We start from the raw sequence: 72,089 nt of genomic DNA on the forward strand, positions 1-72,089 counted from the left end.
ATCATCAAAGTTCATCATACTCCATTCAAGGCACGAGAAAATAACATGAATGAAAACACATTTTACGATGAGTCCGTCTAAAGAAACTAAACTCTGTCCTGTACTAAGAGACGAACTGGGAACAATCTACAAGGAATCTGAGGATGGGTCATATGCTATTCTCTTCGTATGGATGTCCTCTATGAAATGTAAAAAATTCATGACAATCCGATGAACGAGCGAGTAGATTTGGCCAAAATATCAAGTGATGCGCAATCTGAAAAAGTTTTGGAAGTCTCCTGGAAGTTTACTATTTTGCCTTTTTCAGGATCTGAACGTGCTCAAAACTTAAAAAGATTCTCTTCTAAATCTTGGAAATTTTTCGGGCTTGAATTTGCACATGCATATCATCAAAATCCGACTCCAAACGAAGATTCTACAACGTTTTTACTAAAAAGCTGGGTTCTGAATTTTCTGACGACGAAGTTCGACTAAGTTTTCATATATTCACGTGGGTTCTCATTAATTCATTCACAAGTCAGCACTTCTATACTTCCATGAAGAATATACAGGATGTATACCTACTTGAGGAGTCTCCAAAGTGTCCAAGGGGTTGGAATTGTCCACATCAACGACAAGAGGAACATCACTTCCATCCGGCTCTGAATCTTGGGAATTACCTCCATTCCCATTCCCAGAGGATGATTGAGTCCAAGAATTCTCCATCTCCATGACGACATCATCCTGTACACGTCCTGTGAAGAAATACTTACAGTTTCTTCGTCACTCAAATCAGCGACTGCTTGTTCAGTAGCAGAAAATTGAAGACCTTCAAGGTTTGATGGAGTAAAATTCTGCAACAAAATTAACAACATTGGCTTCATGATTCTAATGTTAGTAGCAATGAAAGTCACGGTGAGAAATATTGGGAACTCACCAAAGAACGAACTGGGGACTTCACGGTGTTAGGTAACAGCTTATAACTTTTGTTCCTTCCTTCTCCGTCGTGAAAAACTTCTCCAATATCTGAAAAATATGCATGGATTCGAGGTCTTACGCTACGACCGCCCTGTAAATAATTCAATAACATGATCAGAATACAGTTACCATGGTTTCATAAAATATATGTGGAGAATCTTACTTGAGAACATCCTGGAGATAATTTTCGTTTATCACCAGAAAGGTACTTCAGTCTTAGTCGACCAGAGATCATCTCAGCAGATGGAGGAATCTTCACTGGAGGCTGACTAACTGTCACGAATTCAAGCAATCTCTCGAATTGTTGATGCCAAAATTCTATATAACCTGGGGTTACATATGCAAATCTATCAGAACCAGGAAACCAGTAACTACTCCCTTCCACGTGAGTGTGATCTAAACGAGACGCAAGCTGATCAACTGATGGTTTCCTTCTCCGGATAGTTGGAACACATTGATCCATACCCATTTTTCGAGACGCCCTACTAATGTTGTATTCTTCTACGGCCCATTCTCCATGCATAACGGATAACAAGTGACCAGGAGTACAGCTCAACATGAAGGATCTCTCACCATCATTCAGGTTCACACCAGATTTCAGAGTCGTGCTCTCTCCAGTATTGAAAGTCGTTGGTTGAGAAACATAATCAGGAACCGACACCCACGGACGAAAGTCGAACTCCGATTCTTCATCCAACACATCAATGAGGCGTGCTTTAGACCGAGGCTGCTTTGTAGACCAACGCATGATTCGGGCATTATCTTTCTCGGCTAAGATGTGACGGGCATCAGTATTTGGTCCTTGAAGGATATTACGTGGGATAGGCGCATAATTCATGAAGCGCTCCCACATCAAAGCTTGAAGAAACATCGTGTTAACATAACACTCAATCTTCATGAAGCCATTCAACACGCTGGAATCTAACACCAAGGAGTCTAAGTTAGAATACAAGGAACCCAGGAATAAACTACCTATTGGGAGTTGCTCACCTTGAGCCATCTTAACAGAAAAAGGGATTACGAAAGGCTTCAACAAGTGTCCACCGTCTTCAAATATGTCTCTGCATAACCATAAGCATAAGAAAGGGGCAATAGGTAACATACCGGTGATGGGACTATCAGAAACTTCATCTCTTGGCCACCAACATGTCAACCAATGGGCATAACAACCTTTAGAATGAGGCTGCTTTGTAGACCAACGCATGATTCGGGCATTATCTTTCTCGACGAAGATGTGACGGGCATCAGTATTTGGTCCTTGAAGGATATTACGTGGGATAGGCGCATAATTCATGAAGCGCTCCCACATCAAAGCTTGAAGAAACATCGTGTTAACATAACACTCAATCTTCATGAAGTCATTCGACATGCTGGAATCTAACACCAAGGAGTATAATTATAATACAAGGAACCCGGGAATAAGCTACCTATTGGGAGTTGCTCACCTTGAGCCATCTTAATAGCAAAAGGGATTACGAAAGGCTTCAACAAGTGTCCACCGTCTTCAAATATGTCTCTGGATAACCATAAGCATAAGAAAGCGGCAATAGGTAACATACAGGTGATGAGACTATCAGAAACTTCATCTCTTGGCCACCAACGTGTCAACCAATGGGCATAACAACCTTTACTACCAGACGCCTTGTTCACTTCTTCCATCGCAGCTGTCAGAGTGTCAAAAACCACTTTTTCCCCATCCGAAAGACCTCCAGAGAAATTACATGTAATCGGGAGATGCATCAAAGCAGCCATATCTTCTAAGGTAACAGTAAATTCTCCCCATCTACATATGAAGGTGTGAGTGGGAACATGTTGTGAGTATAATTTCGGTAAGTAAGAATTCGTTGCTCGGACTTGAATAGATTTTAAAACGAAAATATATGTACAAATTTGTCACAAGATGTTCGAGAGGTATTGGGACTAAGGACTTGGCCAATTCTTCATGCATGTGGTATATTTTATTTATTATTAACAATTACTGCTCAAAACATAAATATATGGACTCTTATTTTGCCAAAATAGATTCTCAGAATATTAGTTATAAATCGTAAGCATGGGACATCAAACATTTAAGCAAGCATGCCGCATCAAATAAAATGATAACTAATTAATTAAAATCATTTTTCAATTTTTAATCAGTGCAAAAGTCATAAAAAGAATAAATTAAATTTACCACAATGACGAAAATAGACTCCCTCCGTCGTCCCAATGTTGGGTTTAGCTCCTCATATTAATAATAATCTCAAAATGTTTTATTATTGCTCCAAAGTTGATTACAATTGAGTAAACAATGCAACAGAGAAATCGCAACAGAAGTTTCTGTTCGAAGACGATGTTGCTCCGTTACAAAGATAGAATTGGTGACGGAAACTTAAATGTTGTGGTTTACTTCTCTGTTGCAAAATAGGATGAAGAAACTGTTGCTATGACAATATTGGTTGCAAAACAGGATGAAGAAACTGTTGCGATGAAGATAAAGGTTGCAGAGCAGTTGAAGAAACTGTTGCAAATGGATGAAGGAACCGTGGCCGATTCCTTGTTCTTCACGGGCAGCAGCAGCAGCAGCAACAGAGTTCTGAAAACTCTGATTTCTGCTCCTCTGGCCCTCCTTTCGACTCCCAACTCTCGGCAGCCCTTCCCTGTGATAGTAGAAACCTATTTATACACCTAAGCCTCATTGAATCTCGCCATAACTCCTCAAAAATCTTCACAATGAAGAAAAATATTTTTGAGAATAATTTCTTATTTCTTCCTCTGTGTACGTTAATTGTCTTGGAAATATTCATAAACTGATTGATAAGCATCCTAGGAGAATATCTGGGCTTAACTACACAAACATGCAACATCTTTTACGTGATTTTCTTTCCAAAAATGAAACGATATTCTTTTCTCTGTTTTGATCGGGAATTGATTTTCTGGACAAATTTGATCGATCCCAACCACCATAATATCTTCATATACTCATATCACATATACCCATTGAGTCTCAGCTCTTTAATCTCGTTAAAACACCTTCAAATGTCGAATTGAAAATCTGCTTCCCGCCAATTTCTTTTGTTTGAATTTTTTAAATGTGGTTGCCCCTATCCAGAGTAGGGCTGCCGATAGTAATTTGGGTGGAAATAGTAATTTTTCTGGGATCCTCCGGTACATTTCTGGGACGCTTCCGGTGCATTTCTGGGGTGCCTTCGGTACTTTTCTCCGGGGTGTAAATCATCACTTTTTGAGCAACTCTTTCCACAGAAGGGTATTTTCTCCAAAAACACCTAAACAAACATAAAAACACCGTAATAAGAACAAATGAGTACTAACAAAATACACAAAAAAGATGAAAATAGACACATAAATGTGTCTATCAGAACACACCAACGAGCCAGCAAAGCCACGATACTTTTCACGTCATGATTAATAGACAAGTCTCCAGAAGCTTGAATAGCTCTCGTCACTTGTGCCTGGTTGAGCATAGCCCTGACATGAGGGAAACCCAACATATGCCTCGCCCATCCAGAAAATTTTTCCAAAGGGCTTCGAGAAATCTTAAACTCTATGGTCGATGCAAGGAAAAGCCCTCGTTCGAGACAAAGTCGTATTATCATTTTCGGGGTCACCAATTTCTTCTGAGTCACATTCCTAGGGTTGATCAGAAAATGATATACTGGGGATTTGAGATATGCTTCAGCTCCTTTTGGATCCTCCTCAAAGAATGCGTCGTCTATATTAGGAATGTTCTTCACGCCAATGGCATCCTCCTCTTCTTCACCAATGGAGGTCTCGTCCATGCATGCATCATCCCTGGAGATGTCATCATCAGTATGCGATTCGTCGCTTGAAGTATTGTTGGCTGAGGAATTGGTCATTTTTGCTAAAACAACTGCAAAGTCCACATCGCATTCTACTTCAGTATGCTGTCCAGACATGAATCAAGGAAATACGACAAAAATGGTAACTCTTAACTCTTACCTTTTATACTTCCACTAACAATAGTGATAGTAACGGTAGAGTTAACACCTCAAAATCGTTCGTCTCTTCGAAAACTGCAAAAACGAACGAAACTTTATTAATTTCGAAACTGATTTTTCATAAAACACAGACACAATTTTCATAATGTGAACATTCACACAACTGACCCATGAAGTTCATAACAATACAATATTCTATCATAAATATATTGTCTATCTTTGAAGAATCCTCCAAAACCCACGTTTTGATTTTTCGAAAAAACAACAATTAATGCAACTTGCATACATGAATTCTCAAGGATTTTATCTAACGAAAACAAACTCATGTAAATAAAGTATATCATCATATGTTGCAAAATATATGTCACAGCTGCATATATATATATATAAAAAAACTATTTTTCCTTCGTATCGTCATTATTTGTCTTTAAAACGAAGGTTTATTTCAAAAAATATTGTGAAAGCTCACATCTCATACATATGATAAAGTTTTGTATTTACATGAAAGCTCATAAGCAAAATTTTATCACTGGACACAAGTTCATCATACATATTTTCCTTCGTGTCATCGTTATTTGTCTTTAAAACGAAGGATTATTCTGATTTCATGAAAATTCACTTCTTTTATGATAGAACCTTGGTACACATGAAAGCTTATAAACTAAGTTTTAACACTGAACCTATGTTCATATACTAAAAAAAAAAATCTCTCCTAAATCAGGGATTATAGTTAGTTTGCAAAACTAACGATCGAACGAACATACGTTTTCAAAAACGAGGGTTTTTCATAAAACTCACACTAATATACACACATGTATATAACTTCATCATGATCAAAACATGAACAAATAATGAAGGTCACGACATCAGCAAACATCAAAAAAAAAAAATGCACCTGGTCGGTTTGGCCGGCGGCAACGGCGACGGCAGGTGGTGGTCCGGCAGCGGCGAGCTAAAACAAAAAAAAAACAACGTCTTCAGGAACAAACAACGAGTTTACCCTGACTATATAAAGGATATGACTTACCGACAAGATCGTATCGGGATAATTAATTCTCCTAGACAGCTTGCTCTGCTAGTATAGATCCACAAAGTTAATTATTCCTAATTACAATTGCTCCTATTCCATGGTTGAATCCACGACTGGTCCCATGGAATGGCAATAACAATTGTTCTGATTCTATGATCGAATCCACGGCTTGATCTCATAGAATATCAATAACTATATTATCTCATTACTCCGATTTCATGATCGAATCCACAACTGGTCTCATAAATGGTAATAGATAAATCTTAATTACTCCGATTCTATGGTCGAATCTACAATCCCATGGAATGGTAATGTTCACTTTATTATTCTGAATTCGTAGTCGAATCCTCAGCTGATCCTATGAATTAATAATAAACATCTTATTCTCCACTGAATTCCACAATTAGTAATAAATAATAAACAACCGGGCGTCTGAGATACCTCTAAGTAACCCCCGATTCAAATGTGAAGGTGTATTCAACGACGATACACTAACAGTCACCGCACGAACGAGTATTTCAAAAATACAACGAAACGATGAACCTATGCAAAATAGGGAAGAAAATAATAAATAATTAAAAATATTGGCCAGGGTGCTGGGAGCAGGGACACACGACCGACCGACCGTGTCGTGGTCAATCCCACGCCAGTTTTATATTTTTAATGCATTTTTATTATTTTCCATGATTTGATGAAAATTCTCTCATTTTATCAAATCTCCTTCGTCTCGAGGAAACTCCTCGGTTTCATGGTACTTCCATAAATCCGTAAAAAAATAATATAAGATTAAGGAAAGGAGTGTGGGGCGTGACCATTGGCCAACCGGCCATGCCTTGGTCCCAACCGGCCCCACACCCCACGGTTCCTTATTATTTTATTATTATTGTTATTTCTATAATTTCATGAAAAAACTCCTTGATTTCATGGTATTTTTGCACAAATCATCATATAATGATAAAATAAAATAAAATTATGAAAACTTGTGAGACCGGGACACTAGCCGGCCGGCCATGCCCTAGCCGGTCCCACACGCCCTTTGCTTTATTATTTTATTATTATTTATCCTATTTTTCCTTGAATTCATCAAATTCCTTGACTTTATGGTATTTCTCTCAAATTAGGAAAAATTCCCTCAAATCATCAAAAATACCTAAAAATATTAGGGAAACTCGTGGGACCGGGCCCTAGCCGGCCGGTCGCGCCTCTACGGTCCCACATGCCCTTGTTTTTATTATTTTAATATTTTTTACTTTCCTGAACTCATGAAAACTCCTTCAATTCATGGAAACTCCCTAAATTCATCAAATTTCTCAAAATTCATGAATTTTTCATAAAATCATCAAAATATTATAAAATTAAGGAAAAGGCACCACGGGACCGTGGTCACGACCGACCGACCATGCCTTGACCACGGCGGTCCCACGCCTCCTCATTCCTTATTTTATAATTATTTTTCATCATCTCATGGTGTTTTCCTCAGTTTCGTCGAAACCCTAATTTTGCATATTTTCTCGAATGGATGTTCAATTGCACGCCAGAAAAATATCAAAATTCTCAGGATTGAGACGCGGACGCTTTGGGGACACGAGCACGCTATCTTGACCGACCAAGATTGGCTCTTTGGCTCACGGAAGCCGGTCCCATCAATTTTCACAGTTTTGACCTAATTTGCACAATTGCTCGTATTAGGTCCAAAACACTTCCAAACACTTTGGATTTTCATGAAGTGATCGCTAAGCGGTCACGTGACAACCCAGGGCCGGTTTCATGAATCCATGGTCGGTCCCTCGCCTCGTCATAATTAATTAGGTTTTCTCACTTAAGGCTCAAACGAGCATTTTCGAATAAATGATTAAATCAGCATTTGATCATTCTTTCACCAACAAATCGTCAACTCTTCATGAGTTCTTTGTATTTGCTCACGTGAGCATATGGACACTACATGGTTGATCCACGGTCCCATGTAGTCGCTCCCTCCTTCATCCCATGGTTGAAATTCTGACGAACCATGAATTGATCAAATTAAGGTTTCTTAATCCAAGGATCATCATTCCAAATTCCAACCTTAATAATTTTACGACGACCTCATGGTCATTAATGTTATTAATTATGCTCGGTTCAACGACCAGTATTTTAATTAATATTTTTGGTACACTGCCAATAATCCATCAGATGAGCAACACATGCTCAGACGATCAAATATTCAATAATTCATCACATGAGCAACACTTGATCAGATGATAAATATTTGCTCAAACCAAGGGATATTGGTTCAACAATCACTATTCAACGATCCATCGAATGAGCAATACTTGCTCACTTCATCGTAAGAACTATACCTCTGTCTCATGACATGTTCAACTTATGAGTTTCAGAACATCATGTTCAACTCAGCAACTACATGGACTCATCGTCCCATCAAACCACGAAGTCATCAATTGACTAACAAACCACGAGACATCAATCGTGTCACTTGGGGGATATCACTTAGGGTTTTGGTCTGGAGGTCTACGGCACGTGTGTTCAAACACATGATGGAATGTGAGCAATCGTGCAATCAGTTGAAGGAATTCACGAGGTAGTGGGTGGAAAATCGACCAAGTCTCCGCACGTTGAGCAACTGGTTTCAAACACGATCTCCACTTCCCCACTCCTTGATTCCATCAACTGTCACACTTATGGAATCATGGTGTCTACAATTCCAGCAATATAAATAAGTCTCTGAATCATGATTGAATCATCGGCATCAACAATATCATCAATCTCACGTCTCATTGACAACACGAGATCATCAACTCATCAATTGAGTAACTACTCTCAATTGAGCAATTTCAATCATTCAGAGCTTATCATATTCAGAATTCACACACCCACAATCTTTGATTACCATTGATTCCACACATTTCCCAGCCTCCCTCCTACAGATCAACCCATCCTCTCTTGTGACCGAATTTACTCTGGAACATTCATTGTCTTTATTTAGGCAGGAGTACTACAGATTGATCTCTCGAATATAAAGCACCCCCTTTGCAGCGGTGCATCTGTGTGAGGTTTAACATTCCGCTCGGTTCGAGGAGTCTCCTCCGTACGGTCGTTTCCTCAATTCCTTAAAAACCAGCAAATCGTTTTGCCCCATCTACAATAATGGATATTTTGATGATTGTTTATTTTGTTCAATGTATCAATAACCCAAATCAACTGTGATACACCTTATTTATGTTGGTTTCAGGTAACCAATCAATGCAGCCAATATATAACCTTGCATAGCTTGGTCGGATTGCAGCTAATTTGTACTGGTGATGTTTCTTTCTTGATATTGTGTAAATTGGTGGGCGTGTTCTTTTCTTTTTATTAGTTAGAACTCGGAAGTGAAGGGAATTGAGGTGGATTTGAGTAATCAATTTGTTGTAGTGTAGTAGTTCTTGGTTCATTAAACATGGGTTTATTTGATTTTTGACATGATATACAATTATGGTTTTTTATGTTGTTTGTAGTATTACTTTGGTTTCATATTTGTATGGTTTCATATTTGTATTAAACTCTATCTTTTTTTGATTTTGTACAGAGAATACTTACTTGGATCAGTGGCGCTTGTTTCTTAATTTTCTGATCATTTTTCTTCTTTTTTTTTGACTTTGCAGGTTAGGTTCCATGGTTCTTCATAATCGCCTCAGTGTGCTTAGAAAAAATCTGAAGTTTTAAGGGTGCAATGGAGATTGCAACAATGGTAATCTTTGACTTTCTTCCTAATTTTTTAAGTTGGCATATTTCATTGTTGCAATTCAAGCTAAGTGATTTGTGGTGTGTATATTAGTTGGAATGCATTTACTGTTATGTTGTTGTTTTGGATGTTAGTTATAATACTTATAACTATGCATCATAGTTGAATTTTTGCATTCAGTAAAAAGTTCTCACTTTTACGTATTTGATGCGCTAACTTTTTTGATGTGTTTGTTTGAGTTAAGCCAAAATAGATGAAATAGAAATAGAATTTCTAAGAGTTTGTTAAGTTGATTGGAACAATTGAGGACTGTTAAGAATTTGTTGAATATTTTTACTTTGAATTTGGTCGGAGTAATTAAGGCTTAAATGCCCAGTTCATAACCTCTAGAGTTATGCATATGCTTTATAGGCTACCTTAATTGATTACTTATATATTTAAATCACGAGACCCTTGAAAGAGTATATGTATTGGTTACATGATAGCACACTGGACCAGGATTTTATTGAATACTGATTACGATTAAGATTGCTTTTTAGGTTACGTGAGAGCACTGGAAACTAAATAGAAAATAATATTAGAAAATTCCCAGAAGTTCAGTACACCTGACTGTGGTAATGATGATTGTCCTTTGATTTAAGGCCTAAAAGCCCAGTTCACAACCTCCAGAGTTATGAATATGCTTTATAGGCTACCTTAATGGATTACTTATATATTTAAATCCCGAGACCCTTGAAAGAGAATAGGTATTGGTTACATGAGAGCACACTGGAACATGATTTTATTGAATACTGATTACGATTAAGATTGCTTTTTAGGTTACATGAGAGCACTGGAAACTAAATAGAAAATAATGTTAGAAAATTCCAAGGATTTTAGTACACCTGACTGTGGTAATGATGATTGTCCTTTGATTTTGTTTCACCACTGTCTCAATAGTAAGCATCAAATAGAAAACTAAATAAAATAGCTTGAATTTAAAGACCTGAAATGTTTTGTTTATGGTGTTAAGAATCTTCTTTTGTATAATGCGTAGGATGAAAAAGCTTGAGAAGGAGTTCGGTATTGGATACCTATAAGCTTTTTTGAGGAGGACAAAAAATAAAGGAGCACCTCAAATGTCTATGGTAAGCCGACATTATTTTCATTTTTGGTTCTATGGAGTAATTATGTGCATAATTTTATAAATATAGGATAATTAGTTAATACTGTAAGCTATTGTAATTAGGATAATTTTACTCCTATTGTAATTATCCTTTTTCTATTATAGGATAATTAGTTAATACTGTGAGTTATGTTTAAAGCCCATTCAAGTTCAAGAGAGCTAGACAAAAACCTTTCGGAAGGACTTCTAAAGTTATGTGTTGTAGATAATAATTGAAATAACTCAGATCAATGTCACTTGTTCAAATTCCTAACATACTAATCATCCGTAAGTGGTGTACTCCATATATTTCTTTATTAGTGGTTTTTAGTTAGCATGGTTTCTAAAGTGATTTGAACATTATTGTGAAACATTTTGTATATATGTGCTGCTCTTGCAGATTTGAATACTATTGTAGGGCAAGCTAAGGTGATAATACTAACCCATTGAGAAAATAAGAAGGTGATAATGCTAATCATTTATTTAATGGGTTTGTTTTATTTTTTAAAATTGGCTCATGATATTGTTTCTTTTTTATTTGATATGTGAGAATCATTATATTGTCTTTCAATGTGCAACTTGGTAGTGAACTTGAACTGGAAGATATATTAGGAACGAAGAATGAAACATCAGCAATTGGAAGAAAACAAATAGTGAAGAACAAACCAATGCATATAGTTTAGTTTAGCTTATTGAGAAGTTGTAGGTTCTATTCATTGTAATAATATTAGAAAATTGTGGGGCGAATTGAGTTAGACTATAAAAATGAAATAAACAATTACAAATCCCATGTAGTTGATAAAATTGGATCAATAAAATTTCTATATAATTTTGTTAAGTTGTTCTGTTTCGATTTAAAACATGACATACATTTTGGATGTTAGTTCATTATAATAGTGTATGTTTTTTTACTGGATAAAGAAATCAACTAATCGAATGTTTTGAATTGCCTGTAATTTTAAACAACTATACCAAAGACTTACTTTATGAGCCTATACAGGTGGAATTCTTGCTTGGTGAAAGGATTGTTGTGAACGGTATTTAACTCTTAACTTCACCTCATTGATTTTTCTCCAATACTAAAAGTATTTTTTTTTTTTACTTTTCTAGCTTATTGTTAGTATCCAAGTTCTTGGACCAGCTGGTAAAAAGAGTAGCGTTAAATGTAAGATTATGAGTTCGATAGGGACTGAGGGTCTGAGCTGGTGAGTTATATAATGCATTTACATTTCTGCTTTCTTCTGAATATAATCCAATAGAACTATTGACGTACAAATGAGTATACTTGATTGTTTTTTTCACAGTAGAGTTCAGTTCGTAGCTTAGATGACCATCTGCAAAAGCTAATTGCAGGTGCGATCTTGCAAGATGAAGGAACTTGGCTGACCGGTCTTCATCTAGCTCCCAAAGTTTGAGAGTGGATACTCTAAAGCATGAGAAGAAATGGACTAGCTTATGGAGAAGCCTTCTTGGTCAACATGTCAGTTTTCATCTCTTACCTCAATTTTCTACGCGCTGATATCGTTATGGTGCATATGATTATTTGTACTTTAGGTTTCTCCAGGAGTGATCAATTTTGATGTGGTAATGGTGCACACAGTTATGTACTTCAGGTTTGTCTCAGCGTAGTCAAATTTGATGTCTGATCTCTTTTATGAGGTATATAGAAGAGATGGGGAAAATAATTAACAGAAAATTGTCTTAATTTATCCATTGAGTTATTTCTTCCATGATGTGATCAGAAGAAAAAAGTACAATTGTATAATTATGTAGATTCACACTTTAATTATAATAATACATATTTGTTTGTTTTCGACAAATCATATATTGGGATTAATAGTTGTCGATTGCAATGATTTTTTGAATTGCGATGATACCATATCTTAGTAACTTAGTGTAACTTAGTAGGCAACTTGATGATGAAGCGGAAGAAATTTCAAAAGTGGGATGAAGATCAAAAGTGGGAGCATGTTATAACTTTGGCATGTTCTATATGATCAAAAATGAATACGGTTTGTAGGGTGACATCGTTCTATCATTAACTTTGGGAGTATGTTTTAACTTTTCTTAATGTATTTATCTAGCGCATTGCCCTGCCACACGAAATTCCAGGTTTCCTGCACCAAAGCCACGCGACAAGAAAATAAAATATATATCAGGATTGGGCAAGACGAAACCACACGACACCAAATCAAAAAATGCACTGGGACAGGGCGAGGCGAAGCCGAGCCACCAAATCAAAAATCCTTAGCGACGGGACGAGGCGAAGCCGAGCCACACCAAATCAAAATTGCATCTCAATGGGACGAGGCGAAGCCGCACAACACCAAACCAGAAATACATCGGGAAGAGGCGAGGCGAAGCCGAGCCACACCAAATCAAAAATCCTAAGTATACATCGAGACTAGGTGAGGCGAAGCCATACCACACCAAACCAAAAATATGGTTAAAAGAAAAAAATGGTGGTTGATTTTCGGGTCTGCCCGGTGCGTAGCACGGGCACAAAATCTAGTTACTACAAGAAAAGCCCAAGTTCTTTTATTCAGACAAACAATACAAAAGATTGAGCTCATTCACCCAATATAGTCATAGTTTAAGTAGACAACGACAACGACAACGACGACGCGCTAGTAGTAGTAAGAGTCGAATTGTCTTGTGAAATTTTACCATTAGCGGCAGAAACAACTCTAGAGTAGTGACCATTTTGATCTTGGTAACTATATGTTTGTGCTGTACTCCCCGTGCCCAATATAACAGAATGGTCTTTAACAAGCATCCATCCACCTGAATCTTGACTGTTCTCAACAGATTTTTCTACTTCCTCATTTGGTGATAAAGAACGACTTGTATACGTCTCTTCCAATGAATTAGAAACATTAGTAATCGATAAAAATGTATCCTTGTCGGCTCCGGGCAACGTCGAGATTTTAATTTTAAGTGGATACTTCCTACTTATACTCAACTTACTAATCTCCTGACCAATCTCATTTTCAACTATAATCTCAGTCTTCACTTTAATCTTCTGTTTCACTTGATTTTCCTGGCCATAGTTCTTGATCTTGATTTTATTCTTGAACTTGAACTTTTCAGTAATTCGTGTCGTAAAGTTCCCGGTCGATGAATTAACCCAGCCTGAGTACTCTGTTTCTCTCTTTCCTTTAATCTTGAATTTCCCATCCAGACCGTCAGTTTTTGATTTTATTTTGAACTCAATAGGAGGAGTTAGATAGGAAATCGATTGCGCCTGAACAATGTCCGACCCATGATCCAACCAAAGGTGAAGATTGGCGCTAACAAGCCAAAATGAAATACAATCCGTAACACCAAGACCAAAAGAATGATTCTTTCCATCTAATAGAAACCCGAGAAACGGAGTCAAATCGAAATCATAAGTAGGAAAATTAAATGCTCCGATAGCAACAACAGGTTCCCAAAACAATGGATTAATCCCACCAGTATAAATAACAGGAAATGGAGTCGCAGAACCAACGGTAACCCCATCAACCGTCGCAAACACTTGCCGGAAAGCTCCACTCCCTCTCTGGGTAGTCAAATTATTCTGTTCAATGTAAGAGTTGGGCGGATTAGAGTACCAAAATTCATCATTCCCATGAGATGAAACATAAATTTCCAAAACAGCTTTTCTAGTATTTTGTGGAATCTGAATCGTGTTGGAATGAATATCTAACCCATTTTGAATCCAAAACCAACCACTGCCAGAAACTGGAAGTATCAAATCCGCTGTTGTTTCGCCAGCATTGTAAGTGTTGTCGGCTAAACCTAAACCCCCTAGCTTTCTACTCAATTTGAGTGGTTGTACTTGAATGGGCTCAACTGGCTGGACATTTATAACATCTTGATCTTGATAATATAATAATGAAAGATTAACATGATAAACACCAGTAAACTCATGATTAACAAGATTTTCAAGCATCACAGATAATGTTAAATTAGATTGATTAAACAATGATGAATACTTGGTAACATCTTTCCGAACTTTCCAGAAGGATAACCCAGAAGGGTTTGGTTGGGCTGTACTTGTTCTTAAAATTTCAACACCATTAAGCCAAACACCTGAGATTCTATCGTACTGTTTCCCATCACAACTGACATTATACTCGAGGTAGATTTTGTTCCACGGACCAGAACAATTGGCCGGAGGAGAATAGAGTGTAGAATACGGTGGTGAACCTAAGGTGTTATTGAAATCATTTTGGAGAACAAGGACTGAACAGTTTGGATTAATTGGATTGGGTGGTGACGGTGTTGTTACTTGAGTGTATTCTGTTGTTGTGTTTGGTGATTGAGGATTTGTTAATGACTTGATGTAACGGTCAGGATAATTGATTAATGATGATGAGATGTTGATGTTGATGAAAGTGGAAAAGATGATGAGAAGCAGAAATATGGGAGCTGAAGAAGACATCTTAATCTGTGAGGGATTATCGTTGATGAAGGTATAATGAGGGTTGGATCACAGGGATATATAAATGGGAAGAAGGAATTCTCTAGTTAGCGGATGTCAATTCTCTTGTAGACTTGGGTTAGTCAATGTCAATAGTTTTATCTCTGATATTTATGGAGGTGCCATGTATCGTGGGAGAAAATGTTCACCAATAATATGCCTACACACTCTTCCCACGCTGGTAAGTTGAAAATGAAATCAAATGCTCTCGTACCAAGCAAGTTCGTAGGAACATTTCTCGATTTCGTAAGAGTACAATATTTAACATATGTAAGGATCCCGTCGACATCTTCTATAGTTGAGTCATGGTGGTTTTTCACAGGACCACTAAATATTTCTTCCAAGAAGAAAAACGAACCCAATAGGGTATACATTTTCTCAGTGAGACAAATTGTTGTCGACGTTAGACGTGAGACGTGAGAATTGAGATCTTTGTTAGGGTGATCTTGAGACTTTTCTAAAGTTGTTATTTGATTTTTTTTTTCTTTTGTAACTTATTAAACGTGAAAACGCTAACAAAATAGGAAAAAAGACCAAAAATAAATAAAATAATAGTATTATCTTTGTTCCTCTGAAAGTGTTACTATTAAATTTTCATTTTGAAAATTTTTACTTAGTCGACTTTGACGATTAGTCAGGCAACGCTTACATAGTCAATTTTTGAAGTTTCTTAATTAATCTCGATTGATTTGTTCTTGAGATTTCAATGTTTTTTAAAATTTTGAATGTTTATTTGAATTCTAATCTAATCTTCAGTATAGCTTTGATTGATTATTCTCTAATGATTTAAATCTTTATTTTGAGTTTTCTTTTTGATTCGATTTAACCTAATTCAAACTTCTTCTAACGGTTTTGTTTACTTTGATTCTGATTCTCTTGCTTTTGTGTTTAATCATTTTTACTTCTCTCATGTTTATTGTTATCCTCTATTTAATTTGATTTGAGAATCGTTAGTAAATCCTATTTTCATAGCTTCCTAATTTTTTAGTTTTCTTCGATTTGTTTTTTCAGATTATTATGTCATGGGCTGAAAGAGGTTGTAAGCATATGGTTCTTGAGGCATCATCATGAGATTTTAGTGGAGATTTGTTAGAAATTTCTTATGGGTATGCTTCTTGATTTCTACAATAATATCTAGAAAGTGGATTTGGGTCAGTGTTATTTGAGAAGAATAGCATTTAGATATGCTTTTGGCATGATGAGATTCTACCTTGGGTAGGGATTTGTTACAACTGTTTTTGAGGTTATTGGTCTTTATGATTATCTTTCTAATAGGGATAGTAAGATTCTATGATGTCTTTCATCTGGGGTGGTTACTTACAGATTGGATTTTCTGAGGCTTTCATCTTAAAAGTTGTGACTTGAGTAAAATTTTTTGATTTAATAGGACTATTATATTTCAGGATTTCATTCTCAGGAGATCTTCATTAGAAAATTAAATATAAAGACATGTTAGTGTCAGATCTTTTTCAACATTTGGCAGTTCTTTTTTCATGCTAATGTCTAGTTTCACTGATTCTTCAAAAGAGGTGTTTGTCTGTTGAGTATCAATGTTTTTTCTATATTTAAAAATAATGTTAAGTCTATTAATGTTAAATTAATCCTGCAATTAATCTAAGAGTTTGTGTAGAAGTTTGAGGAGTGCTTCTGTATTTTTCTCTATATATAAGCTTGGTAAATGAATTAGTCTTATATCCTGTTTACATCTTCTGTGCATGAGCTCTCTGTCTTATTCTCATATGGTTTGAAAATGGATGTTCATGTTGAACAAGTAAGAGTTCAAGATTTAGATGAAGATGTTGAAGAATTTCCTTTTATATTTGATGCTTTACTTTGTGATAAATATCGAAATTACCATAAAACTTCTATGAAACACCATCTTGATAGAGTTTGAACTATTAACTCTTCTGATTTCAAATTAGCAAAACCTTATATTCAAGGAATGTAAGGTTTTCTTAATATATTTGTTATTATGTTTAAGAAGAAGGAAGATTTGGATCTGGCTTTTGTTGCTAGGCCAACTGTTCTTTTTGGTCATTTGTTTGTTGTACAACCTTTGGGAGAACTAGACTCAGTTTTTAATTTGGTTTGGAACACTACTTAGATACCAGTACAAATCATTATCCCTTTAGCTCTTGTGAATAAGAACAAATCTAGGGAAGTTACATAACAAATTGATATTGTTGAGACTATGGAAACCCTTTGGGAAACTTCTATGAGGCAAAATTTATGGTTCCTTTGAATTCTCTATTGACCAAAAAGGTTGTTTTCAATACTGCTAGGAAAACTTACTATATGTCTGTATTTTATCCGAAGCTTCCTTTTCATGTTTGTGAAAAATGCTTTGTACTTAATAATGATGGAAGTAAAATGCAAGGAAAAAATTCAGATGAGGATTTATGTGAGGGATTTATCTATACCTACTCCTAGAGATACTCATGTTGTTGTTACTAAGGTTACTTCAGTAATGGATAAAGGAGAAAGTTTTTGTTTCAAGAAGATCAATGATGTTGCTGCTCATAAGGGTGTTGTTTCTCAACCTTCAACTTTTTCAGTTAGTTTTCAGCCCTCTAGATCTTTCAGAGGTTCAGGTTCTTCTACTTCACTCCCTGTTATTTCATATTTTTTGCCTTCAGTTTCAACTTTGACAATTAGGGAACTTGGTTCTTCTACTGATAAAGTTATTTCGTCAAATTTTTCAAATTATATACCTATTCCTCCTCCAGTCTCTTTTCCTCATGAAGAGTGTTTTTCTTTTGATTATGCTTCTTTAGTAAATGATAAAAAAGGAAAAAGATCAAGGACTGCTTATGAATCTGTTTTCTTAGGTTGTAGCTCTTTTTCATCATCATCTTCTATGGTCCCTACTCTTCAGTGGCCACCTTTAGATTGTTTTCCACCCTTTTCACCTCATATAAGTAACACCTTTAATCAAGGAAGATTTGGTTCGACTTTATCTGACAATGTTGATTAGAATTTTGTTTGGTCGGCTTCATATATTTCATTTTCTCAAACTATTTTAACCTCTTCAGGTATTATTTTTAATTCTTCTACAAAAATGAACTACTCTTCATACTTGCATATGAATCCAAGCATAGAAAATTTTTCTTTGAGCAATCCAGTCATAGAAAACTGTTTTGAAGATGCAGTTATTCTTGCACCTACTCCTTTTGCTACTCTTCCTCCGGAGCCTTTGATTAGTGATGAAGATTTAGAAAAGGAAGTAAATCTCATTATGGTGGACTATTTGGACTCTATGGATGTTGAACCTTCTTCAGCTCATGACCTTGTAAGTCTGTTGAAAATTCTTTACCTTTTTAAAAAAATTTAAAGCTTTTTTCAAGATTTCATATATTATTTGTTTAATTGTCTTTGCTTTTTGTTAGTAAAATCATGAAGTTTATCTGTTGGAATATGAATGGGTGTTATTCAAATAAAAAGTGGTTACACCTTTTGAATTTGTTTAGAAATTATAAGCCAGATGTTATTTGTCCTATGGAAACCATGGTAGATATTGATTCTGTGAAAAAATACAGTCATCAACTTCCTTTTGATTCTTGGCTTGTAGTGCCTATTGTGGGTAAATATGGTGGTTTAGCTTTCGGTTATTTTTCTAATTCTAATATATAGAGGTGATTAGTAGTTCCCTTAATATGATACACATATTGTGTGATATAATTCCGGTTATTAAAAATTGTATTGGTTCTTTTATTTATGAGGCTCTAAATATCAATGGTATAAGAAATCAATAGAATTTTTTGAGTCATATAAATGAGGATGGTAATCGACCTTGATTATTATATACCAAGGGATTTTAACTTTATATTGCATGGTTTTGAAAAACAAGGAGTAAATCCTGATAATTCTTTCCCACCTGATTTCATTAGAACTAAACTAGTTAATATGAAAATGATTGAAGTTTTTGCTTTTGGTAATCCTTTTACTTGGTGTAATTGGAGATTCAAGAATCCTTCTGAATTGATTATTGAAAAATTGGATACGAGATTTATGAATGATGAATGGCTTTTGGCTTTACCTCATACCGGTGTTACAAATCTTGCTAGAGCTTTTTCTGATTATTGTCCAATATTGCTTAAGTGTTTTCATCAAGAACAAAATCTTAATATTCCTTATAAGTTCTTTAAATGTTGGCAGCTAATTCCTGAATTTAAGAGTGTTCTTAATAATTCCTTGGTTAAGAGGGTAAATGGTTCTCTTAAGCAAGATCTTAGCTGATGGAATATAAAGTCTTTTGGTCATATTAAAGCTACTAATAATAAACCGAATTCTGAAATTTAGAAGTTGCAATCCATGCCTTATGCTTCTGCTATTGGTGACTTTATTTTGAATATTCTAAACAACTTGATTATTGGTATGTAATAAAGAATTATTTTTATATAAAGAAAGGCTAGGATAGACTATTTTACAGAATATGATAAAAATACGCAGTTTTTTGATAACTCGGTAAAACTTAGAAATATGTATCATACTATTCACACAATTAGAGATGGTCATGGAAATTTGCTGGAAAATATAATGGAATTTGCTGGAAAATAGAGATCAAGTTGTTTCTCTTTTACAACTAGGCGATCCGATCCAAATGGCAATTTATTTTATTTTTCTCAATATTGCTAGTGCAATTATTAACTAAATAATCAATAAGTTTTTTTTTTATATGAATGGTATACAAACAGTAGAAATATATGATTTAATTTTTGTATATGCTAATAAATCTTTATAATGATCAGTTTCTTACTTTTATGTAAGTTTCTTACTTTTATGTAAGCAATATGTTTCTTACTGAAGATGAAGTTAAAAGTTATACAGTATTTTTAATAGGAATATAAGATTAACATGACCTACACTGCGTATTATTCAGTAATCCTTTAATAATTTAGCAAATTCCAATTTGGATTTCTACCCAAGTACTAACTAGATTTTTGCTTCCTGCTTATTTTTTTGGGACAATATTAACACATGAGTTTCAAATAAAAGCACTAAGCATGTAATATTTCGTTTGCAGACAATGTGGGGAGAAATTATGTGAAAGAAAGTGATGAAATAATACCTCCCTTAACCGGAATGGTTTTTGATAATCATTAGGATATGTTTGAATTTTACAAAGAATATGCCAGCAAGGCTGGGTTTCCTTTCAACGTCTCCCAAGCATTTTCGTCATCATCATTCTCTGCAACCTCTGCTAACGTAGACAATAAATTGCAGCTTCGTTCAAAAAACATGAGCTTAGAAAGTGATGGAGATCGACCACTATATAAGCTTTTTTCTTTAGCTATTCTATGAACACCAATACAAACTCTGTTCATCAACAAGTAATTTCAAGATAGCCCTAATTTCAATGTCAAACTCTTCTGTTCATAAACAAAATATTTCAATGTCAAACTCTTTATCCAAACCACCAACGAACGATGTCATGAACTCTAATCCTGCAGATCACCCTCTTGTTAATGTTACCACGGCCTTAGGGTGATCTTGAGACTTTTCTAAAGTTGTTATTTGATTTTTTTTTCACTTACTAAACGTGAATACGTTAACAAAATAAGAAAAGACCAAAATAAAATAAAATAAAATAGTACTACTATCTCTATTCCGGTAAAAGTGATACTATTAATTTTTGATTTTGAAATTTTTTACTTAGTCGACTTTGACGATTGTCAAGGAAATTAGTCAGGCGACGCTTACTTAGTCAATTTTTGAAGTTTTTTTAATTAATCTCGGTCGATTTGTTCTTGGGGTTTCAATTTTCTTTTTAATTTTGAATGTTTATTTGAATTCTAATCTTCAATATAACTTTGATTGATTATTCTCTAATGATTTAAATCTTTAAGGGAGAACTCTAGCAACTGGAAAACCTAATCCCCACACCTCATGTGTGATACTAGTTGCGACTAGAGTCGATTCTCCTTTAACCTTAGGTTTTTTCCAAAACCTTGTAGGTTTACATACCAGGACAACTGTTATAAGTCCGGAGCCACATTACATGTTCTCAGTACACGTACCGGCGTAGCTATAGTTCAGCAACGACTTTTGGTATGCATACCCAGTATGCACACCTTAAAAAGTCTGTTGACTCGTGAACCAGGATGGTACGCATACCCAGTATACAAACCGAAAAATATATGTTGACGCCTGAACCCGTTTTTGTCTTATGGGTACACAAAACTGGTCCACGTACCATGAAAAAAATACTCACGAACAGGAATACAATTCACTTACTCACCCTGTCGAATATTTTCAGATGCATAAGAATTATTTCATGAGATAATCGACATTTGAACAAGTCTCTAAAAACACTATCTACACATGTCTGATCACATTTATGATTCAAGATTCAAGTCTTAAAGTGTTATATGAAAGTGGTTAAGCTTATCCTTCGTCTGGCTAGTTTCGGCTAACCTTTCATGAACAAGTCATTGTACACTGTTCGGTTGTGGTTCATCCTAACCAAAGTGTATATTCTATTATGTTAATCTCAAGTCAAGTTTTTCATCTAACTGCGATTATTGATTGCTTGATTCCAAAGATACCTTAGCTTAAATCTAAAACAAACTTGATCTTAAAAGTTTATATAATTGGAGAACATCAAACAACTGAGATCTTTGAATCTCTGACTCTATTCTTGTGTGTCCTAGTTGTAAACTAGAGTCGTCCCCTCCTTTAAACCTTTTTAGGTTTAGAGACTAAAAAGACTTTACCTAGGGATTCGTGAAGTCAGGTCCAACTATTTTTATCTTGAAAGTTCGTGTATCCTGATCTTGCTTTGACTGTTGAGCCTTTAGCTCCAACATGAAAGATAGATCACAAAGTTTATTCGTCTCAGACTTTTTTATTCCACAAATAACTACTTGTGAGGTGAATAATAATCTAGGCTGCTCTTAGGGAGTCGTAAGTACCGGATTTTGAGGATTGCTAAACCTTGTCTATTTTAATCGATTTTCTATCTCACCTTGATCTTTGATCAAAACGGAAATCACATATAGGCTTATCTGTGGGAGGCAGATTGGTTTAAAGTCTTCAATTGAGTTGAAATAACTCTTAGGCTGTAAAGGACGTCATCTAAGGAATCAATTGCATGGAGTCTTTCGAGATTCAATAGGTGTAAGGAGCGCGACTGTAACTGAATCGCTGTGACGGTAGATTCGACCTCAACTACATTCTAGTTAGAAGTTTTGATAGTAAGCTAGTGTCTGTAGTGGCTTAATATAGTCGGGTGTTTAAATATGGAATAGGTCCCGGAGTTATTCTTTCTCGTTAACAAAATTTCCGGTGTTTGTGTTATTTCTTTTTCCGCATTATATGTTTATCTTTATAATTGAAATATCACAGGTTGTACGTAAATCAATACAAGTAGATAAGTCCATCGTAATTGTTGGATACGACTTGATTGATCTTGGATATTGATCTTTGGAATCGTCCAAGTACTCTCGCGGAATAATCAAGTTCATGGACTTGTCTCTGTTTACATACTGATTGTGAGAGAAAGAGATATAACTCTTCATAATTTCTGATTGAGATTCATTAAGTTTTAACTCTCGGTATTGTATTTGAGTTTAGTCCATAGAGGTTTTCTAAGGAAAAGTTGGTGGTGTATTTTGGGACCCCCGTATTTTTCATATGATATAAATGTCGCCAAGGATATCTTTGGACCCTCTCTTGAACATCAGGGGGAAGTAACCCAAACACCGTACGGAACTCAGACCATCCACCTCTTAGAAATACTGAATTAACTCGCTTCGGATGGCCAGATATGTGCATAGGGAGAGCACCATCACCGACTAGTTGTCTAAAATTTTGAAACTCATATTATTTATCCACAACATAACTTAATCCACTGACTGGGGTACTAATAGATCCTTTGAGTCTTATGTTTCTTTTTATTTTCTCACTCATATTTCTCTTCTCACTCATATGACTTAGGAAGTAAAGCTAAAGAGAATTTTTTTTAACTAACAAGGAGAAGAGAACAGAACAGAAGAAAAGAGAACAAAGGAGAATAAATGAAAAGGGAAGGGAAGGTGTGAAGGGGAATAAGAAACGGTGCAATAGTTATAAGCCGTTACAAAGTCGACCATTGGCACTAGCCTTTATATCGAGCAATATTCATGGTAGCGCTGGCGATGAAGATGTTATCACTGGCGATATTATCTATTTTGTTCGCTAAAAAATATGTCACTTAATGGTTTTTCCAAGATGGCGCAAGTCATTTGCCATAGCAGCTGGTATGTCAATCAGGTTCCTTTAACCTTCTTCATTGGAATACGCGTTGAAGACTTTTTTTTTTGGGTTGCTAGGTCTTTCTTTGTTGTTCTTTGTTTTTGGTTTTTTAGTGTCCAAAAAAATAAAGGGAAAAATATCGTTTGGTCATTTTTTAGGTGGGTCCATGTCAGTTTAGTCCTTTGGTCAAACGCCTTTACTGTTTGGTCCATAATTATTTAAAAATATTAAATGGACAAAAATACCCTTCTGTGTTAATTTTTACTTATTTTTTGTAGCAGTTCATTCGTCAAAATGAACTCCTGTTAATTTCTACTTATTTTTTCAGAAATGAACTCCATATAAAAACCTAAAAAAAGCAGAGTTCATTCCAAAAATGAACTCTATATAAAACCTAAAAGAGTTCATTCCAGAAATGAACTCCATATAAAAACATAAAAAAACAGAGTTCATTCCATAAATGAGATCCATACAAAAACCTAAAAAAACAGAGTTCATTCCAGAAATGAACTTCATATAAAAACCTACAAAAACAGAGTTCATCCCAGAAATGAACTCCATATAAAACCTAAAAAAAACAGAGTTCATTCCAGAAATGAACTCCATATAAAAACCTAAAAAAACAGAGTTCACTCGAGAAATGAACTCCATAAAAAACTTCATCTTCAACAGCAACAGCAGATTTCTAGGGTTTGACGAGTTCATCTTCATCATAATCTCCAATCGCAACAACAACAAGAAAACAAAAAACCTAATTAAATCTTCAACAACAACAGATCTATCTTGAATTCGTCTTCATCTTCATCATCATCACCAATCGCAACAAACATCAATAAAACACAAAAACCTAATTAAATCTTCAACCAGCAGCAGGTCTATCTTTGACAGCAACAACAGTAGCAAAAGATGCGTTCGTCTCCATCTTCATCGTCTACATCATAAACCAGTTCATTCCAGAAATGAACTCCGTCATCTTCATCTTCTTCATCATCAGCAACACTCATCTTCATCATCTTCATCGTCTCCATCATCAGCAGCAACAAAAACAGACGAAAAAACATAAAAATATTCATCACAAACCAGTTCATTCCAGAAATGAACTCCGTCATCTTCATCTTCTTCATCATCAGCAACACTCATCTTCACCATCTTCATCGTCTACATCATCAGCAGAGAAGAAAAAAATCCTATAACTCATCTTCTTCAACAACAACAACAAATGAGTTGGTTGTAAATCGTTTTCATCATATACAACCGCATCAACAACAAAATAAACATGATTTTCACCTTCTAATCACCATTGTTACAGCAGCAGGAGGAATAAAAAGAAAGTGGAGACGCCATTGTTAACTTCTAGCAAGAAGAAAAAACACAAGAAAAAGAAAGAGAAATTCTAGGTCTGAAAATATAGGAGAGAGAAAGTAAATCTGATAATGATTTATGCTCTCTTATTTTTTGACTACATATATGGTCCTTCTCCAAAAGGGTATTTGTGCCACTACAGGATGACAATTACATCATCCATGACATCACCCTAGGACCAAACCATAATTTTTAGGACCAAACTATAATTTATATTTCCAAAAAGGATCAAAGAGATAGTTGACTGAGTTAACTGGACTAGACTCTCTCTAATATATTATTCCTATGATCTAATGGTATTTCCTACAAAAATAAAATAATACACCCCTGAGACGAAAATTGAGAATGAGATAAATCGGATTGAAATACAGACGATTTATTTAAGTGGATGAGTTGATTTCAGTCTCCAGAAGAGAAAAACATCGGGCGGCCTCTGGAAATTAGACCGAGATGTACAAAACCTTATTCGTCCACGTTAAGTCGGAGTAGTTGACAAGAACTATTCCCAAAGAAGAGGAAGAAACGACCGGAGAAAAATAGAGAGATGGGAGAAGAGAATAAGGTGAAAGATGAAGCCTTGCAGATATTAGGTCTCTTCGAAACTTTCAGGGGGTTAGTCGTGGGAGAGTTCGAGAGATTTTAATGTATTTGGGGGTTCTCCTGTTAGTCCTGAGGGAGTTTGAGGGAGTCTCTCCAAATCCCCGTTAGTCGTGGGGGAGTTTAGAGGAGTCTCCTAAACTCCCTAGAAAACACCTGTTAGTCGCTGGAGAGTTTAAAAAAAGCTCTTGAACTCCCTGTTAGTCATAAAAACCTACAATACTAGGGAGTTGGTTGCTTTGGGGAGTTCGAAGGAGTTTTTAGTGTATTTTGGTCTCACAACAAATCTCTCAGAAGAGTAGAGATTTTAGTGTATTTTGGTCTCACAACCAAATTTGGTTCAAAATCTTTCTTTTCAAATCATACGGATTTCTCAAATGTCACCAACAAGAATGTTGTTCCCAAATGATGAAATGATTGTCAGATGATGGCCATTATGATACGGTGAAACATTTCTAGGAAAATATTAGGATAGTGATCTAGAGTCCATGAAAACGTGTGGATATATAGATTTGTTTAGATCTACATATCCCGTAAGATGCACCAGCAAAAAAAAATGTAGAAGTCTTCACAATTAGCGCTTCCCTGAGTTGAATTACATTACCACTTCTGCAACCACCGTCAAAACTATTTTTTCACCACTACCATCACCACCCATAACCAACCACTACTCCCTTAACCACCCCAAATAAGAACCCTAATTTTAGAAATAAATAAGATTCAATAAATGCTATAGCTCGGAGAAAAGATTTTGAACCAAATCTTAATTCCATCACAATACGTGACACATTTGGTCGCTCTCGGTGGACAGTTAGTAAAAACTTCAACAAGAAAATGTGGAAAAATGTTCGTGAACAAAGGGAGTTAGAATTGTATGGAGACCGTTAAATTGAAGGGAAAATTTTTTTATCTCGTTGCACAAAATAACATACTATTGATACAGAGATATGATCATTTTCATTTATTTTTTTTCTTTTGATCAAAGATCAATGTTATTTGCAAATGAGGGTTTATTGTTTCTTAAAAGAGCATGAGTTAGGAGTGAACTCTCTCAAACTCCCCCAAACTCCCTCTAATAAACTCTCTCAAACTCCCTACACTCCCCCAAACTCCCTGAACTCAAAAACACCAAACTCTCTCAAACTCCCTACACTCTCTCAAAATCTCTCAAAATCCCTGAGATTTAAAATACACTCAACTCCCCAGAAATCACTCGAGGACTAACCCCCTGTTTACCTCGTTTGGTTGTATTTGATCTCGATTACACTATCTGGCCATTCTACTGGTAAGCACTCTCCCTTCATCAATCATTACTTGTTTCGGGTTTGTTTCTCCATATCCCTATCTTGTGATTGAGATTAATCCGTATACTTCAAATTTACTTTACTACGAAGATGATGATTTTATTTCAATAATCACGTACCCATTAAGAATGATATTTTATTCCATTCCTCTATATCAAATTTGGATCAAATTATGGTACCAGTAGAACTTGAATACTTAACGTTTCTTAGTTGAGGTTGGTAATTTTAGGTTGAGTTAGTCAAATCAATATCCTACGAGATGCTTAGATTGAGATATGTTAAATTGGGTTTGTCAATTGAGACTTTTCTTCTGTTTGCTAAGCAATTAAATGGGTTTGTTGTAGGAGTAAGGCATAATGGTTTTGATAGAGGTTGTTTCTATACTGATCGCATGCTTGTTCATCTTTCAGTGAATGTCGGTCCAAGCGCGAGATGCCGAAGCTTTATCCACATGTAAATGGCATAATATCTGCGCTGAAGGATTAGGGAATTGATATGGCCATTGCTTCTAGATCACCGACGGCCGACATTGCAAAGACTTTTCTTGGCAAATTAGAGATTCAGTCCATGTTTGTTGCCCATGTGAGAATAACCCTTCTTCCTTTCTTTTTTGTTTACTCATTAAATTCTATTGATCAACATAACTCAAGGATTTACGAGAGGGTAAGGCCAAACTAGATTAAGAAGAGAGAAACAAAAGGAAGTACCATACAACACTCCCTCGCTCCTTCGAGATTGATATGTGTCTATGTTATCAAGGTGTATATGACATCTACCGCCATCAAAGGGTTAAGATGTTGGAAATTGCTCGTATATCTCTGAAAATTCCAACATAAGAATCTTAAAGATTCCTGGGAAGTGTGAGGCAACAATTCTAATACATTTGAGATCCAACCTTTCCAGTAGGAAGTAGGTGTCATTTTGTTGTCTTGAATAGGTAAACGACAAGCAATTTGATGTTTGTTTGCAAGACTCGATATTGTGCTGGTGCTTCACCCGAAACTTGGAGATTATGTACTTGCCTTTCTAATTTCCTTGTATCCTTTTGTTGTTCTATTTGGTGCTTCCTTTGAATCCTATTGATAATGATGCAGGAGATTTTCTCCAGTTGGACTCATAAGACGGAGCATTTTCTGGGGTGCCCTTCAACTCAATGCTTTTCTTTGATGACGAAGATAGGAATATTGACACGGTAGATGATCAATTTGATTCAAGTCATTCAACTCTTTTGTTCTTTTTATTGTCTGCTTAAGAAGAATCTATGTGCCATGGATATAATTTTCATATTTCATTCAGTAGTTTGGGCCTAACTGGAGTGTAATAATGGTATTTGCAGGTCTCAAAAATGGGAGTGACAAGCATTTTGGTGGGTAACGGGGTTACCCTTGGAGCCTTCAGAGAGGGCCTGACAAAATTTTCCCAGAATTCGGGTTCATCTAGCACGAGCAAATCTAAATGATGTTTTTTTTTGCTTGTGGATTTAAATACATCGATATATGATTCCTGCGGGTCTTCCCAATATTACAGTATACTGGTTTACAGTATAGCCATGAACCTGATATTCTGCTAACGTAAAACAACAATGATTGGTGATTATGGGATTGAAATGATATTATATTTGGTCATATCTATTTGTGCATATCATGGTGGCCTTAGCGTGGCACAACTAAACTTTACATGTGTTGTTGATTTCGTCTACTCATGTACATATATTCAGTTGTTTCAGGTGATTTGCAATTTACCCGCAGAAACAGGAAGTAAGACCTATCGATCTTATGTTGTTCATGACCCTCAACTTGCGAGAGACGCAGAGAACCCTGGACAAACTTGTTGAAAGATTGTTTTGATTTAAGCTATTCTGTTAGTACCATACCAGTACTCTGTTGTGAACTTTGAAGCAGATTTGGCCTTAGGTCTAAGCTCTGAATAAACATTACCAAGTAAAAACTGAACTAGCTGAGTGTATCAAAACCATTATGGTCCGCAGTCCAGTTTTATGATTTTTAGCTCTCTTTAGGTTGCATCTTTTTTGGATATCCTTCACTCTGATTGAAGATTTTGAGTTGGCGACAACATCACACACTCTTAGCATATGACCCGTTGGTTAGCATAACGGAGTGCCCACAAATTTTTGATCCTTTATTTTTTTTAGACTTTGCTTTGGCCCCGAATACTTCACTTTGAAAACGTACGAAAGGGTGGCCCTACAAAACGCTTACAAACTTCCAAAAAGATCAAATCTTAGCCGTTGCAGTTTGAATTTTGAATTTTTGACCCGCCTATTCAAGTCAACCCTTTTGTGTGAATATGTTCAGAGTTTATTATGTAGTTAATGATTATCTACCCTTCTTAAAAAAATGGGCAAATTAATAAAGTGGCCAGCTTCCTACCATATAATTTATAAACCGGCCAAAATTTCAAATTCTCCTATAAAGTGGCCTTTCTGTTCGATATAACACTTGGTCCCATCAAAACAGTCCACCAAGCTGACTTAGTCAATTCTCAGACTTAAAATTACCACCATATCCCCGTCCTTATAACCTTGCGATTCATACACTTCTTTTCATCTTTATTTCTTTCTTCTTCTTCTCGTTTCCGTCTCTCCCTCCACGATCCTTCTCTTTGAAACTAGGGTTAAAAATTCAAGTTATTGATGAAAAATAAGTAATCAGTGATGAAGGTGACTGTTAGTGATATTTGGAAATTTTGAAGTTTTAGGGTTTCGTTGGATGCAGGAAGGTGAAATACAAATCGGGGACGAAGAAATACGAATCCTGGTAAGATTTTTAGAACCCAAGCATTAATTAACTTAGTATTTGACGAAAACTCATGTTTAGATGGTGAAATCGATTGGTTTCAGTTGATTTGAATTCTATGGTTTGGGGCTCTTTCCCCTTTTTTCTTTGTTTAATCAATTGGAAGGTTGGTTGAAGATCTGATGTTCAGTGTGAGATATGGGTGTGCCGGAAACGAGAATTACAGGGAGATGATATGACTTCAATGAGAAGAGCAATAGCAGAAATAAGAAATGGTGTTGTTAGTTTGATGGTTAGATGAGCAACTGATATCAGATAGGTCTGTTGAACTAAACAAGGAAGAGATGAAGAGACTCAGTTATGTATGGGCTTGTGTTGAAGATATTTGTTTTGCAGAGTAGCTATGATGTTGTTGTTCTAGTGGAGTTGCACCTAGAGTTGTAGGTGGTTTCTGGGTTGGAAGGAGTTGTAGAAATTGAGATGGTGGTTAAGTTACAGATGCAGTTGTATGGGTTCAGCTACAGATGAGCATTTGATGTCAACATGGGGTATGGTATCTACGGTTTATGAAGATATTGGAGGTGAGGACTTATTGCAGCTGCTATTGAAGAGGTGATGTTGCAGGTACACTAGTGTTGCTGAGTATGGAGAAGGTTGAATACTGAATGACCTATGAGTTTGTGTTTGTTGCTATCGATGCAGAGGAAGGAATTAGGCTTAAATGTCGTGAAAATGAGAAGAGGTAATAAGATGAGATGATATTGCAGCTGAAGTATGCAGGTAAGGGTGTAATTGCTGCAGTGAATAGGATGAATGGGTTGCAGAGCTGAGTACATTACGTCAATTAACAAAGGATTGTTTCAGTTTCTTAATGTGGTGGTTTCAGTGTTTGTGTATCATCAATTTTGTCGGTTGTCGACGAAATATGAAATTACAGCGATGAAGAAGATACCACAGAGCTTATGAAATTTCAGTTTCTTAATGTGGTGGTTTCAGTGTTTGTGTATCATCATGAATATATACTTGTTTTCATATAAATTTGTTAATGAATCACTGTAATCTTAGGAACTGAATCAGACGGGAAGAAGATGAACTTGATAACTCGACCAAGTGATACGATTTGAGGGACTTAAGTGTCTTTTGAATGGGCTGGATGACTGACACATAGGCAATAACTGCCGTTACCCGTTTTTTGAAAAAAACGGGATGGAAAAAGTCAATATCGGCCACTTTATATAAAGATTCAAAATAACGGCCACTTTCTTAAATATAGTTCAAAAAGGTGGTCACTTTATTAAAAAGCCCTAAAAAAATCACACAACGGCAACATGATTCATGAAATGTGGCCTCTTGGATTCAACACGAACTACCATCAGCCATGCATATGCAAGTATTCAAGTCCTATAACACACTAGAGATACCAAAAATGCCTGGAATTTATGCTGCATTGTGATTCTAAATATGAAGGTAATAGCACTGTAGCAGTCTAGCGGAATTCAAAATATATGACAAAGCAAAACATTTCCCACAGGGGGAAATTAATGAATAAAAAAAATAATGCAAGCGGTTTTTATGAGAATGTATGTTGTGGGAGCTGGTTGGCAAGTAAATGCAATTGCCACCGCTTGCGTTGGTCATAACCAACATGATCTATAAAAGGAATACCAGTTCGGACGGAATGGGTACCATTTAGATGATCTGATGGCCAGGATTTGTTAGGATTATTTTGATCTTTTTCCTTCCAAATAACATTTTAACGCAAATTTTTTAATCATTTTTTCCGTTTTCAAGTCAGTTATAACCGTTTTTTAAGAAAAAAGAATATAAAAATATTTTTTTACAATTTTTTATATTTTAAATCAAAAAGATAACTAATTATGACCATTAAACAAAATTTTTGGTTGGTAACCTAGCAACAAGCTGGGCACCAACACTTTTAAATTTTTTTTTATAATAATATGTAAAAAGCGTTATAATAAAGTTATTAGACCCGTTATAACTTGTTATAATTCTTTTTTATTTAACCATTATAATGCCCGTTATTTTAAAATAACATATAAAAAACATGTTTTTTTTCTTAAATAACATGTTTTTTGTCCAAAACGTGCTCACACCGGTTAAAACGCGATATAACGGTCACGGCTAGTGACGGTGACCTGAGCAGTGACCTGGCTTTCAAACCTGGGTTGAGACTGAGAAATATGCCATTTCGGTTTTTACAATTCAAAAGATCGTTCGTGTAGGAGAGAGTAGGTGAATCTCAAACGTTCAAAAACCCACACGTGTCAACTTGGGTTTTTTGAATTCGGAGTCGAGCGCCTTTTGTATCCCCAATCCCATTGAATTCATTTCATTAATGCCTCCTCCTCCCTTCTATTTCATCCTCATTTCTATTAGGGCTTTCTTTCTTTCTCCCGTTACCACTACCACCATCACGACGACATCAAACCCCCCTCCTTTAGGACCAGAAAAACTTAACAAAAAAACCCTAAATTCGCTGTACAACTCATTTACCTCCATTATTCGACTCTTCGTCTAATCTCTTTCCCTCTCTCTCTCTAGGTAATCTCAGATCTGCAGTTTTGATTAATCCTTTTTTTTTTTTTTGAAATTTGAAAATAAGATTTTAGGTTTTCGGTATAAAATCATCGTAGCTGATTTCACGTATTTTCCTAATGATTTGTTGTGTGTAGTGGTTCAGATCTTTGTTCTGTTAATACTCAATCGTCTATTGGGTTATTTTGTGTTCTTATTGAGATTTTGACATTTTGTCTGTTTGAATCTGATGTTAGGGTTTATGAGTATTTGACAAATGGAGAGTACAGAATGCGTAAGAGTTGCTGTCAATGTTAGACCTTTGATCAATACAGAGGTTTTATTAGGTTGTACGGATTGTGTTTCTTTTATTCCTGGAGAACCGCAGGTACAATTTCTGTTGAATTTTCTAGGCTTTGTGTTGAGAAAACATTTATTTTATGAAATTTCTTAATAATAATATTATGTGTTTATGTTTAATTACAGGTTCAAATTGGAACACATTCTTTTACATTTGATTATGTTTATGGAAATAAGGCTTCCACCTCGAGTTCAATTTATGGTGATTGTGTGGCTCCACTTGTTGATGCCCTCTTTCATGGCTATAATGCAACAGTTTTGGCCTATGGACAAGTATGATTTCCTTTTTCTATATAATCCTGGTCTTAAATTTCTAGTGGTGTTCTCTTCTCTGATCACTAATGCATGATTTTGTATTTGTGTATTGATATAGACTGGATCTGGGAAGACGTATACCATGGGAACCAATTACACCGGAGATGGAAGTACCGGTGGTATTATCCCACAGGTGATGAATTCCATTTTTTCTAAGATTGAAGAGAAGAAAGAAGCCACAGAATTTCTAATAAGAGTTTCTTTTATCGAGGTTAGCTTTTTAATTCACATACTGTAAAGGATTGGAATGGTTATCGTTTGAATACGACCGTATGTGAATATGTTTTAATTGAGTTGTTTTTACTTTTACACAGATATTTAAAGAAGAAGTTTTCGATTTGTTAGACCCAAATTCATCAATTTCTTCTAAAGGTGAAGCGACTGTTGCAAAGTTAGCTGCACCTGCAAGAAATCCCATACAAATTCGAGAAACAGCAAATGGAGGGATCACTCTTGCTGGTGTTACAGAGCCAGAAGTCCGAACGAAACAGGAGATGGCATCATTTTTATCCCGAGGTTCATTAGCGCGTGCTACTGGAAGTACAAATATGAACAGTCAATCTAGGTATTGATTTATATATGATCTTGGAGTATAAGCTTTAATATTTTCATTGGTGTAGGTAACAGTTGTACATTTACTGTTACTCTTGAATCTTGTCTCTGAAAGGTTCACTAAGCTTTTACTGCATTTCAATGTGTGTACTTTATAGCCGGTCACATGCCATCTTTACAATCTCAATGGAACAAAGGAGAAGCACGTGTATCCCTGGTGACGAGGTTGGTGATGATATCTTGAGTGCGAAGCTACATTTGGTGGACCTTGCAGGTTCTGAACGTGCGAAAAGAACTGGAGCAGATGGGTCGCGCCTGAAAGAGGGTAGTTAAAGTTTTTTAAATTTATACCTCAAATACTCAAGGCAGCAGTAGCTAGTTGTTAGATGTCTGCTTACTAAGTCTATGTTGTTATAGGCATTCACATTAATAGAGGACTACTGGCTCTTGGAAATGTGATTAGTGCTCTGGGAGATGATAAGAAGAGGAAGGAAGGAGGCCATGTTCCTTACCGTGACAGCAAGTTAACACGGTTATTGCAGGCAAGAGGATTAACTTCTTGGTCTTTTTTTTACACCATATTCTATGTTTCGTTTTTTATGTGGTTGTCAAAATGAGATTTATTAATCATTCCCTTTAACTTTGCACCTATTTTGTAGGACTCTCTTGGTGGAAATAGCAAGACAGTGATGATTGGTAAGTTCTGGTTTTAAAGCTCTTGAGTTATGTTTGTTTGGGTCATGAGTGATTCAACGCTTTTGATTCTTATTATTGTGTATTTTGATTACAGCTTGTGTGAGTCCGGCTGATTCAAATGCCGAAGAAACACTGAACACTTTGAAATATGCGAATCGTGCTCGAAACATTCAGAACAAGGCAATTGTAAGGACTGTAAACCAGAGCACAATATTTTGATTTCTTTTAATATATTTTTGTTGCTTCTAATAAATGCTCTTCTTGATGCAGATAAACCGTGACCCAATGACAGCTCAGATGCAAATGATGCGAAGCCAACTTGAGCAGTTGCAGGCTGAGTTGTTTTTTTTTCGTGGTGAAGGCGGTACTACTTACGATGAGCTTCAGGTATTAAACTTACGAGACATTTTAATCATTGCTGTCAGGCATTCAAACTAACTAATCTAACTCAGTTCAAATATTCGTTTCCCTCAGATTCTTAGGCAGAAAATTTCAGTTCTCGAAGCAAGTAATGCTGAATTACATCGCGAGCTTCATGAGCGTCAAGTAGCATGGAAACACTTGGAACAACGTGCTGTGGATGCTCAGGTTTATGTTATCATTTTGGATGAAACTTTTATTTGTTTTAGCTTGTTTGGATTATGCTAATACAGGTTGCTATCTCAGGTTGAAAAAGATAAATTGATTATTCAAATTGAATCATCAAAAAAGGGAAAGTCATGGGCTGAGATTGATGGTAGCTCTGATGTCAAAAAGGTTTGTTCAATTTGCATGTGTTTCTATTTTTAGTTTGTTGGTAATGATGGAAGAAACCGATTAGTAATTAAGCTTAACAATATTCTTTTCAGGATAATGATTTATTGAGTACTTACGTATCAAAAAATTTATCCCTGGAAGCGGAGTTGATGAGGTTGCAGAGTTTAAATGATTCTCGTGGTGATTTAGACGTTTGCCTTGATTTGGAGGATGATGCAAGTCGTTCAAGGAATCTTTTTCTTCCAAAAGTCCGTGTCTTTCCATCCGATAGTGATGATAAAGAAGTTGCTTCTGGTAAGCCATTGAAGCTCTGAAATTACAGCATTGAGATAAAAGTCTGCTTTCTTCTTATATTATTTTTCTCTTAATGATCAAATTTGTCGGTTAATTTCGTAGTTGAAGCTGAACAAGTGGAGAAAGAGATGGAACATTCTTCTCTGCAAGACCAATTGGACAAGGAACTCCAGGAACTGGACAAGCGACTGGAGGAGAAGGAGGTTTATTTCTTTATATGATATATTTCCTTGCAATCTCTCCTCTTCATATATTTGTTTATTTTAAAAGGTTCAGATGATTTTAATCTGCACTTGTATTCAACTATCACGGCTGTAAGTAGATAAGACCTCCAAGTTCATAGTGAATGCGACCACTCAAAATTCTCATGCCAGATTCCCATGAAATCACCAAAATCATGGACTCTGTTTCCTTCTCTTTTAAAGAATCACATGTAAGCAGTCCTTTGCATACATTGCTGGCATATACTTCTATTTGGAAACCACCAGATAGAACATCAATCCGCTCCGCGCTAAGAATGCTTTTAATATGCTTTCAAGGCTCGTAAGTGCTTGTTAATCTTTTGTGAATCTTCTTTGCTGCAGGCTGAAATGAAACAATTTGGAGGAGCTCATACATCAGTGCTCAGACAACATTATGAAAAAAAAATTCAGGACTTAGAGCATGAGAAGAAATCTTTAGAGGTGAAATATATATTTTTGTATTCAATTTGTCAGCAGTAGGTTTTTGCTCATAAAAAATTCTAATCTTATTAAGTTTAACAGAAGGAGATCGAGGATATAAGAACCAAACATGCAAATATATCTGAATCAAAAATGAAAGAAGAATATCATCAGAAACTGAGTCTTCTTGAGTCACAGGTACAGATCATCATTTATTATCTCAACTTTGTACTTGTAAATTCTGGAGTATGTTTTATGATCTTTCTATTCTTCGCAGGTGGCCGTGTTAAAGAAGAAGCAAGATGCACAATATCAACTGTTGAAGCAAAAACAGAAAAGTGATGAAGCAGCCAAACGACTGCAGGATGAAATTCATAGAATCAAGACACAAAAGGTGTTTATTTCTGCTACCAATGATGTGACAATAGCGGAGGCTTCTTCCAGATTCTCACATTCACTTTTATTTTACATAATTCAGGTCCAACTACAACAAAAAATAAAACAAGAATCTGAGCAGTTTAGGTTATGGAAAGCTTCCCGGGAGAAGGAGGTATTGCAGGTAAAATCACCGAGCCTCACACTTTTGCATCTGCTAGTGGCGATATCCTTTAGAACCATCTTCCAGAAAAAAAATATAAAAAAAAAATCATCACTTGCAATATATTGAATTTGCATCACAGCTTAGCTGTTCAATATGAGTAACGTATGAGTTCTATTTCTAATTGACATTTCTTTTTTTCTGCTGTAGCTCAAGAAGGAAGGAAGGAGGAATGAGTATGAGATGCACAAGTTATTGGCTCTGAACCAGCGTCAAAAGATGGTAAACTCGTCTTCTATTATTGGTTAGACACCCCAGCTCTAATTGTTTTTTTTTTTAAATCGTAAGTAATTATCTTTGTTCATGTTAGGTGCTGCAAAGAAAAACAGAAGAAGCTACGATGGCTACCAAACGACTAAAGGAGCTACTGGAAGCTAGGAAGAATTCTTCACGTGAGAATCAAATAAGAATACTTTTGCACTTAGATTATCAGTTCTTTATTCTTTCTAAAGCATGATTTAACAGTTGATGTTCACGGTTTCACACAGGTCCTGGAAATGGAAATGGTTCTGTTAAGGTCTGAAAATTGAAGCAATAAAACCATTTGTTTTTTATTTTTGCTTTTGCTCTCATGGATGGGGATCAGACTTGATTATACTTGCTAACATTTTTCTCATCTTCAACTTTTAGGCATTAATGAATGCACTTGAACATGAACTTGAAGTTATGGTACGGGTGCACGAAGTCCGTTCAGAATATGAGAGACAAAAGGAAGCGTATGTCCTCACCTCTTTCTGCACTGAGATTCATTTAGTGTATTGACAGAGTTCTAACGATTTAACTTTTATAACGTTTAGGAGGGTTGCCATGGCAAATGAGCTTGCAAAGCTAAAAGAAGAATCTGAAATTCTAAGGCAGAAAAAGATTAGGTAAATTGAATTATTAACCTTGTCATTGAATATGACTCAGTTGTGCTACTTTTTGCTACTCCCATGGTTTGTTCCTATCAGCGGTAAAAATACATATCTAATCTAATTCAATGGCAACTTATCCAGTGACAGCCCCCAGATAATGTCTCCTGGTGCAAGAAACTCTAGGATATTTGCACTTGAAAATATGTTAGCTACCACATCTGGCAGCCTTGTAGGTATGGCATCCCAATTATCAGAAGCAGAGGAGCGTGAACGTGTTTACGCTGGCAAGGGTCGCTGGGCTCAAGTTAGAACCATTGCTGATGCAAAAGAAGTGATGACTCATCTTTTCAGTTTAGCATCCTCTTCAAGGTAACTTGGAAAACTGAATGCAGTTTTGATTGTAGTCACAGATAACGTCTATTCTTAATAACTGAAATTACCTTGGACTTCCAATTTACCGCTGCGCTTCTAACATCTAATGTTAACAGGTGTGATTTAAGAGACAAGGAAGATGAATGTAAAGAGAAGGATTCCTTGTCAAAGGATCTGAAGGAAAAGGTTGTGAAACTCAATAATTTGGTTCGCCAATTGGAAACGAAAAACGAAGAGCTTATTCAACGTGAGAAATCGCAGGTTAGCTCCATAAATTTACTTCATTTTCCGTAATTACATTCACAATTGAACATGGAGCATAAATTGACAGCATTTAATTGTTCTGATTTTTGAGTGCTAAGCTGAACCTAAATCTTATTTCTGTCGTGCATTAATTCCGTAAACAGAGACTAGCTAATCCAAGAGGCTCCACAGCTACAGACATGGATATTGGTTTAGGACACATATACGACCTTCGTAAGGTATACTTTTAAAGGTTACATTTTTGGGTGATACTGATGCGAGAAAATGATTGAGGTGTTCTAAGTTGTTTTATTACATATACGCAGGGTCCTAGGAGTTCCAATATTTTCAACCAAGGTGGATACAGCAACACTGGGCTCTTTGATGATATGGACACTTCTGATTCCAAATCAGATTGTGATTCTGAGACTCTTGATGTCGAATGGGGGCAGTCAGGGAAGCTTCCGAAAAAGAAAAAGGTATCAAAAAAGGGATCTTCTCTTGGAGTGGTGTCAAATCCCGTTGATCTCACAACTTCAGTAGGCCTGTTCCCGAATTCCACAGTTGAGGATAGCGAGGTGCGAAGTATCTGCTGCTCTTGTAGTAAGAGCAGCAGATGTAAAACTAACAAATGCCAGTGCCGAGATGCTGGAGGTGCATGTGGGGCTTCATGTGGATGTGTGCCCTCTAAGTGTGAAAACAGAGAGTCTAACAAAATGAGGGTGGATCTGCACGATTCAGCTCATTCAGATGAGATTGAAGAGGGTGAACAAAATAGATCTCTTGCCGTTCATGGTGCAATGCTATTACAAAGTGCATTAGCTGACAAACCTCCTATTGATGCAAAGAATGTCAAACGCGAGAATGGGAGGAAGCCGTTATCTGACATTGGGAATACTGTGGTAAACCTCTCTCTCTCTCTCTCTGAACAGATACTTTCAACCCTTCTGCAAATAGTACTTTTGATATTGATGGAGGCTGAACAGATACTTTCAACCCTTCTGCAAATAGTACTTTTGATAGTCCCTTGGTATTAGTATCTCTTCTCACCTGATCAGTGAGAATGCTACTGATATGACTACTGACTGAAAATATTTAAAACTAACCAAAACAAACAAAAAAAGTGTGAGAGTGAGTTGTTAGTACTATACATTTGACACAATTATTGATCGTCTTATACTAGTCCTTCATTGAGCAGTCAGCCACGCATTTTAGCTAGGAAGGAGTACTGAAATTAATGGGATATGAATATCTTTACTCCGCCGTTTTATTTTCATTTTTTGACTTGGTGCTTAAAGCTTAATCTTGTAAACCATTAGAAAGTACTACTGTGTCCCTATACTCCCCCGCCTTATCACTTCCGTTTATGACTTGGTGTTTAAAGCTTAGTTTTGTAAACCATTAGATAGTACTACTCTGTACTGCCACTATATATTGTGCAACTTTAATGCCGAAAGAAGAAGATTTTGCTTTCTATATGATAGGACTTACATGCAACTAAAAATAAGGGTGCACATTTTTGATGATGAGAAGTAGTAGTAGTTCATGCTTGAATATCTTTTCAACTGCTAATTCTCCTTGGCGCTTGTGCTAATAATGTTAATTACTTGCTCCATTGCTTGACTCTTTTGATCTAAAACGCGCAGGGAAAAACAAATGCTTCAAAGCAAATGCAGAGAAAGAAATGGCAAAAGAAAATTGTTCAGCTTGTTCCCGTGACACCATCTTCTGCTCAGCAGGATAGCATTGAAGACACTGCGAAGCCAGAGAACACGGTTGAGCAAGAAATTCCTTCAAAACTACCACGTGCAATGCGGTCTACCACCGCGAACACTGATCCATTTAAAGAGAAGAATTCTGAACAGGCCGAAAAATCGTTTCAGAATAGGGAGGTTGGTTTATCTACTCCTAGAAATACTGCTTGGCAAACTAGGGATTCAAAAGAGAAAGAGAATCATGGCATCTAGGGTTGATCATAAGTCACTTTGTCGAGGTTTCTGAGGATGAGCTTAACTGATCAACTAGATGAAAATATGTTTCTGTTTTGTAAGCATTTTAAAGATGCAGCCTTGTTGTCAGTTTCTTCTTTTTCTCGCTGGAGCGAGATAAGTAAACAACACTATCAGATCCTTCTGTAATTTAATGTTCGAGGACATTATTGATGTCCTCAAAAAAGTTAGTTGCTTGATTGTACACACTTGTACTTACTGAATATCGAGTCTTAGGATGTCATGCTTTGTTTACTTTTATCAGTTCGAACTCACAAAGTTCAGAATTATGCAACTATGATGCTAGATAAGAAGAGACAATGAATGCGAGTACGTAATAGAAAAGAAAAAAGTTGGTGTTAGATTGTCATGGTCATATATAAAATACATCCTGTGAAAAAAGAAAGAATGGGTTTTTAAGGACATCTCAATTCTGCTATAACTGTTGAAACTAAAATAGCACTTGTAATTTCGTAGATCATGTAGATTGTTATTCATGTTGATAATGAGCAAGTATTTACAAAGAAGAAAAACTGTTCCTCACTGTTGAAAACACCACCTCAACCTAATCAATAATAAGCACAAAAGACTGAGCAAAAAAAGTCCCTAACAGGCAAACACCAGCTTGAGCAACTGAAGTGTACATTCCAGCTGCTTGATTCTTATAAATTAATGCCTCATGGCCTATCCATAAGTAGCAATGCCTCGAGTTCCTCTCTACGACACTCCATTTCCTGCATTCACACATTCGAGAAGTGCTCAGTATCTATACATGCAACCAAATATTCCCCCCTAAGCTTCACTTAACACTCTCAAGAAATGTAATGTTCTAACCAATCTTAAACACTCAGCTATTGACCTTGTACGACGAGAAATCAAGGGACATAAACTATGCTTCAGTAAAAGGATGTCTCATTTTAACATCCAATTTGGGAAGGCCTTAAAAGTACTTAAACTATTCCAAAATGATGCCGAATACTGGCTAGTTGAAAAAGGGACCTCAATTAACTAGAATTCTAGAATCTGAACATTCATCTCAAACTTCTATTTGTAAGATAAATTACCTCCAAATCCTTAATTGCTTGTTCTCTTGTAGTTTCTTTTCGTTGGCGATCACGTTTCAAAGACCCAATGCAGAGTAAACCCTGCACATTCAACCAAGTCAGAAAATCAGCAGGATCAAACTACATCCTTGAATCCCATCATGACCAATCCAATATCAAGTTCATACATGGCCGGACAAATCAGAAGTGTATATCATAGATGTATAAAATGTCAAGACCATGAAGCAGGTTCTGTGAGCACACCCCTCTTTAACAATAAAAAGAATTCAAGGCAACCCAATGAAACAAATGATTCTCCCTTTGCAATCTTACCGAGATAACATAGGTTGCACCGCAAGCAAGAAGTAGATAACTTGATATATCATGAAGAAGTACTAATTCTTTCCTCTTCCCAGTAACATCAGGAAAGGCTCTTGTCATCACAGCAACACTAAAATCAAAAACAAAGATAATTTCAACTGAAAAACTCCAAAGAACAATTACTCCTTCGATTTCAAATAACCAACCAGTATCAAAATGAAAAATACCAACAGTAATTAACACCTACAATATTTGTAGCATTCCTCTACCAGCCCAAAACTCCAATACCTGAAACATCCAAATTAGAAGCAATTGGTAAAAAAAAAATCAGAATTGCAAGACTTGCAATGGTTAAACTACAATTTGCAAATTGTGCAATCTAAGAAAAAAACACTTACTCTCCAGTACTTGAAAAACCAACCCCATTCAGTCTCAGCAAGTACAACAAAAACAGTAATCCCAACAGCATAACAACGAAATATCCCATCAAATATCTGTAAACCATAATCCAAATTTCAAAATTCCAAATAACATTCCACGAAATTAAACATAAACTCAAGAGTATGTTATGTTGATTGTTACTTACAGATCCATCCTTGAAAGATGTAATAGCAGAAAGAACATTGACCAAGATACAAAGAATAGCAGTTAAAGCAGTAATAAAACTGAAACAATTACAAACAATCAAAACAGGATCTGCACTTGATCTAAGTTTCTTTAATGTTGAATCACTCGGACGTTGAGACTGTATTATATTCATCTCCTCTTCATCTCTTATTTCACTCGCCATTTCTAATGTTGTTAGTTTTTCTGAGGGTTTCAATAACGTTCTATTTAAAACCCTAGGATAACAGCAAATTGAGGTTTCCTAAGGTTCCACCACCTGCTCAGCGTATTCATTGTTTTTTCTACTTTTTATTATTAAGCTTTCAGTTAAGGAATCCAAAATGAGGAAATATTTTCTATTGTTGAGGACTCGAAGTTGTGTAGACTGTAGAGGAAGAAGAGGATATCCCTTAACGGCCTCCCTTAACCTACTCTTCAAACAACGAATAGTTTTCCAACTAACAAACAAAAGTTAGATATGTTTAGCAAGGGTATTTTGTTTACTGTTAAGTTAAAGTGGGTGAACATACTAATACCGACATGTGCCCCTAAGCATGTGAAAGGCTACGTCGGATTACTAAGCGAATTTATGAGACAGGGACGTGTGGCGCCTACGCGTACACCCTACATCTCGTTTTTGAGCGAATCTTGATTTTGTGCACAATTTCATGTAAAAAATTTGAGTGGATAAGGAGAAATGGTGTTTCAGTTGGTCATGAGCGTCAAGATTGACATGTAAAAAACCTTAGATAGAATTGAATGAAATTTCTTTTTTCTTTTTCTCGGGAAAGAGGAGAAATTCTCAAGCAATATATTGAATTGAATGACTCTCAGACCTTTGAGGATCATTTGTTGTTACAAGATTTATGCAGTTTCTGATATATAGGTGATGTAGAATAGCTTCAAATCCTTCATTTGTCCAAATATTTTGGATTGCATTTCTATTACAAAAGGTAGCTATGTTTGCTGCCTTCTTAATATTGAATCTAGAAATTAAAACAAAAGCAGAAACTTTAAAATTAATACAAGTGTCAGGATCATTTTTAAAGTCATCACTAATACTATATCTATTCTCCCTTGCTTTCGCATATCTTTCCATCAGCAGCTGGAGAGTAGGACTTGAATCACTTTGAAAGATTACATTGTGACCATTCCATTCAGTTGCCCATTGAAAAGCTGCTTCAGCACATTTTTCTTCTAGTTGTTCTCTTGTGGTACAATCTGCGTGAGAGCCCCTCGCTTCAACAGTTCTACCTGTATAATCAATCAAAGTTAACCCAATTCCAGAAGTACTTAATGGAAAATTCATAGACAGAGCAATAGAGATTCTCAAGCTCATGTGTTAATTTCCCTATCTGGTTCCCTATCCAGAATTTTAAGAGCCTCATCTCATTGGATTATAATATAACATTTGCATCTCATTGTAATTTGGGTTGTTGACATCCATAAAGCTGTTTATAAATCTAACAATTGTCTTTGCAGTATTGGCACTATTCTGACTTTTTTTTTTTGAAAAGTAGATTCACATCTAGCTTTCAATACGTGCCAAATGATTATGCTACAGAATTCAGGCCACTGAATTATACTTTCACCTCTGTTTTTATCATCAAACAATTGATTCAACCATTCGTGAAAATTATTACAGCTATCTATCACATAATCCATGTCAAAATTTAAGTGCATCCATACCTGTTTAACGAAATTACACTTGAGAAAAAGATGAGATAGTGATTCTTCTTCTCCATTACAGAGACTGCATTTTGTATCTACACTAGGAAGAATGGCAGCAATTCTCATGCATGTAGGAAGAATAGAATGTGTCGCTTTCCAAATAAACATTGATATAGAGATTTAACAGAAAAATTACCTTTGCTATTTAGATTCCAATGGGCAGTGTCATCTAGATCATGTTCAGGAATAGTATGCTCTTTATCTTTTCTATTGTTTCATGATCAAAACAGACAGATAGTTTCTACTCATTCCACTCCTTGTTTTCATTTATCAGTTGACTTACCTTGGTCATATTTTCAGTGCCAGTGATTGGTTTTGGTATGGGGGTAGTGGTATTTGGGATCCATTGGTCCTCTCATATATCAATAAGTCTACCATTTCCTAGTTTCCAAACACATTTTTTCTTTATGAGTTGGATACCACTATGAATACCTTTCCAAACCCAATTGTCTCCTTCCTTTGGTTTGTTTTTAATGTGTAGAACATCACAATTAGGGTAATACTTTGCTTTTAGTATTTTAGCCCTGAGTGATTCTGGTTGTTCTTTTAGTTTCCATCCCATCTTGGCTATCATAGCCAAGTTGAAGTTCTCAATATTTTGGATTCCCAGACCTCCTTCATCAAGGGACTTATACATTGAATCCCATGCTTTTAAACAGAGGCATTTCTTACCCTTTTCATTGTTTCCTTTTTCATCCTTCCCCCGCCAATAGTTTCTTTGCATTTGAGTAAGTTTCTTACAGATTTTTTTCGGAATTTTGAAACAATTCATTTGATATACTGCGAGCGAAGAGGTAACATTTGTAACCATAACAGTTCTACCAGCACAATTTAAATGTATCCCTCTCCAAGACTTAAGTCTACTAGTCATTATCTTGGTGAGTGGTTCAAAGCTTTTCACCTTGGATCTGTTAGTGAAGAGCGGAGACCCTAAATATCTATCATCAAGAGGTATAGAGTCAACTCCAAGAATCTGTTTGATTTGGATCATAATGCATGGATCAGTTTTTGGACTGAAAAACACTCCGGATTTGTTAAGATTTATCATTTGTCCCGAAGAGATACCAAAGTCTTTGAAAAGAGTCACAAGACTATGACAAGTCTTCACATTTGCTTTACAGAAAATGATACAGTCATCTGCAAAAAGTAGGTGACTCACAGATGGGGCATTTCTAGATATTTTAATACCTTTTATAAGACCTTTATTTTCGGCATTAAGAATAGTACGAGACATGGATTCCATACAAATGAGAAACAAGTAGGGAGAAATGGGATCACCCTGTCTCAGCCCTCTTGTTGGCTTATAGAACACAGTCGGAGATCCATTAAGAAGGACCGAGAGGGAAGTGCTTGAGATACACTGATAAACAAGTTGGCACCAAGTTTCAAAGAAACCTAACTTTCTCATAATTTCCATTAGAAAGTCCCATTCGACTCTGTCGAATGCTTTGGACACATCTATTTTGTGACCCATGAGCCCTTTTTCCGATCTCGATTTTCTCATTTTATGAATTATTTCGTGAGCTATGGTTATGTTGTCAGATATTTACCTTCCCGGAATGAAAGCCGATTGATAAGGACTTATCATTTTACCCAAAAATCCTTTCGTCCTGTTTGCCATTATTTTTGATATAATTTTATAACTAGTATTTCTTAGAGCTATCGGTCTGAAATCCGCAGCAGTGGTTGGATTTATTGTTTTAGGTATTAAAGAAATGAAAGAGGTGTTTAATTCCTTGGCTAAGTACCTACTTTTAAAAAAAGTCCGGATCATAACAAGTAAATCATGCCTAACTATTTCCCAATTTTGTTGGAAAAAGTTTGGCGGAAATCCATCTGGTCTCGGGCTCTTGTCCGGTTCCATATAAAACAACACATTTTTTATTTCCTCTTCGGTAGGTATAGAACAAAGAATTCTGTTATCATCTTCAGTTATGCATTTTGGGATTAGGTCTATCAAATTCTTATCAGTATCAGGCTTGATAGTAGTAGCAATACTACTAAAATGGCCAGTTATGCAGTCTGTTATCTCTTGTCTAGTATTAAGCCAAGTACCCTCCTTATTCATAATTGTTTCTATCCCGTTTCTTCTAAATCTCTGCTTTGCTTTACTGTGGAAATACTTAATATTTTTATCTCCTAGTTTTAGATTTTGGTCCCTACTCTTATCTTTCCAGAACTTTTCTTTTATTGCATACCATTTAGATAAATCAGTATTCAGGGCGGCAAGATCAGAAGATTTGGCATGGTACATTTGTCTGCTGTTAGTTATTTCTAACTCTTTCTTTATTCATTCTATTTTCTTTCTTATATGACCAAAAGTATTTTTATTCCAGTGACTTAAGGAAAATTTCACGTTTTTAAGTTTTGTCGAAAAAGAATAAGCTGGAGAACCTCTGACTTCTGATTCCCAACAGCTTTGTATGAGATCGTCACATTGGTCATGTTTCATCCATTGCCCAAAATATTTGAAGGGTGTAACACCATCATTCCAAACATTATGAGTACTAAAACATATAGGAACATGATCTGAATAGAGGGTGCCAAGATGTCTTATGTTAGAATTGGGAAAAGTTATGTTCCATCTGTCGTTTGCTAAGGCACGATCTAACCTTTGTTCAATAAATTTTGAACCAGATCTTCTATTGTTCCAAGTATAAGTGTAACCAACAAAACCTAAATCCATAAGGCCACAATTGCTAATGATATTATTAAAAGTGTCGGCTTCCTGTTGATTAAAATCATAATTACCATTTTTATCTTCTTCATGTAAAACCACATTGCAATCACCTATTGTTAGAGCACTGCTCGGTCAAACTCGCATGCGTTGCTATCTCAAGCATGTTTGTCAATTTTAGTGATCAAAACTATAAGTCTTGATTTCTAGTCTCTTATAGCTAAGTCTCAGACTAGGATAGTAAGTGTAGTTGAGCTCAAGGACTTCATGGCGATTCATCATACAAGTAGAAGGACTACTCAAGGAACCGGTGGAACTTCTCGACAAAAAGGTATGTGGAGACTTGAACTTATCTGTCACTCAAAAGTCTATCTATTCTATCTCCTACTCTTTGAGACAAAAGTCGTATGCTATATATATAGACTAGATTACACACATTTGGTATTTCTAGCCGAGTATACCTCGCCTATCTATATCTCGAAATATGTGTTGGTAAGCTTTTCGCTTCGACCAAGTTTATCTTTACCTAGTGAAGAAAGTCATGAATGTTTCAATCACTTTGAAAATTGATTTGACGAGAAATGGTGTAACAACTGTATAACGTCCTCTAAGAATGTTTCAATGATTGGAGTGAGAGTTTAGATTATATAACCAATGTATTCCTTGAACCGAAGTTCTCGAACTTTGTTGATCAAGAGAACCGGAAGTATGGAAAGTGCCAAGTCCGCGAACTTAGTCCGCGAACTGCCGAAGTTCTCAAACCCGAGAATTTATGTTGGAGTTGACAAACTACTTGCGTGAGACAAGTCCGCGAACCGGCGAAGTTCTCAAACCCGAGAATTTCTGCTGAAGTTTGTAAACTCTGTCCTGTGTCTTAAGTCTGCGAACCTAGTCTGTGAACTTGAAAAGGTTATATATCTAAAGATGATCTCTGAACTTAATCTTAAAAGACTAAGGAATGCTTTTACAAACCGTGGCTATTAAAGTTCATGAACCGATTCTTTTGAATCAAATCATCTTTGATTCAATTGTGTCTTGTGTAGTTACATAAGATTTCCTTGCAATTGAACAACTCTCTTAACTAGTTCATTTGAGTCATTTGAACTAGTTATGGTGAAGAAGAACATGGTTGGTATGAAATGCTCTTATGGTTAACCTTTTTGGTTAGACTATTGTTGAACCAAGAATGTACACGTTTGGGTGCGGTTTACAAACCTAGAAGCGTACAGTCATTTGTGTATGACAAGCTAAGTTTTCGATCTAACGATTGAGAAATATTAGCTTGAATCTAAATCAGGTAATCATCTAATGGTGGATATTGATTGCTTTGTAACTAAGGAAAACTCTGATTTGAAAGACTATATAAGGGGACATCTAGCAACTCTGCAAAACTAGTCCCCACACCTTACGTGTGCTAGTAGTTTGCGTGCTAGAGTCGGTTCTCCTTTAACCTTTGGTTTTCTTCTTCTAAAACCATGTTAACGACTTGAAGACTTCATTGGGATTGTGAAGCCAGACCGATACTACTTTTATCGTAGTTGTGTGATCTGATCTTGCATCTTCTATCGTAACAGTACAATCATATTGATTGGCTAGAGATTGTTTTATTTCTCCGATAGGCAAGATATAAAAGTAATTACAAACATCTTCGTCTCATTGTTTGTGATTCCACGACATCTTGTTTCGCTACCATACGATTAAGGTTGTTGTGAGGTAATTGATTAATCTAGGTTGTTCTTCGGAAATATAAGACCGGATTATCAATTGGTTCATGTCCACCTTGATTATTATCATACGGAACAAAAAACTTTAGGGCTTTTCTGTGGGAGACAAATTGATCCTTTGATAGACTTGTCTGTGTGAGACAGATTTGTTTATTGTTAAAGCCTGTGATTTTGGGTCGTAGCAACTCTTAGTTGTGGGTGAGATCAGCTAAGGGAATCAAGTGCACAGTATCCTGCTGGGATCTGAGGCGTAGGGAGTACAACTGTATCTTAGATCAGTGGGAGACTGATTGGGGTTCAACTATAGTCTAATCCGAAGTTAGCTTGGAGTAGGCTAGTGTCTGTAGCGGCTTAATACAGTGTGTATTCAATCTGGACTAGGTCCCGGGGTTTTTCTGCATTTGCGGTTTCCTCGTTAACAAAATTTCTGGTGTCTGTGTTATTTCAGTTTCCGCATTATATTGTTTATCTTTATAATTGAAATAATACAGGTTGTGCGTGTAGATAATCAATTGGTATAATCCAACCTTTGGTTGTTTGATTGTCATTGATTGATCCTTGGATATTGGTCTTTGGTACCATCCAATTTATTCCTTGTGTTTGATTAGGACTCGCTGATTTCTATTAGCTTGAGTAAATCAAAACATGAGAGAGATATTTACTCCTTGAGATACTTTTACCAAGATTGAGTCTGACTGTCTAGTTGATTCTCTAGAAAGTATTTCGGATTTAGTCCATACAGATTGATAAGCGAAATATTGGGTGGTGTTGTTAAACCCCCGCTTTTTCAATTGGTATCAGAGCAGGCAAACACGTTAAGACCTCACAAGTCTGTGTTTGTAGCGATCTGACTCTATGGATAAGAGTACTATCTCTGATAAACGCGTTACCAGAAATAAGGGTTCTATCTCATCTAATTCTAAAAAGAAGGGTTATACTATCTTGTACATAGATAAACCTTCCACACCGACGAGACAGACTAACACCGACATGTGTTCTTCCGATGACCCTTCAATTGAACGGGAAACAACTGAAGAGAGTCAATTGATTCTAAATCTTGCTAGAATCCAAGCTGATAGATTTAATAGGTTAAAACATCATGTCGATGTTCTACTTGGTGTAATAAGAGATTGCAAATCCAAAGGAAATTATGATGTTCAGTCATCATGTACGTCTCTTGAAGCTAGTCTCAGAAGAGATGCCTTGAAAATTGAACATCACTTGAGTAAACTCTCTATTCAAGGATGCTCAAAGAAATCTAATATACCTAGTAATTCTGACACAAAAGATGGTTCATGCTCAGAAGCAAAGCTGAAACCCCTTCTTGTAAAACGAATGTGTCTGAAGTCACCATCAATCAAAAAGGCTGCACATCAAATGAAGGGAAGAAATATTCTAACGATGTTTGTAAGGCTGTACTATCTAATCATTCTGATGATCAGAAAGTATGTCTTGTCTGTAAAACGAAGAGTTCGGTAAAACGAAAAGGAACCTCTAAGTTGAAGAAAAACTCCTTGATTCAACTTCAACACACCTTAGATTTGATTCTTAAAGGTGTAACTGACATTCGTATGACTAAACCAATTGGTTTTCGTACTTATGCTTTGTATGTTACCAGGAAAGTCAGTTCAATGAGTTCCTCAAACACTCGAGAACAAAACAAACATCTGAATAAACATCGTCTAAAGGAAGAACGCGTGATTGCTCCTGTTGAGAAAGAAAGTTCAGATGAAAGAAATTGATGAAATAAGAGATAATCTGAAGAAGATAATTGAAGGGTATAAAGAATTCGTCAACAGGTTGTCTTCCTCATCAAACCTAAGTTCCTCTGGTAAGAACTCAAACTATGTCTCACATTTTGATGACAGTGAGTTTTATGATAATTTCTCACATAACAAGGGATCATTTCCTCGTCTCGGAAGGAAAAAGAAACTTGGCCATAAATACAAATCTCTTGATGAGCATATTGCACATACTTGTGCTAATTAATCACAAGGTTTAAAGATCTTACTCATAAATCCTCTTGAGTAAGATGTGGTAATAGGTATACTTTTGGTTGGTTGGTCTGTTGAGTGGAACTATTTTCTTATCGTTTATAGCTAAACTCTTGCAGACCAGTTATACTTAAAGTATTTGTTTTGCTCTAACTTTTCGTTTCTCGTTGTTAGGAAGTTTATCTTTTTCTTGGTCCTTGGTACAACTTGAGTTTTCTGTGCCCTAATATCAAGTGTTTTACTTGTGGGCTTTATGTTTCTGGGTAGTGTTATACTCGTACGGGTATCTTTACTTTGGCACGAGTAAACTGTTTAAACCCTAAAATCCTTCCCTCAGGAAACCTTTAAATATTTACCCTAAGTTGCAAAAGTCGCGTACGCATACTCTAGGGTGGTTTCTGGGTTATCAAGTATGTCTTCTTCTTTATTTTGCTATGGTGGTTTTGCAAGAGGATTCCTTGACAAAGGAGTTGTTGTCGAATCTAAGAAGAAAAGAACTCTTGTAGATGAAGATCATCCTAATGCTTCATGTTACTTTGCCTATGTTCGTGAGGATGCTGAAAAGGATGATATGATTTCTGCTGAAGTTGTTCACGACTTTCTCAAGTACTTTGGAGAAGCAAAACAAGAGCTCATTGTAACTCTGAAAAGTCTTGATACATTAAAAACTGAGTTGGAAAAGGTTACTTCTGACCTTGGTATCATAAAGTCTTACATCAATGATCTTCGCAAAGAGAATCACCTCTCTAAGGGTGCAATGGATGTTGTCGATCACAAGCTCAAAAACCCCATGACTCGTGAAGTTCCTGAACCGTCCACATGATCTTAGTTCGTGTTCGGAAATTGTACTGGAGTTTTTTTTCCTTCAAGCTTGTTGATTTTCTCTTGTTGCCTAGTATGTCTTCTTTTTGGCTTAGTTGGAAGAATAACTAGTGCTTTGAATAGCGATGATTGTGACTACACATAGCTATTATTTTTCATCTTCTTGTTTTTAGTTTTTTTTTGGTTTAAATTCTAAAACTATTTGGAGGATGATGTTTTGCAGTATTTAATCTTTTCTATTGGAATTTGTTATGGGATATTGGTGTTTACGTCCGTGAACTATCTTGTCCCATATTTTGTCAAAAGTAAAGTCGTTCATGATCGATGTTCGTTTATTGGTTAAGAATGAATAGACTTTTGACATATACAAAAGTTAAGCCTATATTGTCAATCCTTGACGGAGGATAGGTTAAAATATTTTGTATCCGAGGATTATTCCTATTGTATATGCTTGTGTGTATTCCACGATATTGATCTTCATTGATCCATCCTTTTTGTATTACCGTGAGGCTCCGTAATATGTCTTATGTTGAGCACTATACGACAAAGTTGATTATTTTTTGATTATCCTTGTTGGTTGTTCCATAAGATACTTTATGTTGATCATATTAGAACTAAATTAATCATCTTGTTGGTTATTTAGTTATTACTCCACAAGTCTCTCTTGTGTTGAGTATATGAACGATTAAGCCAATCACTCTCTTGTATGGTTAACTTAGTCGTTGCTCCGTAAGTTTACTTATGTTGAGCACAATGAATTAAATTGATCACTTTTGTGTTTAATTTGATTATGTATTCTGATTAAATTAATCATGGGTTTAGTTATGATTAATTTGATTGAGTTTTGGATATAAAAATCATTCTCATGGTTTTGGTGTCCAATAAAAATCCTTCATTTCTCTTGAAATTAAGGTCGCTCGTTGTTGTTATTTCGGGAATGATATCAAATGAGAGAGAGTTCTTTTGAACTTGTGCTTAATGGTCATATCTTGAGGGGTGTGCGGCTGTGGAATTTTAGAGGGGATATCTTGTATCTTTAAACTCCTTGATGAATGCTGTTAGCTTCGGCTATATGATTGCATCTAAATAAGATGATGTGTGCTTCTTTCTCTCAGTCATGAAATGTCTCTTACGGAAATTTCATTATGGACCCGTTCTTGTACCTTTGCCAATTTTATTGACAAAAAAGGGGAGAATTAATATGTAATTCATACTACAAATACATATGGTTTTCGGATCATTGTGTAAGGGGGAGTGGTTTTCATGTGAGATGGAATATTGACTAAGGGGGAGTGATACATATCACCATAGTATTATTGTTGAATTTGTGAAACAATTGAGATTTGACACTGTGTAATAATACTATGACACTATATAAAATGATCGAGACCGATGCTGTCTCATTGTTATAGCTACGGATCTTCAACAACGATGGTGCTAAACTTACAACCTTTGGGATCATTGGAGTACTTGGAAGTGACGAAGATTTCGAGGAATGTTGAAGATTAGACATGTGGAATAGGAGCTACTAAAGTTTCATCATATTTTTTTGTATTCCATATGTATTGATAGTTTTGTCACTAAAATTGACAAAGTGGGAGATTGTTAGAGCACTGCTCGGTCAAACTCGCATGCGTTGCTATCTCAAGCATGTTTGTCAATGTTAGTGATCAAAACTATAAGTCTTGATTTCTAGTCTCTTATAGCTAAGTCTCGGACTAGGATAGTAAGTGTAATTGAGCTCAAGTACTTCATGGCGATTCATCATACAAGTAGAAGGAATACTCAAGGAAATGGTGGAACTTCTCGACAAAAAGGTATGTGGAGACTTGAACTTATCTGTCACCCAAAAGTCTATCTATTCTATATCCTACTCTTTGAGACAAAATTCGTATGCTATATATATAGACTAGATTATACACATTTGCTATTTCGAGCCGAGTATACCTCGCCTATCTATATCTCAAAATATGTGTTGGTAAGCTTTTCGCTTCGACCAAGTTTATCTTTACCTAGTGACGAAAGTCATGAATGTTTCAACCACTTTGAAAATTGCTTTGACGAGAAATGGTGTAGCAACTATATAACGTCCTCTAAGAATGTTTCAATGATTGGAATGAGAGTTTAGATGACATAACCAATGTATTCCTTGAACCGAAGATCTCGAACTTTGTTGATCAAGAGAACCGGAAGTATGGCAAGTGCCAAGTCCGCGAACTCAGTCCGCGAACTGCCGAAGTTCTCAAACCCGAAAATTTCTGCCGGAGTTGACAAACTACTTGCGTGAGCCAAGTCCACGAACCCAGTCCGCGAACCGGCGAAGTTCTCACACCCGATAATTTCTGCTGAAGTTTGTAAATTTTGTCCTGTGTCTTAAGTCTGCGAACCTAGTCTGCGAACTTGAAAAGGTTATATATCTAAAGATGATCTCTGAACTTAATCTTAAAAGACTAAGGAATGCTTTTGCAAACCGTGGCTATTAAAGTTCATGAACCGATTCTTGTGAATCAAATCATCTTTGATTCAATTTTGTCTTGTGTAGTTACATAAGATTTCCTTGCAATTGAAAAACTCTCTTTATCTAAAGATGATCTCTGAGCTTAACCTTAAAAGACTAAGGAATGCTTTTGCAAACCGTGGCTATTAAAGTTCATGAACCGATTCTTGTGAATCAAATCATCTTTGATTCAATTGTGTCTTGTGTAGTTACATAAGATTTCCTTGCAATTGAACAACTCTCTTAACTAGTTCATTTGAGTCATTTGAACTAGTTATGGTGAAGAAAAACATGGTTGGTATGAAATGCTCTTATGGTTAACCTTTTTGGTTAGACAATTGTTGAACCAACAATGTACACGTTTGGGTGCGGTTAACAAACCTAGAAGCGTACAGTCATTTGTGTATGACAAGCTAAGTTTTAGATCTAATGGTTGAGAAATATTATCTTGAATCTAAATCAGGTTTTCATATGACGGTGGATATTGATTGCTTTGTAACTAAGGCAAAACCCTGATTTGAAAGACTATATAAGGGGAAATCTAGCAACTCTGCAAAACTAATCCCCACACCTTATGTGTGCTACTAGTTTGCATGCTAGAGTCGGTTCTCCTTTAACCTTTAGTTTTCTTCTTCTAAAACCAGGTTAATGACTTGAAGACTTCATTGGGATTGTGAAGCCATACCGATACTACTTTTATCGTAGTTGTGTGATCTGATCTTGCAACTTCTATCGTAATAGTACAATCATATTGATTGGCTAGAGATTGTTTGATTTCTCCGATAGGCAAGATATAAAAGTAATCACAAACATCTTCGTATCATTGTTTGTGATTCCACGACATCTTGTTCCGCTACCATACAATTAAGATTGTTGTGAGGTGATTGATTAATCTAGGCTGTTCTTCGGGAATATAAGACCGGATTATCAATTGGTTCCTGTTCACCTTGATTATTATCAAAAGACGGAAAAAAAACTTTAAGGTTTTTCTGTGGGAGAAAGATTGATCCTTTGATAGACTTGTCTGTGTGAGACAAATTTGTTTATTGTTAAAGCCTGCGATTTTGGATCCTAGCAACTCTTAGTTGTGGGTGAGATCAGCTAAGGGAATCAAGTGCGCAGTATCCTGCTGGGATCAGAGGCGTAGGGAGTACAACTATACCTTGGATCAGTGGGAGACTGATTGGGGTTCAACTATAGTCCAGTCCGAAGTTAGCTTGGAGTAGGCTAGTGTTTGTAGCGGCTTAATACAACGTGTATTCAATCTGGACTAGGTCCCGGGGTTTTTCTGCATTTGCGGTTTCCTCGTTAACAAAATTTCTGGTGTATGTGTTATTTCAGTTTCCACATTATATTGTTTATCTTTATAATTGAAATAATACAGGTTGTGCGTGTAGATCATCAATTGGTATAATCCAACCTTTGGTTGTTTGATTGTCAATGATTGATCCTTGAACATTGGTCTTTGGTACCGTCCAAGTTATTCCTTGTGTTTTATTAAGACTCGCTGATTTCTATTAGCTTGAGTAAATAAAAATAAGAGAGAGAGATATTAACTCCTTGAGATACTTTTACCAAGATTGAGTCTGACTGTCTAGTTGATTCTATAGAAAGTATTTCGGAGTTAGTCCATACAGATTGCTAAGCGAAATATTGGGTGGTGTTGTTAGACCCCCGCTTTTTCACCTATGACTACCCATGGTTTGTCCATTGAATTTTCCATGATCTTAATGATATCCCAAGAACCAAGTTTAAGATTTGTATAAGAGCTACCATAAAAACAAGTAAGCACCCAATAATTATTACTATCATGCATCTGTACATGAACATTAATATGGTTATATAATTTTTATCTGTATATTGTTTTTCCATATTAGACACAGCCCCCTTGCAGTTCCTCTAGGCGAGACAAGCCAATAATTGTAAACATTCACTTTGCGCATAATAATGTGCATTTTTTTGTTCTGTTGTTTAGTTTCTGACAAGAACAAAATATCTGGATTATTTTTATCCAATAGGTCTTTCAAGCTACTAGTAGTTTCAACATTTCCTAAGACCTGACAATTCCAAGCTATGGTGATTATAAACTGCCAGAAGTAGGATACTTATGGATATTCAAGTCTTACCAAAACAAACTGATTATACATAGCTAAAGTTTTATGTAAATGTTTATCATGCACATGTGAGAATTTATTCATTATCTTGAAATTAAAATTTATCTTTATCATAAGGATTTGTCTATAGAGAATTAACCTCATGCTTTGTTTTACAATCAGAAAGTGTAGTTCATGCCACAAAAAAGAAGTGTGTATGCATTCATCATGGGGATATCTAAAGTTCCTCATATTTTCGCAAGATTCTAAGTTGTTTTGAATCTGAAGCAGGTTTAGGCTTACCTTTTTTCACTAAATTATCCCCTTGTTCCATCGTTAGTACCTCTGCTCTTTGTTTTGCTAATTTCTTCTGGCTTTGTTGCTCTTCTGTGTCAGCATGGTTTATTGCATTTGAGCAATTAAGGTTTGGATATATTTCCTCAAAACTCGAGAGATTCACTTCACAGTGGGTTGAAAGAATTGTTCCTGATTTTCCTTGAGGTCTTGATTTTCTCAAATTTTCCTATTTTTCCAGTTGTATCTAATGGTACCTGAAATTAAACGATACTCCATCAGCTTTGAGAGAGATGATTTCAAATGCTTCTTGTAGAATTTAATGAACAACATATATATGCTAAAAAAGAAGTTTGGAAGAAAAAAAACAAAAACAAAAAAAGGCTAAATTCAGATACAAACTCGAATGTGATTGAGCAATCGAGATTAAAATTGAATCAGAATTAAATAGAAATAGCAAGGGTAATAATCAATCTAGGAAAAAAAACGAGATTAAATATAATCCAATTGAAAATTCCATCAACAAATATCCCATATGTCGATTGCTGAAGACTTTAGAAGCTTAGAGACAACGGGATCTGAGATCAGGTATCGTTGATTGATAATCAACAACAGAAGATTTGAGACTTATTAAATATCTTAGAAGATGATGAAGATGACTATGAAAAAGAAGCAAAGGTCTTGGAAATGAATTATCTCGGTCTTAGTATCAGAGGGCCTTTGTGTCTTAGAGTCTAGGAGATTCGGTGTCTTCGGTCTCTTAGAAATTGAGAGATCAAAAGAAAAGTATCTGAAATTGCATGAACACAATGATTTGGTCACTTGAGATATTAGATCTAAGTGGGGTTTTGATTATACAGACATGAGAATAAATCAATGGTGGTTATTGACGATTTTCACCGCCAACGACGGTGGTTACTGGCTAGTTTATGGTGTTTAGTGGTGGTTACTGGTAATATGGTGGTGATTTAGGTGGTGGCGGAGAAATCGCCTAAAAGAGGAAAGAGAAAGAGCAGAAAAGAGAAAGATCAGAAGTTACTGGTAATTGATTGAAATTTCATAGTGCAAGTTAGGCAAAAAAACAGGCTATTATTGGGGCGTCACACTCCATTAGAGGGGCTCCACTTGGATTCTTAGTATCCAAATAAGTGGTTATGGGATATCCTTCACTTAGGTACAAAATGTCTAGAATACCCTTTAACTAAAATAAAAACATAAAAACCTAATCTTTTCTAATCTAATCCTAGAAAAAAACCTGTTCCTCTTCCTTCCTTCATCTTTTTTCTCTTCTTCTCCTCCACAGTCAATTTCAATTCAACTTCAATTCACTTCATCGTTTTCTATTAATCGGCGATTCGAAAACTCAACATCGTCGGATTGAAATCTCTACTAAAGATGAGGAAGAAGCAAACTGATTCCAGTGATGGGAATCAGCCTCTCAATCAACCACCAGACCCAAATCTTCATCCTCAACAACCGGTTCAAGCATCTCAAGAATTACAATTTCAAACTCCTTAACAACAACCCATGGTGTATGTTACGTAATAATCGAACAAACCCATCTTTGTTTACTCGTTTTTATGCTTAAAATAGGAAGATTGAATGAAATCGGAGTAAAATTAGGGTTTTATTTAGTTACAGTTTCTAAACTACTAGTGCCACGTCTAGGTTTTTTGAAGCTATTTTCCAGACGTAGCACTAGCAATTTAGAAACTGTAACTAAATAAAACCCTAATTTTACTCCGATTTCATTCAATCTTCCTATTTTAAGCATAAAAACGAGTAAACAAAGATGGGTTTGTTCGATTACTACCTAACATACACCATGGGTTGTTGTTGAGAAGTTTGAAATTGTAATTCTTGAGATGCTTGAACCGGTTGTTGAGGATGAAGATTTGGGTCTGGTGGATGATTGAGAGGCTGATTCCCATCACTGGAATCAGTTTTCGTATTCCTCATCTTTAGTAGAGATTTCAATCCGACGATGTTGAGTTTTCGAATCGCCGATTAATCGAAAACCATGAAGTTGAATTGAAATTGACTGTGGAGGAGAGGAAGAGAAGAAAGATGAAGGAAGGAAGAGGAGCAGTTTTTTCTAGGATTAGATTAGAAAAGATTAGGTTTTTATGTTTTTATTTTAGTTAAAGGGTATTCTAGAAATTTTGTACCTAAGTGAAGGATATCCCATAACCACTTTTTTGGACACTAAGAATTCAAGTGAAGCCCCTCTAATGGAGTGTGACGCCCCAATAATAGCCTTAAAAATGAGATTTTCCACTAAATGGTGTAGCTTAATCATGCAGCGTATATCTACAACAAAGTAGCCATTCTTCTAAATGGTTTTCCTTCTACTTTCTTCTCTGCAATCAAAGGATTGAGACAAAGAAATTCATTGTCTCCATACCTCTTATCATATACATGGAAGTGTTCTTTGGGATCCTAATAAATGTTGAGGTTAAAGTACCCATTCATGTTTGTTTGTTTGTTTATTTGTTTTTTTTAACTAAAAGAACTCTTTTAGTGAGCCATTTGTTGTTTTCGGATGACTCCCTTGCATTCTGCAAGGTAACTGAGAGAGAAACCCATAACACGTATCACTCTGGTTAGTATGATCTCCGGTCAAATGATAGGTACTTGGGAACCCCGTTTCCTACCAACAAGTCTAAGATCATTTTTTTTCATTCTTTAGTTCAGAAACTAGAGAACAAATACAATGAGTTGAAAGGTAAAGACCTCAATACTGCAACTGTAGTGCCAATTTCATACTCGTTTCAGTTAGATTTATTGCAACGGAAATTGTGTTGAAAAGAGCAAAAAAGAAGTAAAAAGTTCATTCTGGTATATGATGAAGAAGTTAGAGGGGGAAAATGTGCTTTAAAAAGTTCGTATCTAGTGTGTAACAAAGTCTACAGAGAGATGTACAGACAGGAAGAGTTCCAAATTTCTAGCTGAACCTGAAAGTGAGTTTTAAACAAGAGATACAAGAGTTTACAGTCGAATATTCGTATAAGAAGAATTCTGAGGACCTAGCCAAACGTCGGAGTGAAATTTTTGTTGAAAAATGCAAAATATACAATGTAAACCTCGCTGATTCGTGGTATAAGAAACCTAGCCTAACCTGACAATACCGGGTGAAAACAATTTGTGAAATTGTTATAACTAGTGAAGTTTGTCATTATTACAAACTTATCCAGGAACATACTGAACTAATCGTTTGTGTGTGAAGCCCACAACCAATATTCTCGTAATACTCATTGGAGAGGAAAGTGTTCTAATTAGGTGAAATCCCTTACTTATGCTTTGTTTAACGATTATGAAAAGACGAGGGTACCTAAATACACCACAATCTTTTATTTTTATCAACCTATAAGTCCTCTACCGAATGTGATCGTCTATGGACAGAGTCGAGATAATACGAAAATTCGGTTCACATTTCGTGTGATCGTCTATGGATACGAGATCGAGACTATACAACAAAAAGATCATTTATGTGATTGACTATGGATACAAGATCGAGACGATACGACAACAAAGTGTGTACTTGATAATAGGTTCGATAATAAACGGAACTCTATAGGATCAATATCAAGTATTACGGAGTTAACGTATTTGTGTATTTTACTGAATTATAATAACAACTATAATGCGGAAAACAAAGTAAAAGACACATCAAGATTTTGTTAACGAGAAAACCGCAAATGCAGAAAAAACCTCGGGACCTAGTCCAGTTTTGAATACTCACAGAATTAAGACGCTATACAAAATTTAATACCAACCTCGTATAGTTGAGACCAAGCAGACTACCCCTAGATACTTAGTTCCCCCAGTATCCTTGCGCCTTCGACTTCTAGAGTCACGCACATGAATAGCAAGTCCTTTGGATCGTATTCCAAACAGAAAAGGAAGAATCTGTTTGGCAACCACTCTAATCAATCTTGCTTAAGATAAGATGATTTGTTGACAAAGGCTCTTATGTTTAATATATAAACTCCTTTGTCTGGTTAGATCAATCTATCCAATGACTGCCGAAATAATCAAGTTTAGACTCCCACTCAATCAGTATAGATCTCAAAGAGAAACTATAAAGAGATGCCGATCTCACGCAACTAATCAATTAATCCTATCAAAGATAAACCAATTCTAGTTGGATCTCAGCCGATCAAGGTTTGTGCACTAAATCCACAAGATACGAAAACTAATAAGAAATCTTCTTCGTCTTTAAATCTTCTATTGCCTTCAAAAACTTGCACAACAACACTTGAATCCTTTTGTGATCAATCACTGATGGTTATTTTTTAATGATGTTGTAGTGGTAAGATAAGTTGTCGTTCACTCGGACTTGTTGAAAATGATTTTAGGATTAATAAATGAAAATAAATAAAAATAAGAAAATATATACAAATATTGTCACAAGATGAAGAGATGGCCGGGACTCAGAATTCCACCGAACTTCGATTTCATGCAGTTCAAATACCAATTCTAAACAATAATAGCTCATAATATAAAGTTTCATTGACTCTAATTCATTACCTAAAGTAGATTTCTAAAATAATGGTTGTAAATCTAAAGCATGGGATATCAAAACAGTTAAGAAAGCATAACCCATCAATTGAAATGACAACCATTCAATGATAATCATAATCATAATTCAATTAAATAACTGTGCAATTAGTCATAAAAAGAATTAATATAATTACCGCATTCGTGAAGTTTGGCTTCCTCCGTCGTCCCGGTGATAGGATTTAGCTCATTAAGTTGGAAACACAATCAAAAGTTGATTTCATTGCTCAAAAAGTGTTTGCAAGAGGAAAGAATATAAATCAGTGTGTTTGTAACAGATATAACTGTTACAGAACCCACTGTTACAAAGACACACTAACAGACTGTTGCGAACTCGAAATAAATGTTATAGAAATTGTTACAAAGTTATTGGATTTGAATGTATAGGCAACGGTTTCTGCGACTGTCTAAATATGCTGTTTTGTGTTCTTCCTCTTCTTCTTCGCCTGAAAGTGCAGAACTCGTCTGCAACTTCTTCTACGGACCAGAACTTCACCCCTAACTCTTCATCCCCTTCTCAATACCCTCAGCACAGTTTATAAACTCTCCAGCATCGCAAATACTCGATAATAACTCCAAAATATCTTCATTAATTCCGATTATTCTTTTCTTGCTGTCACGGGAATAATTTCCCTTTTTTTTATCTGCTGCATGCTTCTGCCAGCTGTCGAAATACTCCAACCTCACTCAGAACACGATCAGAAGGAGTCAAACTCTCCCCATACACACGCAGAACTCCAAAATGTCTCGGAAAATCCCGAGAATACCTCATGTACGTGTGTGAATACCCTGTTCTCTCAAACTTGCGTGAACTCTTCTATTTTTCTATTCCAGCACGTTACGACTCCTGCTTTAGAATAACAGGATATTCCCAATTAAAATCCAGGAGAAAATCTCGCCATAATCCTTCCATACTTAGCCGAAAAATCCCGTGTCACTCTGTTTTATCCAATCCCGAATTTCCAGCCAATATGGATCAATTAAATCAACCCTTATACGCCTGTTAAGCTTAGTCAACTCTTCCCGTGCAAATTCAGCCATTGAGTCTCACTGCAGCTCCTCCAAATCCGAACCAAAATATGTTGCAGGTGAGAAATCAGTTTCCCGCCAAAATAAAAATTCAGATTGTAGAAGATGAGTGCCCCTTATCCAATCCGGGGGTGCGATTAGCAGCTGCCTAGAAATGGGGTGCCCCTTAGTAATTAGGGTACCCCTTATCCATAGTGAGGGTCCATATAGCAAATGTCCTCCGGGGGTGCCCTGAGTAACTTTTCGAGCCGAATTTTCCAAAAATGTTTATTTCCTACAAACACATAAAACACCATAATAAGTACGAAATCGAGTACCAACAATACAAAAAATTGAGGACAACTTAGACACAAAAATGTGTCTATCAAATAACCCCAAACTTATTATTTGCTAGTCCTCGAGCAAAACAAAAAAATAAAACCGAGTTAATCTCGGGATGGTTTACCAGAGGTGTACCCACAAAACCATGACTTCTAATTGGTCACAAGTATCCAAAGAGCTATGAGGACATACATATTCTCAACCTATCTCCAAGTAACTAGAATGCCAGAGAAATTAAATGTGCCAGCTCTTAAGCTTACTAAAGAAAAGGTGAGACACATCCGCAACACTGCTAGATAAAGAGATATCCGCTACACAGCTAGATAAACATTGTAAGATGCGTCCGCTGATTTACAGCTGAATAAGATTAGGAGAGAGATAAATATATGAGGGACATCTGCTACACAGCTGGACTAATTACGTGTGATGAGTTAAACCAGTGCTAGAAAGATCTTGTGCCAGATTGAAAGCGGACTAACAAAGCAACCAAATGTATCTTTCTTCGACTCTCTCATAGTGCTCAGTAGAAACAACGTCTTCTTCGATCTTCAACTGTTGATGATAAACTATCGAACCTCATAGAACCTTGACAATTAACTCTTCTCTTCGATTTCTTGCTTGACTTAAAAAATTCTACTTCCCTATGGCCTTATTGAACAAAAAAAAAACTAATTATATAACAAAAAGAACGTAATGATGATTTTTTTTTTTACTTTTTACTTTTTTTTTTTCATTGTTTTTTTGGTAACAAAAAAAAAAATTACAAGACAAAAATTTACATGGCCATGAGAGAAGGACTTAGAACTTGGATCTTCGCAACTTGTGATGTCTTGGTATCATGAACTTCAACAACTTAAATCGTTTGCTCTTATAGCTTTTTGTAACTAAGTCTTCAACTTTGAATTATTCTTTTCTATTGTTGCTTCTAAACCTTAAACGTCTTCAACTTTCTTCATAGATTTTGATGTCGCTCCGCTTGTTGATGATGATAAGTTTCTACTGAGAGAGAGTCGCAATCCAGTAACTAAGACTACATTGTGAGGTTGCTTTGTCTTTCTGGCATTTCCTGACCTACTTGCCTTTCCATCATGGATGGTTAGGTCCATCACGGTTACCCTCTAAAAGGAGCAAGTTCTCTCCTGAATTTCAAAGATCTCAATGTCTTTTTATCTAATGTCTCAAAAGATTGTTATCTCTAGCATTCCAATTTCTATCTTTTCGGTGAGAAACACTATGTAAACTTAGCTAATCGGGTACTCTGTGACTCTAGAAGTTTCTCCCTTACCCCCAAACTTAAATCTAACATTGTCCTCAATGTTCTAAAGATAAAATTAAAAACATGAACAAGGAGAAACTATTACCACTTGAGGGAATAAGGAATAATATTACCGTGTCGCATGAAAATGGGTTACCTCCCAAGAAATGCTAAGTTTAAAGTCTTCAGCCAGACATTGGAAGAATTAGTCACCTCGTAGAATCGTATAGCAGTAGCCGAAATAATAGTGGGTCATCTGGATCAAAAAGTGTTACCCACAAGACAACTACATCTAGTTGTGGTTCAGGTTCAGGCTCTATAAAAGGGTCTAAATAAAAGGTTTTCATCGGTTGGATTTCCTCAAAGCTAAGATCCGGTTCAGGTATTAGAATCTGGAAAAACTCAACTAAGAACTTAGAAGCACATAACAACAACATGAATAATTGGGGATCCTCTAAGTCAATTAGATTTGACTCACAAAGTTGACCATAATAATGGTCATTCTTAAGAAAATGTGTCGACCCTAATATCCTAAAGTAATTAGGTTTTGTCTCAAAACTTAATAACGGACACATCTGAAAATCATATGTTCCCACAATTGGTTGAAAAGTTTTTGGTGGGAAAACAAAGTCAATCTTGGTATCATAGCCTGGGTTAACCACATCAACCAGAGGATGGGTTTCTAACAACTGAGCTCTCTTAGGGACACAACTAGGTTCAGGAAAAAGAGGATGAAGATAATCTTGTAATATGGTTGAGGCACAAATGTCAAGTCCTACACGAGGGAACTTTCTAAGAGTTAAAGGTAAATCACAGGGAGAATGATAATCACCCCCAAACTTAGAGTTTTGGGTGTATCTAGATAGACTAACTACAATTTCCCTAATTTCTAGATTATCGGAATCCTGAAAATGGTCAATTGCTTCTTTTAGGTTATACTTAGGTGATGCATCCTCACTCATGTTTAAAATCTCTACGAGTTCATCTTCTTCGTCTAAGACTATTGTTTGTAAATCGCTAGACTCTAAAACATTATTCTCATAATAAACTCGTTCCTCTAAATCATTATCGGCTTTGTAAACAGGAAATACTACATCGTCTAAAACGAGGGTATCTTTAGTCAAATCCTCGTCCTTTTGAATAGGTGAATAATTATTAAAATTATTTGGATTTGAACTAGAAATAATATTATCATTGTAAAGCTCAATTGGAGTAACCATTTCCTGATCACTATTCCTACATAAGTATGATTCTCCATCAACACTATCCTCATCATAATAACATGAAAAAGATCAAACCTCATCAAAACAAGTAGTGCTACCAATTCTAACCTTGTTATCTTGATTATGTAAATAACTATCTTCATTCTCAAGGGTATTATTGGATACACTATATTGGCAATTCAAGTAATTTCGAGCAATTCTTTCGTTCGTCTCAGCTATCCGCTTGAGGTGGTCTTCTAAAGAAGGTTCACTCATTATTGTAATTCTTTCGTCTATAATTATACTATTCATCTCAGCTAACTTACGCGTCGACTCATCTAACTTCCTGAGGGACTCTTCTAAAGGAGGAATAGGAACAGAGGGATCATAAAAAGGACTAATTTTCAATAGTTTGATTGTATCCTCTAGAGACGAAGAACTAGTACTATAATCTTCTTGCTCGTAAGACTGATGCATGTGTGGATAGTAATTGGGATCACCAGGGTATGACCCATATCCTTCCAAAGGTTGGCGTTCCCAACCACTATTCACACTATGGTAAGAGTAATGTCCATATTGTTAAGTTGGATAATCATATTCATTGTGATGGCTATTATAATACCAGTTTGACATCCTAACTGCAAGGGAATTCTACACAAGCACAAACAAGGCTGACTCGACCACAACAAACCTATTTTATCTAGCAAACAAAAAGCATGATGGCTCCCTTAGATTGTTTCTAGACCAGCTTCTAATCCTTCGAAAGGGAATTCGTTACAATTTGAGCAAACCCCTCTGGAATCAATCCGAGTTAAAGTAAGTTGAATTGAGGCGAGGGAAGCTCAGTGGAGCTTTGATACCCAAGGCCTCACCGGAATTAAAGGCGGCGCAGTCACGCATTCAACTCACAGAAACCATCATGAACTTCGAAGTATTCTTAAAAGAGTAACCAATATTTTTCGAACGACTTTCCTACTAAGCTCGTTACCCTATAGGTCTCGTTCTATTCCAAATTTTAAAGCTTAGGTTCGCGATAAGTATCGTTTTCCTAAGGCGGGAAAGAAGAGAACGGTGATGAAATCCGAACCCTTATCTTGTATGGCCAGTCCTTGCCCTTTACTAGGAAATTAAAGCAGCTGTATTCAGTTCCTCGACATATATGCAAACGAAGGAATACAGTAACTCGCTAGCATGTGATTCGCGAGTGTTTCGACAAGCTTACCTCCCGTTCCAGACGGGGGATGAACCGTTGAAGTCGTCTGGGGCCACGACTCCTATGTCATGTGCGAACCCGAGGGGCCGAGGCGATATCGTAATTGCCGTCCTTCTCTGCAAACAGTTTAATATTTAAACTACCCTTCCGTAGGGTTTAAAAATAATGTCCCAACGTTTACAGTCCAGAGTCCAAAAAATAAAGTAAAAGGGAAAAGGAAAGTCTAAAAAATAAATAAAAATAATTAAAAATGTCTCTCTTTTTTTATAAAAAAATTAAAAATGTCCACAAAAAAAAAATCCTCTTCTTTCGCTCCTTTCGCTTTGCCATTTACTCCAAGTCTTTAAGTATTCACCAAAAGCTTTGGAAAAATTTTCTTTCGCTCCAAATTCCAAATTCTGTAAGGAAAAGACAAAAACCCAAAAACGTAAAGAAGAACAAAAAAAATAAAAAAAAATAAAAACCTAAAAAAGAAAAAAAAATCTAAAAACTCTAGCCTAAAGACAAGTCCGCGTCGGCGGCGCAAAACATTGATGGTTATTTTTCAATGATTTTGTAGTGGTAAGATGAGTTGTCGTTCACTCGGACTTGTTGAAAATGATTTTAGGATTAATAAATGAAAATAAATAAAAATAAGAAAATATATACAAATATTGTCTCAAGATGAAGAGATGACCGGGACTCAGAATTCCACCGAACTTCGATTTCATGCAGTTCAAATACCAATTCTAAACAATAATAACTCATAATATAAAGTTTCATTGACTCTAATTCATTTCCTAAAGTAGATTTCGAAAGTAATGGTTGTAAATCTAAAGCATGGGATATCAAAACATTTGAGAAAGCATAACCCATCAATTGAAATGACAACCATTCAATGATAATCATAATTCAATTAAATAACTGTGCAATTAGTCATAAAAAGAATTAATATAATTACCGCATTCGTGAAGTTTGGATTCCTCCGTCGTCCCGGTAATAGGATTTAGCTCATTAAGTTGGAAACACAATCAAAAGTTGATTTCATTGCTCAAAAAGGTGTTTGCAAGAGGAAAGAATATAAATCAGTGTGTTTGTAACAGATATAACTGTTACAGAACCCACTGTTACAAAGACACACTAACAGACTGTTGCGAACTCGAAATAAATGTTATAGAAATTGTTACAAAGTTATTGGATTTGAATGTATAGGCAACGGTTTCTGCGACTGTCTAAATATGCTGTTTTGTGTTCTTCCTCTTCTTTTTCGCCTGAAAGTGCAGAACTCGTCTGCAACTTCTTCTACGGACCAGAACTTCACCCCTAACTCTTCATCCCCTTCTCAATACCCTCAGCACAGTTTATAAACTCTCCAGCATCGCAAATACTCGATAATAACTCCAAAATATCTTCATTAATTCCGATTATTCTTTTCTTGCTGTCACGGGAATAATTTCCCTTTTTTTATCTGCTGCATGCTTCTGCCAGCTGTCGAAATACTCCAACCTCACTCAGAACACGATCAGAAGGAGTCAAACTCTCCCCATACACACGCAGAACTCCAAAATGTCTCGGAAAATCCCGAGAATACCTCATGTACGTGTGTGAATACCCTGTTCTCTCAAACTTGCGTGAACTCTTCTCTTTTTCTATTCTAGCACGTTACGACTCTGATGAGTGCTAAAAAGTGCATATTTCTATATATTTTTCTTGGCATTTAACTCATCTTTTGTGCATTAATTCTACATTTTATCCCATATTCTGTATTTTCTTTGTTTTCAAGAATAAATATTTTTATTAATTAATTTTGCATTTTTAGGTTGTAAATAAAGTTTGGATGAATTGCGGAGCGAAAAGAGAAGAAAAGTAATGAAAAGTCGGGAGGAGTTACACAAGGAAGCCGCGAAGAATGTTGTGCACAAGACCAAAAGGCTAGAAGTGGGCTTGAAGAGGAAGAATTGTTCTTAAAGAAGATATGGGCTTGGCATACCCAAGGCCCAAAACCCTCACCCAAACCCATTTCCAATATCCATACCCGCCTTCATCTTCAGCCGTCAGATTGGACCATCTCAGCATCCTAAGGTCGCTTCATCGTCGTGCATCGAAGTCTAAAGCTCCTGTCTAACACTACAGCACCTAACTTCATCTTGAGCCGTCAGTTTCGTTGTACTTTCACATCCAACGGTCGCTCCTCGCTTCCTTCCATCTCGTCGTTGGATCAATCCATCATCTTTGCATCCAACGCTTTATCTTCGCTGATCATCAAGATTCTCTCCACATGCTCAACACCTGAGTACCAAACACCTATACCCTAAACCAAACAACACCTAATCTCTTCTCCATCGACTCCATCTTCTACACTCCGTCTGCAACAGCCTCACCTTCACCACCAAATCCGCCAACTCCACTGCCTCAACCACCACAACCCCCACCAAAAGCCATCATGGCTATCACCTACCGAAAACCATCATTTCCCCTATCTCTCTAGCCATCTATTTCATCAATTTCTCATCTCTCATCTCACTGAAACCCTAGGTGAGAAATTGATAAAATAGGTGAGTCTATAGAAGCAATTGAAGCATGGAGATGGACCAGGAGAGGCAGAAGAAGAGTGGGTCGACGAGATGGAGCAGTTATCCCATCAAATTTGGTGATATTTCAAAACCCTAACTTTACTGATTTGGGGATTTGGGGAGAAATAGTGTATGAACCCTAATTGGGTTTCTGGGTATAAATAGAGGGGTGTGTGGGTGTTGTAAATATGCCTGGACTAGCCAGTGCACCACCAAGAGGACTGGAATAGCCAGTTCCTCAATTCCTCACATGTTCTGTTTTTGTTTTTGTTTTTGTTTCAATTTCAATTACTCTTTATGTTCATCATGTTTTTAATTACTGTCAACATGTTCTAGTTCTTCAGCTAAGGCTCAGATGAAGCCTAGTGCACTGTTAAATGATGAATTGCTAGGATAGTCGTCTTAATGCTTGTCTTGCTTGAGCAATGGGAAGAAGTCAGTGCTCTGATATGCCTGTGATTGACTGTGCTGTCAAAAGACAGTCAATACTAGGGGCATATCAATGAGCAAGCTGATTCTCCTCCCATTCTAATGTATGCTTAAGATCCTAATTTCAACCTAGAATTGCATTGCTTGATTAGGACACAAGGTGGATTCTAAGCCCTTAGCTTAACCCACAATTTTTTTTCACAGTCACTTGCAACTCCGAATCTGTTTTTCTTATTGCTTAGTTAAATTTTCCTTGCTGCTTTGTTTAGCTTTTGTGCAATTTACAGCTTGCTGTGCACTGAAATCAGTGCACAAACTCCCCCTTCCCTTGGATTACAGCCTTGGTTCTTAACTGTTCTGCCTTATTGCTTTGCCTTGCTCACTGCCTTGGCCTATCCCTCATTGTCACTGCCTTGCATATAGCTTAGCTAGGAAAACTTCATAACACCCCAAGTCCCTGTGGAATGACCCTGTTCTTGCACACAAGCTATAACTGACCCTGTGCACTTGCAAGTATCACTGTAGGCATCCATTTATTGTCTTATTTTCACATCTTTAAATGCCTACCAGACTCCTGCTTTAGAATAACAGGATATTCCCAATTAAAATCCAGGAGAAAATCTCGCCATAATCCTTCCATACTTAGCCGAAAAATCCCGTGTCACTCTGTTTTATCCAATCCCGAATTTCCAGCCAATATGGATCAATTAAATCAACCCTTATACGCCTGTTAAGCTTAGTCAACTCTTCCCGTGCAAATTCAGCCATTGAGTCTCACTGCAGCTCCTCCAAATCCGAACCCGAATATGTTGCAGGTGAGAAATCAGTTTCCCGCCAAAATAAAAATTCAGATTGTAGAAGATGAGTGCCCCTTATCCAGTCCAGGGGTGCGATTAGCAGCTGCCTAGAAATGGGGTGCCCCTTAGTAATTAGGGTACCCCTTATCCAAAGTGAGGGTCCGTATAGCAAATGTCCTCCGGGGGTGCCCTGAGTAACTTTTCGAGCCGAATTTTCCAAAAATGTTTATTTCCTACAAACACATATAACACCATATAAGTACGACATCGAGTACCAACAATACAGAAAATTGAGGACAACTTAGACACAAAAATGTGTCTATCAATCACACGCAGAACGGAGTCTGTTAATAATGGATTATCACAAGATGTCTTTAGATCCTATGATGGTTCTAAAGATCCCATCGATACTTTGATCTAGTCTGAGCGAATCTTATATCAGAAGAGAATATTCTCAAGAATAAATAAAGTAGGTGAAATCGAAGTTTCAACAACCGTTAATTAATCAAATCCATACTCGAAAACTAATAACACTGCAATTATCTAGACGAGTCATTGACAAAGGCTCTTCCGTTTAATCTAATAAACTCCTTTTTCTGGTTAGATCGATCTAACTTTAACTACCGACATAGTCAAGTATAGATTCACACTCAATCAATATAAATCTCAAAGAGAAATATAAAGAATGTCGATCTCACGCAACTAATCAATCATATATATCAAAGATAAATCGATTCTAGTTGGATCCCATCCGATCAAGGTTTGTGCACTAAATCCACAAGATACAAAAACTAATAAGAATTCTCTTCGTCTTCAAATCTTCTTTTATGTTCACAACCTGCACAAGCACCACTTAATCTCTTGTTATCAATCATGCAGAGAACAAAGTCTGTTAACAATGGATTATCACAAGATATCTTTAGATCTAACAACATTTCTAAAGATCCCGTCGATACTTTGATTTAGTCTGAGTGAATCTTATATCAGAAGAAAAGATTATCAAGAATAAAAAAAACTAGGTGCAATCAAAGTTTCAATAGCCGTTAGTCAATCAAATCAAATCGAAAACTAATAACACTGCAGTTATCTAGTTTCCCACTAACGGTATTTGTAGAGATTCTTGATCCCACAGAAGTCTTTAAACGAGCTGTTGTAAGAGATTTCACCTAATTAGGATACTTTCCTCTCCGAATAGACAGCTCCAGCAGAAACAACAAGAAATGAAGTTTGCCTGTCTCTTTAGTTTGCTAGAAATGCAAACTTAGGTATTTATAGACTAAGGTTGTTTGGACACCAAAGAATTTCCAAAACCGAAATTATTCTTAAGATATGCAATGAATGCCCAAATTCGGTTTTCCTAATTCCAATAAATGTAGTCCAATATTTCCGAAATCTCTCGTAAAAAATCTCCAATTAGTAAATGCACATTACTAATTTTTATTCTTTAGAGATATGCATTAATTGCTGGTAATTAAAGCATATAAACCAAAAACCTTAATTAAAAGATTCTCAATTTATTTTGGTACTTGATTACCTTAAGCATCAAGGAATATCTTTGAACAATAAATTATAAGAGTTACGTACATGTTAAAATATGTCGACATCATGAAACTTCTCATCTTGGTAAACCCTTAAACCCTAATCCACACACAACATGAAGAAATATGTGAACCACGGTCTTAAATCATAAACCTACTATACCATCACTCCAAAGAATGTTGTGATTGGATACAATAAGATCCCAAGATAGCTTGTAATAGGTTATGAGACCGGTTACACATTGCTTCCTGAAGCCATCATGTGACCGGTTATACTTGCTTCCCAAGGTAACTATGTGACCGGTTACACTTTGCTTCCCGAGGTTATCATGTGACCGATTACCACTAACCTCTGATACATCATGTGACCGGTTACACTTTGATCTCCAAAATGTTTATGTGACCTGTTACATCTAGCATCCCAACATAGCATGTGATTGGTTACACTAAGTTACTGATTCTAACTAGCTACTCATTATAAGTCGTGACCGGTTTTACCTCAAGTCTTAACATAGTCAAGATAGGATCTACCACTGTCAACTCCATTGGTCATCCAAAAAAGATATTCAAATAATAACAAGACCAATCATGATTTCCCTTTCGATTATGAAAACAAGTTGTGAGTGGGGAAAAACGATTTGCTGGTTTTTACGGAATTGAAGAGTCGACCGTGTGGAGACTCCTTGAACCGAGCGAAATGTTGAACCTCATACAGATGCACTGCAAAAAGGGAGTGCTTTAAGTTCGAGAGATCAATATGTAAGACCCCGGCCTAAACCAAGAACAATGGCCGTTCTAGAGTCAATTCGGTCACAAGAGAGGATGAGTTGATCTGTAGGAGGGAAGCTGAGAAATACGTGAGATCAATGGTGATCTGAGATTGTAGGTGTGTTGTGAATTCAGCGTGAAAATGCTCTGAATGATTGAATTGTGCTCAATTGAGAATAATTTCTGTGAGTTCGTGTAGACGAATCTGTATGAACTTTGATGAGAAATTGCTCGTTTTGGCGAATGTTGTTCGATTGTTCGAAAAACCTCTTTTCTTCAATCAGGATTCAGAGATTTTTTATAATGTCGGAGTTGAAAACACCATGATCCCATGAAGTGTGACATTTGCTGGAATCAGAGAGTGGGAAATGGGAAAATCGTGTTAAAACCAATTACTCATCGTGCGGAGACTTGGTTAACTTTCCACCCACTACTTTGCTGACTCTTCCAACTGATTGCATGACTTGCTCATATTCTCGTCGTGGGTGAAAACACGTGTCGTAGACCGCCAGACCAAAACCCTAGTTAATATCCCCCTTGTGTGACACGATTGAAATCTCGTGATTGTGGAGTCAGTTGATGACTTTATGGGACGATGAGTCCACGTAAAGATGAGTTGAACATGATTAGCAAATATTTCGAAATTCATGAATTTAATGTGTCTGCTGAGACGAGGTATCATTATAACCTAAGACGAGCAAAACTGTGTTGCTAAATTGTTGAATATTGGTAGTTGAACCAATATTCTTTGATTTGATCAAATATTGCTAGTCTGAGCGAATATTGTTAATTGAATAAATATTGCCGGTTCGAGTGAATATTGCTAGTTCGAGCAAATATTGTTCTTTTGATGAATTGTTGGTAGCTGGAC

General features: G+C 36.2%; 3 protein-coding genes and 1 pseudogene across 3 annotated transcripts; 2 read left to right on the forward strand and 2 right to left on the reverse strand.

Moving 5' to 3' along the window:
* Nucleotides 1-13,404: 13,404 nt before the first annotated feature.
* On the reverse strand, nt 13,405-15,237 carry LOC113347319 (peptide-N4-(N-acetyl-beta-glucosaminyl)asparagine amidase A-like). Its single transcript, XM_026590956.1, has one exon. The coding sequence runs from the start codon at nt 15,235-15,237 to the stop codon at nt 13,405-13,407; it is 1,833 nt and encodes a 610-aa protein (XP_026446741.1).
* A 10,109-nt stretch (nt 15,238-25,346) lies between these two features.
* LOC113294097 lies at nt 25,347-28,408 on the forward strand (annotated as a pseudogene).
* Nucleotides 28,409-31,882: 3,474 nt separating this feature from the next.
* Nucleotides 31,883-40,007, forward strand: LOC113294080 (kinesin-like protein KIN-4C). Its single transcript, XM_026542505.1, has 28 exons — nt 31,883-32,089; nt 32,320-32,450; nt 32,549-32,695; nt 32,796-32,948; nt 33,052-33,302; nt 33,448-33,614; nt 33,707-33,831; nt 33,949-33,985; nt 34,080-34,171; nt 34,256-34,372; nt 34,460-34,573; nt 34,652-34,741; nt 34,834-35,035; nt 35,138-35,238; nt 35,620-35,718; nt 35,800-35,895; nt 35,975-36,091; nt 36,176-36,256; nt 36,446-36,517; nt 36,606-36,687; nt 36,784-36,812; nt 36,926-37,011; nt 37,093-37,164; nt 37,291-37,518; nt 37,638-37,782; nt 37,929-38,003; nt 38,091-38,666; nt 39,411-40,007. The coding sequence occupies exons 2-28, from the start codon at nt 32,340-32,342 to the stop codon at nt 39,729-39,731; spliced, it is 3,786 nt and encodes a 1,261-aa protein (XP_026398290.1). The 5' UTR covers nt 31,883-32,089; nt 32,320-32,339; the 3' UTR covers nt 39,732-40,007.
* An 85-nt stretch (nt 40,008-40,092) lies between these two features.
* Nucleotides 40,093-42,130, reverse strand: LOC113294088. Its single transcript, XM_026542514.1, has 6 exons — nt 41,703-42,130; nt 41,515-41,610; nt 41,364-41,404; nt 41,129-41,246; nt 40,817-40,897; nt 40,093-40,486 (listed from the first exon to the last, which is right to left on the reverse strand). Exons 1-6 carry the CDS (start codon nt 41,904-41,906, stop codon nt 40,430-40,432), a joined length of 597 nt encoding a protein of 198 aa, XP_026398299.1. The 5' UTR covers nt 41,907-42,130; the 3' UTR covers nt 40,093-40,429.
* Nucleotides 42,131-72,089: the final 29,959 nt, after the last annotated feature.

Source organism: Papaver somniferum, chromosome 1 (genome assembly GCF_003573695.1).
Source record: "Papaver somniferum cultivar HN1 chromosome 1, ASM357369v1, whole genome shotgun sequence".
Taxonomy (NCBI): Eukaryota; Viridiplantae; Streptophyta; class Magnoliopsida; order Ranunculales; family Papaveraceae; genus Papaver; species Papaver somniferum.

Coding starts and splice junctions, on each gene's coding strand:
- LOC113347319 (XM_026590956.1), bottom strand. CDS start 15,237: ATGTCTTCTTCAGCTCCCATATTTCTGCTTCTCATCATCTTTTCCACT.
- LOC113294080 (XM_026542505.1), top strand. CDS start 32,340: ATGGAGAGTACAGAATGCGTAAGAGTTGCTGTCAATGTTAGACCTTTG. Junction 33,832..33,948: donor AGTTAACACGGTTATTGCAG/GCAAGAGGATTA, acceptor CCTATTTTGTAG/GACTCTCTTGGTGGAAATAG. Junction 36,257..36,445: donor GGGAGAAGGAGGTATTGCAG/GTAAAATCACCG, acceptor TTTCTGCTGTAG/CTCAAGAAGGAAGGAAGGAG.
- LOC113294088 (XM_026542514.1), bottom strand. CDS start 41,906: ATGGCGAGTGAAATAAGAGATGAAGAGGAGATGAATATAATACAGTCT. Junction 41,405..41,514: donor GGTTTTTCAAGTACTGGAGA/GTAAGTGTTTTT, acceptor TGGATGTTTCAG/GTATTGGAGTTTTGGGCTGG. Junction 40,487..40,816: donor AAGCAATTAAGGATTTGGAG/GTAATTTATCTT, acceptor GTGTGAATGCAG/GAAATGGAGTGTCGTAGAGA.